A 71,631-nucleotide genomic window follows, 5' to 3' on the forward strand; every position below is an offset into this window, starting at 1 on the left:
ACAGACTGGGGGAGAGGTGGAATTCACACTTTGGTGAAGACTAGGAGAGCTTCACTCAAGCTGTTTGATGACTCAGTTTATTTGCAATATAAAATTTAGCTGGTGAGAAACCGTTGTCAAATACAAAGGACTTCCTCTGGTCTCTGTCTTGTCATTAAGGTCACTAGAGCTGGTGGGAGTTAACACCCTTAGCAGTGGTCACAGCCCAAGGCAAGGACACCGTGGGAGGGGAGTTTGTGGGTTGCAGTCAGCTTTTGCTGAGGATGGTGTCTGCATGCTGGCACTCTCCTCTGCAGAGTTGTCAGGGCCTTACTGGAGTTTTGTTATTTGTGTAGATTTTGATGTGCTTCACATGCTTCACGTCTAGCCTCTGATGAAAATGTGCTGGCAGGAGAGGAGCACTGGAGGGCCCAGCTCTGCTCCTGGGTTGAGAGCAAGGCTGCCCTCTTGTCTCTTGACCACTCAGCTGCCACCTCGGCACAAACACACATCTACACCTAAAGCATTTGGACTTTCCAGGTCAGTTTACTACTGAATATTCTCTTCCCTCTGTGCTCAGCTGCTGATTAGTGGAAACTTAGTTTTGTGAGACAAGCCAGAGACAGTAGGCCAAGTTTTAAACTAGGTGTTTATAATCTTCAGAAAAAATACTATGTGACTGTGAACTCTCATTTTCTTCTCATTCTTTTGATGGAGGCCAAGGCATGATAAATGTGCATGTGGGAACTTACAGTGGTTTAACTGTGTCAATTTGAAAAGGTACAAGACCCAGAAGTGTCAGTACTGCACTTTCGGAAACCTGTAGTGTGGCAACAAGGACCCCAAAATAAGTCTGACTTTCCTCTGCTGTACTGTTGCTCCCTCTCACTGCTGTAGGTGCACACTGCAGCAGCACAGGGGAGGATATTTCAGACAGGCTTTTGAGTCCTGGAATCAGTAGTGCTAGGCCACAGACCATGTGAGACCTTCATCATATTGTCTCAACTTTGCCCCTGTCTTTTGGGACCAAGCTGATGCCTCACAAGTCCTTGCAGTTACATAGTTCATCAGCCGTGACTGTTAGCTAAGTTGATTGAGCAGAAGTTTTCAAAATAAAAATATATATCCAACAGACTTCAAAAGGGTTATCACACACATACATTGTTCAGACTTTGGTGGTTGGAGAACCTCTGGGGGATGGCCTGTAGGGTATGTTTCTGTTTAATGTCTTTAAAATGATCTGGAAGCAGCAGTCGAATGTCCTGTTGGCAGATTTGCTCATAGTACTCAACTGGGAGGTGCTGATGACTCTGGAGGGAGGAGAGGCCCTGGAGAGGGATCTAGATAGATTGGAGTACTGGGCAGTGATTCATGGGTTGACATTCAACAAGTCCAAATGCTGGATTCTGCACTTGGCTGGAATGGAGCAACATCAGGTACAAGTAGAAATGGGGACAGGAGTGTCTGGAGAGCAGCTGTGCCAAGAGGGATCTGGGGGTGTTGGCGGGCAGCAGCTCAGTGCGAGTCAGCAGTGTGTGCCCAGACAGCCAGGAGGGCCAATGCATCCTGGGGGGCATCAGACACAGCATCACCAGCTGGTCCAAAGAAGTGATTATCTTGCTGTATTTGATGTTGGTGCAGCCTCACCTGTTCTGGGGCCTACAATTTAAGGAGGATGTGAAGGTCCTTGAATGCATCCAGAAGAGGGCAACAAAGCTGGTGGAAGGGCTGGAAGGCATATCCTGTGAGGAGTGGAGGAGGACTTGGGGTTTGTCTAGTTTGGAGAAAAAGAGGCTGAATTTTGACCTTGATGCTCTCTGTAGCTTCCTGAGGAGGGGACATGGAAAGGGAGGTGCTGATGTCTTCTCACTGGAATCCAATGATAGGATGCATGGGAATGGTTCAAAGATGCAACAGAGGAGGTTCAGACTGGGCATTAGAAAGCTTTTTTTTTTTATCAAGAGGGTGCTCAAGCACTGGAACAGGCTTCTAGAGAAGTGGTTGATGGCCTAAGACTGTCAGTGCCTAAGAGGCATTTGGATAGTGCCATTAACAAAATGCTTCAATTTTTGGTTGTCCCTGAAGTGGTCAGGCAGTTGGACTAGATGATCATTGTAGGTCCCTTCCAACTGAACTGTTCTACTCTATGCTATTCTACTCTAGAGTGGCTTGTCAGTAACAGGCTGTAATGACAAGATAAAATGTCTTTACAAGACTGACTTAAGCTTCTTAACCTTTAAGGATTACAAAAGACTTTTGCTTGTTTTGCTTTCTCTCTTTGAACATGGCATGCCTGGGTGTGCTTTAACCAAGTTCTTGTGCTGCTGCATTTTTCTTCTTAATCCTTGTAACACTTTGCTTGGCAAGCAGGAACAGTACATGTGGAAAGTTCATACACCTGTGTAAATGTTATTGTTAACAATTACTGCTCTGCTGAGGACTCAGAAAGTTTTGGCAAAACCTCAGGAGAAAAACTCTATCAAGCACAGGGACCTGAGCCTATGGGAATTAGTGCTCAAGTAGCTGTTGCTGTACCACACATCCTGTGGGAGCTGCAGTTGCAGAAGGATGAGGATTTTGTGTTCCCAATGGACCTAGATGAACCCACCTGCTGGCCAACAGTTTTTCCCTGCTCATCTGACACAGTTGCCTACAAAGTCATCCCCTGGGAAAAGCCAGGTCAAAATGATTTGGTTTGCTTGAGCATTTTCATAACTAAATCTAAAGCTGCCTGAGGCATTTTCACCAGGTTGGGTTAGAAAATGATCAGTTCAGCTGCTATGCTGAAAAAATTGGTGAGGATTTCTGCTGTGATGGAGTTCATGGTGAGATACTGGGAAGACTGGTGGATGACTGGGGACTGGTGGCTGCTTTACTTGGATAGCAGCAGTGTGAACAGGCAGGGAACGCACTGCTGCAGTTAAACATGTATGTACGTGGGTTCTCTTGTTACGAAACGAGAATGTCCCGTGCCATCTCAAGAGCTGGTTTTGTCCGGCCTGGAGAAGGCTCAGAGGAAATCTTAAACTAATGATGGGAGGCTATAGAGAAGACAGTGATGCATAATGGCAAGGAGAGAGGCCAAGGACATCGGCTGCACCAAGGAAGATTAGACAGAAGAAAATAATCCACTTTGAAGAAAAATCAAATATGGGAACAAGTATCCAGAGACACTCAGTCTCTATCCTTGGAAATACTCAAAACTAACAGGACCTGAGCAAGCTGATGTAGCTTAAAAATTGGTCCTGCTTCCCCAAGGAAGGGGAGGTGATCTCTAGAGTTCCCTACCAATATAAGATATTACATGATTATAATTTTTAATGGCATCTTAAATTAGATGAAAGCAATTGGTCTTACTGAGCAGTAAATGTTACTTGCACTCAAAATAATTCACAACCACATTTACTACCCACATTTTACAAGCAGCAATATGAGGCAGAAAGATCATTCAGACAGGGTCCTGAGTACAGAGATCATAATGCAATATTTACAGAGTTCCAGATGCACCACTTGGTGTCTGCATTCTGTGTCTCCCCCTGCTATCCACTGGTGCCTGTGGGATTGTCCAGGGTGCAACAAGGAACTCAGGTCCTCCACAGGGTAGAAGGGCACCAAGCAGAGCAGCAGTGTCCCTGCAGCTGTGGTGTTGCAAAGCTTACACCCCTAAAATGTCTTACTACAGCTCTGCAGGTCTGTAACAGAACATGCTGCATCATTCGAGATGTTACATTAATACATAAGTAAGATGTCAGTATAGTATATGTCAATTCACCAGTAACTGTGGCTTAAGCTGTGTTTTGTTGAGAATCTGTATTGTTATGTGTGTAACAGAGACACAGAAATAGATAACAGCAAACATCATAAACTAAAGATGTGGAAGTCCTGGGTGTGTTAATGTCAGCTGCTGTTCTGCACACACAAGGTCACTGTGACCTTCTACAGAAAGAGAAGTTCAATCTATTTTTGTCCTCACTTTGTCTGGAATAGGGTTAATTTTCTTCCTAGTAGCTGGTACAGTGCTGCGTTTTGGATTCAGTATGAAAACAATGTTGATAATACACTGATGCTTTAGTTGCTCTAAGTAGTAGTAGTTTTTATTCTAAGTCAAGGAATTCTCAGTTTTCCATGCTCTGTCAGCAAGCAGGTGCACAAGAAGCTGGGAGGTGACATGGCCAGGACAGCTGACATGAACTGTCCAAAGGGGTATTTCACACCTCAGAGTGAAATGCGCAGTATATGAACTGTGGGGAGTTGGCCAGGAGCTGCTGATTGCTGCTCAGGGATGGGCTGGGCATCAGTCAGTGGATGGTGAGCAACTGAATTGTGCATCACTCATCTTTCTTGGGTTTGTTCCTCTCTCTCACTTGTTATCTCCTGTTTCATCACTATTATTATTATTATTATTATTATTATTATTATTATTATTATTATTATTATTATTATTTATTATGATGTTTTAATCTATTCCAGTTGTTAAAGCATTCTTATCTCAGTCTATGGGTTTTACCTTTTCTGATTTTCCTCTCCATCCCACTGTGGGGATGAGGGTAGGGAAGGTGTGGTTACATGGTTTTTAATTGCCAGCTGGGGTTAAACCATGGCACCTTCCTGAGGAGCCATCTGAATGTACCATGCTGTTGTGTACCATGCTTGTAAACTGCAGTTATTGTCACCTAAAGTGTTGTGGGTGTATTTAATGACGCAGAAAATGACAAGTGAGAGAAATGGGTTGACCAAGGCAGGTGCAGAAATTTGCTGCTAAGACATCTCTCATGGTGGCAGGTCCATCTCTTTCTGACCCTGTGTCAAGCCTATTTCTGTCATCAAGACTTTTCTGAACAGACTCTCTAGCTGTGCAGAACAGCACCAGTTAAAGCTGTGGGTTTGTGCCATGGTCTGGCAGTCTAGCGATGGTCTAGAAGCACAAACTTAAAACTGTCTCCAGTTGATGTAATTCAAATGTGACCCTGGATTTCAGGAGGTAACACTGCATTACCAACCCACAGAGGCTGCTTCCAGTAAAAATGACATGGACTTCACTGCTTTTCTTCCTTCTGTGAAAAAAATGCCTCATTCTTTTGACATTTCATTCAGCTTCCAGTGTAACAGAAGCAGAGTCTTGTGTTCTGGGATGCTGTGGTTTATAAATATTGATTTAATGAGATTTTGTAATAAAAGAAAAAAGAAAAGAAAAGAAAAGAAAAGAAAAGAAAAGAAAAGAAAAGAAAAGAAAAGAAAAGAAAAGAAAAGAAAAGAAAAGAAAAGAAAAGAAAAAAGAAAAGAAAAGAAAAGAAAAGAAAAGAAAAGAAAAGAAAAGAAAAGAAAAAGAAAAGAAAAGCAGGAAGGAGAAAGAAAGAGAAAGAAAAAGAAAGAAAGAAAAACAAAAAGAAAGGAAGAAAAAAAGAGCAAGAAAGAAACTTAGTACATGCATATTGCTGAGTCATTTTGCCAATTAGCCTCTTCCACAGTGACTGGGAGCAGAGACGTGATCCTTGAAGTTTGAGTGATCACCCTGCTGCTGGCACTTGACCTGTTCTCCTCTATGAGATCCAGGGTGTCTGTATGGATGTGTGAGAGCTTTCTTTGTGTGCAGTTCCAAAGGCTGCAGCTGGTCATTATCATTGTGTGTTGGATAGTGTGTCTTCCCCGTCTTTTTGTGTTAGGGGTCAGACTGAGAATTAAAATACAACTTTCCAAATTCTGTATTTGGTCCAGGAAATGTCTGTTAAAATAGTCAATGCAAAGGCTACCATTAACTCTGAGAACAGCATTATACTCCAGAGTTAACATCCAAATTTGTGGATTCCTTTATGAGCAAAGGATGGGTGGAGTTCAATTAGCAGTTACAGTGACCAGAATTGAGGTCATGTTTCCAGAGATACCGTCAGAACAAAAACCCAACGGGATCACTGCAATGATCTGAGTTAAAATTAGCTCTTCTTGGTGATTGTGGTGGTGTATTTTTAACCTGAATTGTTTGAGTGACCCAGTTCAAACGCAGCCGTGCAGCAGCACACTGGTGAGGGCAGCGGGTGCAGCCTCTGAGTGGGAGTAATGCCTTGAATGGGGGCACAGGGGAACAAGCTGTAACTCATGTTTCTGCCAGAGCTGGCATTTTATTTTTATTTCTCTGGAAACTGGTGGAAACACATGGGAACAGATAGCACGATGACTAGCACCACTTCACTCTTCCCTTGGGACTTAAGGTTTTTTCCTGAGTAGGTTTGGCTGTGACACTGGAGGTGTGCTCAGCTTGCAGCTTTGTTTTTTCAGAACCTGAACTAGCTGGCTGTGTGCAGTATGAAGCTTTCCAGTGTCAGCCATAGGGCACTTAAACTGAGAAACAGAAATTCCAGAAAGCAAATGAATGTCAGCAAATGCTGATTTTTAAAAAGCTGTTGCTTTTCTTTTTTGTTATTGTTGTTTTTAATAATGCTTCCCAAGGGATGGATTGAAATAGGGTCTGGACATCACAGTGCCCAACTTTAGTATTGCTGACATTTGAAAAAATCATGGAATGATAAAGCTAGGAGGGACCTTGAAAGATTCCCTGTCTGGGTGAGATCTGTTGCTGTCCTCGTGCCCAGGTCACGCAGGCCAGCTCTCATAGCTCTGTTATTTCATAAGGGTTCCTAGCTCTGTGTCCACAGCACATCTCACTGGACTGGCACTTGGGGATTGGGCCTCAGAGATCTTTCCAGTCCCCTGGTGTCTGAAACATAACCCTTTCTTTAAGGGGTTCACGGTGTTACACAGTGTGTCTTTTATCTCTGGGCTGCAAAGTCAGATGCTGCCACAGCCTGCCATTTGAGGTAGCTTTTTTTTGGCCTAGAAAACTGCCCAGCTTTGCAAACTTGAAGTGCTGCTTGAGAGTCATCTGCCAGAGGAGCTTTTCATGGCCTGAGTGTTGCTGATGTGCAGGGACATATGGATGCTCAGAATCCTTCTGCTCCTCTCAGCTTCTGAGCTGGGTGAAGCAGTAGCACCACAACCCCATAGCAGGGCAGTTTTAAGACCCACAGCAGCAAAAAAATGTAGAGGTTTTTCTTCTTTTGCAAGATCACTTTTCCACCAGGTTAAACCATCCCAGAGCTGGGTCAAGAGGTACCAATACCCAAATAGGAGAGAAGACTGTGACACCCAGCAGAAGTGGGAGAAGCCCTTTGGTGGTAGCTAGACTTCAAGAAATAACAAATATCCTGCTGCTCACAACAGTAGTTCACCTAGTCCTGTATTCTGTCTCTGTCTGTGGCAGTAGGAGAGTCATGCTTTAGCCAGTGCTGTGTTTAGGTAGCCAGTGAGCACAACTTCGGTGCCCCTGAGCTAACCTAGTAGCTTGCTGCTGCCAGAAGGACTATTCCCACTTTATCTGTCAGCCTTCTAACAAAATGGAAAATAATCCTTTTTTTCTTAGTTGAATAAATTTTCTGTTAGGCTATTGAGTTAGATCAGCTCATCAGAGAGCCTGACAAGGGCCAGAGCCAGCACAGAGGAGGGTCTGTAGAGCCATAAGCTTGTGAAAGGAGCAGGACATCCCCTGGTGTAGAGACAGAGCTGTTGGAGTAGCTCAAACAATATTGTCAGCCCTGACCTAGATCTCATGTTAAATGAAACCTGAATCTAATCATATTTTGTTTTATTTTTAACAAGGTCTGTCCAGCAAGCTGCAGCATGCAGCATAGGTTTAGACCAGCCATGAGGTGGGAGAAATGTGAGAAAGAATGAAGAGCTGCAGGAAGTCAGTGGACTGGTTAAAGAAATCATAGAATCATACAATCCTGCGTGTTGGAAGGAACCATAAAGATCATCTCGTTCCAATCCCCCTGCCATAGGCAGGGACATTTTCCACTAGACCAGGTTGCTCAAAGCCCCATCCAACCTGGCCTTGAACACTTGAAGAGATGGAGCAGCCACAGCTTCTCTGGGCAACCTGTTCCAGTACCTCAGCACCCTCATGGGAAAGAATTTCTTTTTCATATCTAGTCTAAACCTACTCTCAGTTCACAACTGTTCCCCTTTCTACTATCACCACCTGTCCTTGTAAAAAGTCTCTCTCCATTTTTATTTTATAAGCCACCTTTAGGTACTGGAAGGCTGCTACAAGGTCCTCTGGCAGCTGCCTTTACTTCAGGCTGAACAATCCCCACACTCTCAGCCTGTCTTCATAGGCAAGATGGTGATCTGCCTTCCATCCTTTCTGAGGAGAGAATGTGATCTGGAGCAGGGCAGCACTTGGTGTTTGGATGAGCTGCAAAATGGAGGCCATGACCCCTTGTGAGCAATAAAAATTTCTTTTCTGGCACTTTTTCTAAGCATAGCTTCATTAATGCAAGTATTGGCTAAACTCTAATGGAGGAAATCCATTCTTTCTCTGGCAGGGCCCCTGAAGTATTGCCTGGGTAAAATGTTCACTTCATAGGAATAGAGGACTGGCCCAGTAATTCAGCCCTTTGGATGGGATTCTCATTGGAGCCAATGTGTAGACCTCAGCTGGCTCCAAAGCAGCTCCTCTTATTTACACCTGCAGATAGCTGGACCTTTATCTTCTGCTGATAGCAGTGCCAGAATTGTTAGGGGAAGGTATAAAAAAACAAGCAGTTAGGGAACAAACTCATCACTGAAAGGTTTCATTCTTACCAGATTCTGTCTGGATTCTCCTCTTAAGGTTTATTCCTAGTGACATGCTTTCTGTATTTCTGCAGTGTATTGCTGTTGCATTACAACCTAAAGCATGTGGCCCTCAGCCCAAAATAAGGTCATAAGTCATTCCTTAACACTTACAGCTTGAAAAGCATTCTGGGATACTCTGAAAGCATATTCTGTGGTGTATTTTGATAATCAGTGTATAAAATGATTCATGCAAAATTCAAGGGGGCTTCCTCAATATCCTTTTTATCCTCTTTTTTTTCTATATTATTTTCTCCAGGAAAAAAAAAATTCTGCTAATATGGAACTTGTTTTCTTGATCTGAGAACATGAGATTATTTTCTTCATCTCTTCTTTGTCTCATGGCCACAAGGTGCAATATTTTATTACAACCTTAGAATGCTTTTTTTGGTGCTAAACAGAGTATTTTGCTAAGGCTGCTTTTCTCTCAGTCTGGATTACAGATATTTTATCTGCATGTCATAGCTGAAGCTAACTAACTTTGGCTCACATTTAAGCCTTTGCCTTTTTTTTTTTTTTAAAGCATAAAAATATTTTAAATGGGATAAACAGAGAAATTAATCTCAAATAAGAGATGCATAAAGAAAAAAACCCCAGCAGTTAGTATCCAAATACAATGAAATGTAAAGCTTTTTCCAGTCTTCCAGACAGGGCTGCAAGTAGTTGTGACAGGGAGAATAATGGGGTTGTTCCCTCCTTAATGGGACATACTTATGGGACAGAGCACATACCTCATGAGGCAACATGAATGGGCATACATGCATCCCTTTGTAGCATCCTCTGGATAAACTCAGGACTGGCTTAGTCTGGATGCAGGAGTTCAGTTGCTCTGTCTGGGCATGCTTACAGCATTTGGCTCCTGTGAGTAGGAGCAAAGAGTGTTCCCTCTATACCCTTGTTCAAATACATGTGATGTAGATATTGTAAAATACACTATTCTTGTCTTATTTCTGAACCATTACCTCTTTTGGCTCTTCCTGTGCCCTTCCTTTCAGACCATCTCCAAATATCAGGAGTGTGCACACTTGCACTATTGGTGCAATTCTGTCATCTGGATTGTATATTCCATGCCTGTGTCTACTTCTGATCGCTTTTGTGGGGGAATTTAAGCTGAAACAAATCATCTGTTTCTTACTAACCTCTCATCAACAAGATTTATTGGTGTTGTGGTCTGCTATGGGGATCAGAAATTAGGTGAGAGCGTCATGTTAACATCATGAATGTGATTTTAGTAGTCATCATGAAAATTCCCTCACATTTGGAAAAACCCTTGATTATTGAAAAATGTTGTATTTTACATATTCAGCAGAGGAGCTGTTATATTTTTGAGGTGACAAAAGGTCAGACATGCATAAAGGCAAAATATTTTTGTGTTTTCCTTGCAACTTTTGCTAATAAGGACTATTGCTGGTTTGGAAGCAGTGCAGCAATGGATGGGTTTAGTAAGGAAGAAATAGCTACCATCACCACCTCTCCTCACCCCCAAATCTGTGCCTGATGGTAAGGGAGTAACTGTGTGAAATAAAAGCAAAACTGAAGGAGGCAACCACAGAACACACCAGGACTGATGAGACTAGTAGAGCCAGATTAGTAGAATAATGATGATAATGATGAACACTGGGGAGACACATCTCACTGCCACTTGCTGCCTCCAGATGACCACAGAAGTGTTGTGGGTTTCTGTGCCTTGAGTGCAGAGGCACCTGAGGGAAGTGCAGCAGAGCTGTTGTGCAGACTGCCATCCCAAAGGCTTTTCACAAGGACACTGATACTGTGCAGAGTCAGTTTTATATTGGGTACCAGTGGAAGAAAAGAGCAAGGGAGGCCAGGAATTAATGTTGAAGAAGAATGAGAAAGTGAAGGTTAGCACACAGAAACCTGTCATGGTGATGGTGATTTAATCTTCCAGTCTGATGCAGTGGATGATTAACAGGTGCTTGGTTAAATTTTACAGATTTTCCACCACTATGAGGGTACTACAGCCTTCCACAGCTCTACGGGCTGTGAGATTATACATAAACCATCCCCACAGTTTGACTCGAAATGCTCTTTGCAGCCTGGGATCAGCCAGAATTTTCCCTACAATTCCTATCCCTTGTAAACACATGAAACCAAATCCTGAAACTAAAAGGTCTAAAGGTCACTCTCCTGTGCTTTCAGTGTTGTACGTGTGCACTGAAAATGAGCAGGAAACTGCGGGATAAAATGCAGTTGGTACATGGTATTCAAGAAGAGAAGCAACAGGTATGTGAGAGAAACTCATAGTAATAGGAATTGCAAGTATGTGAATGCAGTGTTAGAATTACAAGGGCAAAAATGAGGAAGGTGGAATAGAGGGGGAGTAATTTTCCCAGAAGACTGTGTATTTATTCATGAGGAATGATGCTGTAAGAATAAATCATAACTATGTAGGAAGTTTTTATCTGCAGGATCCTTGTCTCCCTGCTCGCTGAAGTTGGAAGGTATGAGACATCAGTTACATAATTAAAGATGTGACCATAATGATTATGCAAAATGGAACCAACCTAAAGTTGCAAGGCCATTATTATTGAATTGAACATTTGAATGTATAAGAAAACATCAACAACTGAAGACTATTCGAAGAAAAATAAGGGCCTATTTTAAGAAAAAGAAGTTGGTTTCATGCAGGTAGTTACTAAAATGGCAACAGAATCAAACAAGATCAAGAATTAAAACCCCCAAAACATTAACAAGTACATAAATTGCATTAATTTTAAAAGTCACCCTAACAACAAACAAAACTTGTAATGGAAACTATATTTCTACCAACTTCAGTCAATGGAAACTAAAAAAAGTGTATCAGATGAGTATAACTTTTTATCTTAGGAAAAAGATCTGTTATAGATTAATGTTTTCACAGTCACATAACTGGCTTGGTTTTTAGAGATGGCCATTCGCTTAGGGCTTTGAATCTGAATATTTGATGGAATTCATGTTGCCTAATTTAGATACCTAACAGTAGGCATATTAAATTTAAATTCGTTGTCTTAGGCTGGCTCTAGAATCTGAAGAGAAATATCATCTTCAGAAAGAAAGTAAGTCCTTCTGACTTGGCTGCCAGTCTTACCATGAGATAACTTGTCCTCAAAAGATGCTTTTTCTTCTTCACTGTAAAAGGCTTATAAAAGGAGCTTAAGAGAACTACGACTCACATTATCTACTTTCAGATGATTAAAGACATGAGATAAATCCTGCAGGTCTTGTTATCGAACATAAAGCATTCACATTTGAAAACTGTACCGCTAATAGCTACAGGCCATATCCAAACACAGTGTGGCAACTTACACTCTGTATACTCCAAGAGTTAGCTCTGGAAAAGGCTGGACCAAACAGTGCACATACATATTTAACCAGGGTATGAACCATGTTGGCAGTAAGCAAAGATTCAAACCCCATTTTAGGAGGGTGGCATGCTGGAAGGACTCTACGGCCACTGTTTCCCATGGTCTACCAAAAATGACATCTTTCCTCATGGTTCACGTGTATTTCAACTTTGGCTTGAATGAGTCACTTCGTCTTCAGGTTCTTCTTGGGATCGGTCTATAAACATGGGTTTCTTTGATTGTAATATTTCCCTTTTCAACTTCTAAACATCTTTAAACAAGAGTTTAATTGCCCTTTTTCAATTTCTTAAGCTATCCAGCTGAGATTCTGAAAGGCCTGGATGGAATTCAGAGGAAGGAGATGAGAAACAAGGAATGTGCCCACAAGATTTTTTAAACTTTCTTTCTAAAAGCCTCCTTACTCTCCTTGCTTGAGACAGTAGAGCTGTCTGGGTAGGTACCCTCTCTTTCCCCCTTCCTTCTTCATCTCTGTTCTTGGTACCAGAATAAACCAGTTTCTGGCAAGGTGGCTACATTATTAGGCAAGAGTTGTTGGCAGGCAGATGGGAAGAGCCAGTTAGACAAGATAAGGGGAGGAGAATGTAGCCAGCCCCTGGAGGTGTCTGTGAGAGGGATTTCTGCTTTCCTGGTTCCTCTTTGCTTCTGGGTTATTGACTTGTGCTCTGCTTCTAGAATGGAGTGACAGGCAAGTGTTCTCATCCTTCTGCTGGGAGCATGAGCACATGCAGCAGTGCCAGGAGGAAGCTGTGGTTCATGTGGCTGTAACTGGGAGGGACAGCACCATCCAGAAGCATGATCTCAGGATTATTCTTCTGGAATACATCCTGGTACCTTCCCCTCTGCTTTCTGCTCCTTGCCTAGAAACTGGGATCTGCGACCAACTTCTGAATTTCTAATCTCATTTGTGAGCTGGAAACAGGCATGATCACCACTGTTGGGCTTGTGATTCCAAACAGTATGACAATGTAGCAGTTTTTATTGGATGGAGACAGAGGGTTCTGACCCCCTACCTTGGAAATTGCTATTAGTATGGAAATTGCTGTTGTTTTCAGTTATTTTATGGGAATCTAGAAAAGATCTTTTCCCTTTCCCTGTAGTTCTGTTGAAAACAAAACCTATTCTAGAACACTGAGCAGAAAAGACCAATGGAAGGTAAGGCTGAAAGCTTGTGGGTATTTAGGCTACAGTGCTGAGTGGTCATTTCCTTGCCCAAAAATTCACCTCTGGTTGTTGAACTGCTCCTTGGATATGGCTGACCACACTTATACTTTCACTATTTTACTTTGTAATTACAGATTCATTTCACCTCATTTACTAAAATCACTCTGTGTCCAAGTAGGCCATCTTTTATGCAATGTCAAAACAAATAGATAGAATTAATCGTGAGTCTTTAAATATGTGCATGAGAATTGCAATGGTTTTGGAAACATGGTACTGCAACACTAAAATTATTTTGCTGAATGAGATGACTCATCATGCCTGGGAAAAAAAGATCCTGTGATTTCATTGTATTTTCATGTCATTAGGAAAATATTATACTTCAAGCAGATGAAGGACTGCAAAATTGGCAGACCCATTATTACTGGATAGTGGTAGCAAAGAGAAGTGCATTACATTTGCATACAGATACATGAGTGTGTTTTAGGAACCAATTTTTGTTTCTTTAAAAAAAAAAGGTCTCCATTTAGAGGACAAAGCAGAGCTCTGGTTTACAGAAGACAAGCCTGGAAACATGGTGTCTTCAATCCACTGCTTCCATGTCTGTGTCCCCTGTTTGCTTTGCAGACTGACCTTGGACAGCTGTATCTCCTGGGTCATCTGCACATTCTGCAGCTTTTGGTGGACAATGAATGGGTCCTGGCGTGTTCTCAAGGGGAGTGGGTGTGTTTTGTGTGGGTGTTGGCACGTTTTCGGGGGTTGCTGGCATGCTTTCAGTGGGTGTTGGCATATTCCCAGTGGGTACTAGCGCACTCTCGGGAGGCATTGGCACACTTTCTGTGAGTGTTGGCACCCTGTCTGGAAGTGAGGGCATGCTTTTGGTGGGCTTTGACACATCCTCGGTGGCCGCTGTCATACTTTCAGTGGGTGCTGGTGTGCATTCAGTGGGTGCTGGTGTGCTTGTGCTGGGCTGCTCACAGTGATTCCCAGCCTCTGAATGTGGAAGGAGAAGAGCAGGGGGTTCTGGCAGCAGGATGGCACTACATGTTTGAGTGTCACAGGTCTCTGGATTGCTGCTGTTGTTTGGGAGGGACTCCTCTGCCTTGTGGGACACTCTGAAAGCTTCAGCCAGCTGCTTCAGCATCCTCTTGTCACTCTCATGCAGCTCAATGCTTGCCTGCTCAGAGGAGGAAGGGGTTGTATCAGTGTCATCATCTTCTTCTTCTTCTAAGATGCTGTTTCCATTCACCTCTTCTGGGAACTGTGCTTGCTTTATTTTTTTGTACAATTCATTCCTCTCTTCCTGCAGAGCACGGCAAAGGTTCTCTAGCCTCTGGATTTTCAGCACGAAGCACTCATATTCCTTGGACCTCATGGCTTTCTGTAGTCAAAGACATCAGGCAAAGGTACAGGCTCAGTTTGGGTGCACACAATTCATTAGTGGAACTGGCAATTAGGAAATAATTTGAGACCCAAGCAGCCCTCAGAGGATGCTGCCAGGTGGCTGGCTTTCACCAACTGCTCTTCAATAACTATGGTCTTTTGGAAAGCTTCAAGAGGAAATTCATCCCTGTAACTACAGTGTATTAACATTCTGCATACATATTCAGATCAATTTCACTCAAATACATTTGCAGGAATACCTACTGATGATGTGAGAGATGGAAAAGCATAGTGGATGTCCATACAGATAAGCATCCAAAAACCTACTTGGACTTTTGGTAGGTGTGGGTGTGAATTTGGAGGAAAACAAGCTGCTTTATATTTTTTGTTTATCTTGCTTCTGGGCTGTGCGAGAGCATCCTGAATTGAAGCATTTTCTACACCCAGTGAGGAAACAAGAGATACAGAAATCGAAGTAGCAATGGCACAGAGCTACAAAGCTAACCAGAAAGATCTGGTCCAAGTTCAGCATATGTTTGGGGTGAAATTTCAGGCAGCCTCTTATCTTCTTTGAATGAGTTCCAAGGTGCTTATGAACTTCCTTTGCAATGCCCCTGGGACAGCACATTTAAAAGTATGGTGAGACACAGTACTTGCTTTTGACTCTTAGAGTTTGACTACACAGGAAGTTAATGAAAGGCATGATTTTAAAGTTCATTAGCTAGAACACATTAATTCCCTGAGTGGATGCTCTTATGCAGAAAGTAGCATGAAGCGAACTAATGCCAATTTGCTTCTATGGGAGAGCATTAAGAATCACCCATTTTTAGAGCACTTAAAATTCAGAGTTACATAATTCAGTTTATCATGGATGTAGTGAATGCCTGCACAATTTAAAAGCCCTAGCAGCTGGGATTGTCTTTTTCCTTAAAAACATCCAGTTGTCAAGGTAGCTTGAAAGAGAGATCCTTACATTCAAGAAGAAACTTTTCACTGACTTCTGGCAGTTTCAGGTTATCTCCTGGTTAAAGCTTTATGTGGGGAAAAGGATGCATCTTGATATGGGAAAGACTGCTCACCTCTTCAATCATGTCCAGTAATGCTCTGTTACAGTTCTCAAACCTGGATTTCCATGTAGCAGTATCCTTTTCCAACTTCTTCATTTTCTTTGTCATCTATAGAATCAGGAAGAAAAGCTGAATCACAACAGAAATTCCATGCTGCAGATGAAATTAGGGCCCCTTTTTTCAAGTCTTTGGTCCTACTCATAACTCTTCTACCAGTGGCTGTAGTGTCTAAGTAATAATTTATGCTAAGGGATGGATTTCATTTTAAGTAGCTGCTATATAAATTTCAGCCTCTAGTCTGTAGTCCCAAAAGTAGGACCAATTGATTATAGCCAACTTCCAGCATACAAACTACCACAAAAACAAAAGGCAAAGAAATGGTGGAATCCGTTCATCTCTTTACCAGACCGCAGTGTTAGATTGCTGGGAAGTTAAAAATGGGCTCTTCTGAGCCATCGAGGCCAGGGAAGTTCCCCCTGGATTAGGCACCCCTCTATACTACCTCCAAAACACACCACTAGCTAAATAGCACATTTTCCCTTCTGTTTTCTGCAGACAGAACTCTCTGTGAAGAATCATTAGAGGCTGCCGGGATCAGGGCATGAGGATTTTGAGCCTTGGTGGCAGAGCAGAACGCTGTTAATTATGAAAGCAGGTACAACATGTGGATGGGAAGGGGGTTTTAACTCCCATTCATCACAGGAAATAAGAACCCCAGCTGCAAGGAAACAGTTTGTTGGACTGTTTCCATATGGTGGAAAGGGGTTGGTGGGCTTCAGCTCTGCCTACACACTCCAGTAGAAAGATTTGTAGCCTATGTCAAACTCTCTGTACCAGTGTCAGTCATCCAGAAGTTCACTCCTGGGAACATGGTCTGATAAATGTGGCTCCAGACTCCCTCTCTGGTATGTCTTAGGGATCTGTACCCAACCACCACATTAGATTTTAGGTAAAATGTTTATTCTTCCAGGCATTTTCAGTTTTAGCTAAAACGAAGAGCTTTCTGCGCTCCTTTCTGCTGTTCAGCTTGCAGAGTTGAAATCTAACCTGCTGTCACTTGTGGCTGAGTGTGTCCTAAATCTTATTTCAATGTTGATGAGATTATTCTTCAAAATGTGCAGAAATGGTCCCATCTCAGATAGAATTATCACAGTAAGAAATATCAGAATCTAAAAGGAAACTATCAATTACAGAGTTCAAGCATGAGCTCCTACTCACTTTTTCCATCTCCTGTTTGAATGTGGCAAACACTTCATTGCTTTTGGTCAATGTTTTCTGAAATTCTTCAAACCTTTCAGAGTAGAGAGTGATCTGTATTAACAGAGAGAAAAAAAAACACTCAGTAATTTCAGAACATCCAGGATGGTGAACTTCTACTTTGGTAGAAGATAATAAAATAAGTATAGTGTTTAGACATGGAAATTAGCTTCTCTTTGGAGACCATGAAGCACAAACATCAGGAAAGAGAAACTGTATGCATCTTTTTATGGTTGCAAACTACTATGATTCCTCCACTGCAGACAGGTAAACTGAGTAAGAATAGAAAGAGCCAGGCAAGTGATTTTAAAAGGACCAGAGAATTATGGATGCCCTATTCTCCTGAATGTTGCAGCTGCGGTGTCTCTATACAGAGTGCCCAGAAAAAAAGTAATTCTGTAGATATCAAGACTTCTGAAAACATTTTCCTTGGTTTGATCCCTGGCCCACTTCCATGGGCAAGGACTAACCTGAGCTGGTCCAACCACTGAAGCTATGCAGGACCATTCAGTGGGATTAACTCAAGGTGGGAGCCAGCATGAGCAGAGCTGTGCCTGAGCTCTAAGCCTTCCTTCACCATACAGACATCCCCAAACCCCAGCTTTAACCTGGGGGTTTCAGCCCTGACAGAGGATCTCAATACTGCCTGGCTGCCTGGCTGTTCACCTGCCTTGTGGATTACTCCTCCAGCCAGGCTGGGACCTGGGTGCTACCCTGGCTATGATGCTTTTGATGTCCAAGTGAGCTGGGGGAGAGGCATCCCCACATCACGCTGCTGTCCCGCTCTTCCATCTTTCCACGTGATGGCTCTGGCTGTGGCCAGGAGCTGCACAGGCAGTGCTTGATGTGCTTCACTGGACTCCCCTGTTGAAGAGGAGTGTCACTGCTCACTTTCTATGTTATCTGGCATGTAAGCAAAGCCCACCCTTCACTTTCACACCACTGTGACTCTGCACTGGATTCCTTCAAGATGCATCCCTGCACCACAGCCTGAGTGAGCTGAGAGAGCACCTTGTCAGCTCTGTTTTGGACTGCAGCTGTAGGCAAGGCCAACAAAGACAGAGAAAGCCATCCACAGCCAGCCTCTTCTGCCAGTTTCACTTCATGAAGCAGAGCGGAAGAAAGTTCTGCTGCAATGTGGCAGCATTTCAGACTACCAGGGCTCCATATTTTGCTATCAGTTTATACCTGGCAGCCCTGTGAAAGTTCATCTGTGGCTGTATTTTGTCATTATTACTTTTTTTTTTGTATCTAAAATCATCAGATGGTTTTGGGGGAACAAATGTTCTAAAGATCTGAGGTTAGTTTTTCTGTAAGATTTTCTTGTTTTCAACTTTTTCTCGTTGTTTTGGTTGGTTGGTTGGTTTGGGTTTTTTTTTTTTTTGTTTGTTTGTTTGTTTGGTGGTTTTTCTTCCTTTGGAAAAGAAGACCAGCTCCAGCTTGTTCCCTTCCTTCTGGTGCCAGAACAGTGATTGGAACCTTCTGGTCCCAGCAGTGTTTAGGTGATCAGACATTTCATCTATCCAGCCTGGCAGCTCTTAGGGAAAGTAATGGTGTCACATGTGGTGGCTGAGGCAGGGTGGGTGCAGAGCACTGGGAGGTTCAAGAGCAGCCTGCAGTATTCCAGTGTGTAGGTGGAAGCTGGTTGCCCTCTCTCTCCACACCAGCAGGGAGCTGGATAAAGGATTATCTAGAAGCTTTTCTTTAGTGTGGTGCCAGCCAACTCACCCCCTCCTCTGATACTTCTGTGCAGTTACTGAGGAAAAGAAGATTTACAGAATGTTGCTAATAGTGGGGTGACTTTAATTCTGATTTGAGATTAGGTATCATCAATTATGTATCATGTTCATTCAAGATAGTTGTTATGGTGCCCCTTGCCACAGCCCCAGTGCAAAGTACAGTGGATGTGTTCTAGCTAAGTACAACCTGGGTTGTAAGGGCTTTGGAGGCTTTGAGGAGGGCCCTGGCTTCACCCTACCCCATGGAGCTGGGTGAAGACACCGGAGGTTAACCCATACAGAGTGCTTGGTGGAGCCAATATCAGAGCTAGCTGGTGTGAAGCTTGCCTGTCTGAATTTATACAAGGCTGTAGCCAGAGCTGTGACCTAGGCACAAACAAAAACTCAGAGGGATTTGTCTTAGCAGCCCAAGTTCCACAGCCTAAGTGGGACACTGATACCAAGTGTATCAGTGGAACATTGACATTTGGAAGAGATGTCATAGCTCTAAGGAGAAATGCCTGAGCATCCCAAAGCCAGGTGATGGAGCAGGGGTGGGAGTCAGACAACTGAGGCTCCTATCCCAGGTCTGTTTTAAAAAAACTCACCTCAATTCTGTCTCTGCTTTCCCTTGCAATTTTTGCGTATTTAATTAGGTCAAAAACCTTTAACCTTTGAACAGGGCAAGCTCTGACCTCAGCTGGGGCCCTAGGCAGCACCATAGCACCAAGAATAGCTTCTGCAATTTAAAGCTGAATAACAAAGGAATGTTTTCATAGTGTCTGGGAACAGGCTGTGAGAGGTGTCTCTCACTAGGAGCATGTACCTGTGCTCCGAGGTCAGGGAGATGAGGACTCCCTTGCTGCATCCAGCAGGACTGTGTGGGCAGGGAGGACAGAGGCAGCACGGCTGTGAGTGCAAGGCCTTGGGAAGTGGGGGCACCTCAGCATTGCCATGCTGAAAGGGTGCTACAGTGGGGACACCCCTTTGGCCTTGTTATGTTCTTCTTGGTTGCCATGGCCTAGTGGTTGCACTAAAGGTCTCGACTGACTTCTATATTTTCATTTTGTTCCAGTGTGTGAAGCTAAAATAGTCTGCCTAAGCATCATGCCTGGGGAGAGCATGCAGCATCCTGGGAAGCAGCATCACAGTTTGGGTGTACCCCCTCAGATAGTGCCAGATCCCTGTCACCATTTGGAGCGCCGGATTTGGCTCTCTCAGGCACATTGTGCCACCCAGAGACAGGCTGGCATGAACAGGATGTCCCCAGTTCTTTCCAGCTCAAGGAAGTAGTGGGTGTTCATCACCTCCTCTGAAACAGAGTAATATCTCACTGTGAAGGTTATATTATGGCTTCTCCCTATCTCACTGACCCACTGTCTTCTCTTAAATTTCCATGCATCTGTTCCTCATGGAATCATAGGAATCATAGAAATCATAGAAAGTCTTGTGTTGGAAGGGACCCCAAAGACCATTCCTGCAATAGGCAGGGACACCTTCCACTAGACCAGGTTGCTCAATGCCCCATCCTACCTGTCCTGGAACACTTCCAGGGATGGCACATAGTATCTATTTATTGCTTTGTGTTGTTTGCATCAAGGAACTCTTTATGCTCTTTCTGTTCTGCACTTGCACAACACCCTGCATGATAGCATCTGGTCCATGAGGGAGGTCCTTTGGTGCTACCATAGAGGAAATAATAAAAATTTAAAAATATAATACTAATAATGTTATTATTCCCAGCTGAGGTGTAAGTGACAGAGCTCTCACATTTGAGCAACACACCTAACTGCATGTTTCATTTCAGGAAGTGAATCACCTAATTTTTGTCTGCAAAAGTCTGCAAGGGGCACGTGTATTCTCAATGCCTTTACAGACTTACTTGACTAGATTTTTCTGAAAACACTTTTTCTGTTTCAAATGTGTGCCTAATATATTCTAGTTTTTATCAATACCTCCAGTTTCATTAAACTGGCTACAGAGGTCTGCCTGCATAATTTTTTTTTTTTCTTCTAGTTGAACATGAAAGTTTAATTAAAACCACTCTGAGAAAATCAGGAGCAGGTTTGCAGTCGGGACAGTCTCAGTTGGAGGCCTTTGAGGTTTGATTGCAGGACCTGTCAATCTATTGTCAGCAGCAGTTTATATGATGTTCTTCAGTGTGCCACTGGCTTATCTCAGTCTTTGAATAAACATGTGAAAAACAAAACCCCTCTTAACATGTTTCCAAGTTATCAGTTTAACACCAGCATTTCTTGACTGCTCAACAGGTAGCAATTAGACCATCTGCAAGGGAAAAGCTGGGACAACTTGCCTGTATGACTAACTGTGAGCAAGGGCTAGGAGGGCGCTTCCTGATGGGTGAGGAGATTGGCAGCTGCAAGAGGGGCTGATGGACTGACACCACCTCCCTCAAGGTTCTGCTAGAGGGGAATATTTCTCACAGACAGGTCAAGGAAGATAAATCTACATAAGTGTTTCTTAAATCTAGAAAAATCTACTGATACTCTCTCTTTTTAATGTCATCTAGTGTTCTCATTCATCGATTCAAGGTCTCACTTGACCATTCAAGGTTGATTGTTGCATTGCTCCCAAAGTGTAGTATATTCTGCCTATTTCTTGGTTTTACTGTCTTTCACTCCAGCTTGACTGCTGGTGTAATTTTGGTGAGTAATTTTATTTTATTGAAAGTTTCAAATTACAATTAAGCACTGAAATTCTAGAGACCGCTTTCTATAAGTCCTTAGTAGACAGAATTCCTGTTAAAGTTAGTGAAAATGATGCTTTTGCACCCCAGTCCATAAAAGCATATGGACACAGCAGCTCCAGTTTGGTAAACATGTTTCCTGATTCATATGTGCTTCAGTGATTTGCTGTATTAGAAACCTGCCTGAAGGGTAGTTATGGTGAATAATCGAGGCACACACGTTGTTCTGTGGTTGAGTACTATATACACTCATAAATCATAGCACATAGAATGATTAGGGTCAGAAGGGACCTTTAAAGATCACGTAGTCCAGTCCTCCTGCCTTAGGCAGGGACACTTTTCACTGATCAGGTTGCTTCAAGCCCCATCTGGACAGCCTTGAACACTACCAGGGATGAGGAATCCACAGCTTCTCTGGACAACCTTTTTCAGTGTCACACCATCCTCCCAGCAACGCATTTCTTCCTCCTATCTAATATAAATCTCTCTTCTTTCACTTCAAAACTGTTACTCCTTGTCCTATCACATGCCCTGGCAAATAGTCTCTCTCCATCATTGTAAATCTCTTTTAAATACCAAAAATTTGCAAAAGGGTCTCCCCTGGGCCTTCTCTTCTTTAGACTAAACAACCCCCTTGTCGGAGTATGATTTGCAGTATGGGCATTACCTTACAGTTGGCTTGAAAATAACCTGCTTCCTTTGCAATAGTCTATGGGATGTAGAATGAGGCTAGAAGGAATACACAGAAAGTAGTTTGGATACTTTACCTGGAATGTGCCTCATGGGTTAAAAACTGGCAAACAAAGGCACACCATGCAATCACCTCTCCTACGTCACCTGTGCCTGTAGGACAGTCTCTTGCTCCTTTAACATTTTGGCCTGGAGTTTCCATTCTGCAGCTTGGTTCAGGAGCTGTGTTTTGGGCAACAGAGAGAAAACTGTTAGGTCCCTCGTTTATCAGCTGGAAATCCTCATCCTCCATCTACTCTTACTATGATAAGGAGTGATCTAACTTTCAGGTGAATATAGTTAGAGCAGTTAGGTAAGACAGAGTATTTAGTATTATCCTGAGATATGGGACAGGCTATACGGGTTCCAAAGGCATATTTGAATAGGAGTTCAAAACCTATTTGGAATTAAGTGTGCAGTACAGCAGGCTATAAGAAGCGTGGTATTTAATCATATCTTCACCAGACTTCTACAGAATGGTTATGGTACTTTCTGGCATGTTCATTTCAGCACAGCTCCAGCCAAATTCCTGCTCTCCAGTGAATAGCAAACTTCCTTTTGCAATAATGACCATGACTTAGCATGTGGGTATGGTCACAGTCAGACCTGCCTCAAAAAAATCTGCGAGTTTTCAGAAAGCCAGTGCATAGTAAATGTCATACATTTTGTGCTGTCTGTTATCTCTGGGCTCTGTTTGCATTGGCAAGTGGAGAATTCCAGCTCAGGGTGATAAATGTCTCGGGTTAAGTAGGCAGCCCAGGAGGAGCTTGACTGCAGTTTCTTGCCTGGCTGCTCCTGGGAAGGTGTGATTCCCTACTCCAAGGTGATTGGCAAAATCACATTCTGGCATGCAGGCTGCAGATAGAGCAGGGGGAGGATTGGTTGAGGCTGAATGAATTGTAGCAATGAGGTGTGCAGAGACCTTTCCTAGCTACAGTTCTGAGCCAGCACTTCCAAAGTACACAGTAGTATTTTAGCAATTGGTTTAACCTGAAAGCAGGAAACATTTACCAAAGTGTTAAAGAAATGTCCCTGTTGTCTACCAAACATTTATAAAGTGTTTTATTAGTCAGGCCAAATACATTTTAGAAAAGTAATGCTAATGATAGCTTGAGAAAGGAGACATAAAGAAGTTATTTTACCACAGGATTTTGCTCTGTTGGATTAAATTGTACTTAAATTGTACTGTAAATTGTATTTAAAATAGCACAGCTGGGCTCTAAAAATATATTGAAAATTAAAAGGATTGTGTACGTCAGTGGATCTTACTTGTGCTGGAACTGAAAGGTGAGTAGAAGCACATGCAGAAAATGTATTTGATCCCCAGTAAAAACTTTTATTCTAAACATTTTATTGGAAATAACACATGTAAACTATGCAAATACCACCTGGTAAAAGAGCTGAGGATGAACCCTAAAATGCTGACTGCCTCCAGCTGTTTGTGGCACAGAGACTATCTGAATTAGACATATAAACATATATATATTAGCTCTAGAAAAATATTTCTTCCATCAATTCTCCCTTTTGATTTGGACCCACTGAATTTTTGCCATCTAAAGTTTCCTAGACAAGAATGTTTTACAGCTCAATTATGAAGAAACGCCATGTTGTATTTGTTTTATACCTGCCTCTTAATATTTATTTTGAGAATTTAATTTGATGTTTGGTTCAATGGAGATAAATCAAGTTCTTGAATTCAGATCTTGTTGATTAAAATTTCAAATAGGTTGTGCCATAGCCAGTAAAAAGAGCTGGTGTGGGTTAAATGAGCATCAGTTCATTCATTTATTTTCTCGGAAGAGGGTATGCTTTACATATGTAAAAAAAATCAATTTTTTTTAAGTTTTGATGAAATCTGGATTTTTAAGTTTCACCTTTCTTTGATATCTACTTTTTTAGAGTGTTTTTTTAGAATTTATAGGGTTTGAATGATTTAATGAAAAGTGCTTTGAAAACCTTCAGAGCTACCCAGTGTCTATACCAGTCATTGCTTCTAAGAACTGGGCTTTTATCTGTATTGCTTTAATCTCAGCTAGGGTTACCTCCATACCCAGTGTGACTGGAATAATTAAAAGATCCCACCTCCTGCACCTTGTCTTTGGCTGCAGCATAACAGATGGACAGAGAAGGCAAAGAAATATTGCTTCTTTTGCCTCTTAATGAAATCCCTCTCTCTTATTGACCCACATAGCTTCTGCAGTCAGTAAAAATCCAAGAGTTAATAAACTCTTCTGTAATGGAAGCAAGCCACAGAGAGGCTTGCTCAAATTAGCACGCATTCTTATGCAGCCTGAGGTCATCTGCAAACACCAAGCTGGGAGAAAACGAGTCAGAACTGATACATTTATTAATAGGCTATGAAGTGGTAACAAGGAGGCTGAAGTATCAAGAAATGAATAAATATTGCATGTGGTGTTTACAGAGGAGCACTTTAGTGAAGCGTGGTGATGCTACACTGTATTTATTATTAGAGCTAGGATAGCTGCTGGAGGCCCAGACAGTCACAGGGGCTGGCTTAGTGAAAATGAAGCTTTGCTTTTTGCTGTCAGACTTGGTAAATTACAATTATATAGAAATCTGACCAATACCTTGCAGTCAGACACTTTAAACTGCAATTAATTGCACATCAAAGTTTGTATTAGAAGTGCTAAAAATATTTGGTATGGGGGAGAGGATGTCCAAGAAGTGCTGACCAGTTCCAGGATGGTGGTAAAATTGCATCCTTTGGTCAAGTTGACATTTGTGAAAGCCATATTATGAACCATTGCTGATTAAATTCAGAATCACATCCTTTGATGCATGTGTAGAGTGAATGGTGCAAGAAATGAGGTCCTTTTGAGGTGTACAGACTCTGCAAGAGGGGACATCTCTCCTTGCCTAAGTCTAAAACTAACACTAACCCTGAGCACCTAATCCTAACCCTAACCCTAATCTCATAATAATATTTGAAAAATTAAGTAGTTTTGCATGGGGGCAGAGATTCCCACATGGAAGAAGTGCATGGGAAAGCATCAAAGTGAGCCTTCAAAGAGTAATCAAATAGATAAAAGAATACAATTATTTTCATTTAAGAACATTTACAAAATCCTGCAGCAAAGGTCATGCACAGGGATGAGAAAATTCTATGGAGAGAAAGGTTCTGAAAACTGTTATAACTTTGCACATTTCTGAGCTGGAGAGAGTTACAGCTGAGTGAGAAAACTCCATCAAAAGCACCTTGATTTCATACATACATGTATATACATTACTCCCACAGACCCTAGCACAATAGCTGGGTGGGTGGGACTAAGATCACATCAATAGGATGGAGGTGGGAGTCAAGTGTAGGCCAGATCTCTGGGTGTTCGGCTACCTGTGATGAATCGTGACATGCTTAATTATGCCTTGACTCATTGCATGGCGCTTGGCCTGAAGTTCTGCAGCTAAATCTACCTTGCTTGGAGGTGATGTTAGCCATACATCACCAGTTTATCTCAAGGACAGGATTTTTTAAGCATTAATTTGGACAATGGGAAAAATACTCTTTGTACACTGTGCATACTATTATACACCCACTGTGTAAAGGTTTTGTAGTGTGTTTTCAAACCTGTTATTTCATACACACAGCAAAGCCAAAAAGAAAATCTTCCACTCCCAATTGTAGACAGTGATGACTTTCAGTGCTTTAAAAGAAATTAAAATACCAAAACTGCTTTTCTGGATAATGCACACAAAGAAATTTTGACTATAACAGGGAGAATCACAGGTGACAAGCAGCCCCAAAACTCATGTTCTGAGAGGTGCAGCAAGAAAGATCATTGACACAAGGCTGTATATGCCAGTTTTCCACAGAGCCAATGCCTGGTCTTTTATGTCTTCTGTTTTAAAGATGTTTTTTCCCTCAGTATCTGAAATCTGGTACTCAGTAGCAGAACTCCCAGTGACAGCAGTAAAGTAAGCCCATATTTGCCTTGCCATTTTAAGTGATTTCTTGGACATGTTTACTAGAGTTTAAATCTGCCAAGAATCAATGGTTGTGAATGAAATTTTGGGGTTTGGCTTTGTGTAGGTGTCAGAGTGAAATGGAATAAGTCAGCTGGACTACAGATTGTCACGCAGTGATATGCACATCTGCACAGAGAAGCCCCAGCTCCTTTTTACCCTCGCTCTTTAGCTGGGAGTAAAGCTGAGCAGGAGTGGGTGTTCCAGCTTCAAGATCAGTGCAGAGAAAGAGAATAAATGCTCTTATGGGCTGTTTTTGGTGAGAGGTGTATGCTGTGTTTCCCTTGTGCTCTAACCACAGGGCTTAGAGCCCAACATTTTCATCCATATTTTAAGATACTCATTAGCCAGACTTGTGCTAATAGATCTGTTCCCAGATATGGGGAAAGGATAAATGTCTTCTCTTTAGAGCTCTCTCATGCTGCTCCTGAGTTAGCTGGAGGACTAGTGAAAGCTAAAGCTTTCTTCCAGCTAATGAGAGCCTGTCACTCCCTCTGAGAGCTGCTGCCTCCACTGAGAAGAGGGACCATGTGCCAGCGTTGAACTCCGATCCTTTGTAGATGTGAGGATTGCTATGAAAATACCAGGCAGTCTGAGAAAATTAATTTTAGTCTGATTGAGTCACAAAATGTGTGAGACTACAGATGGAGGAGTGTCCTCCTCGCATCACAGCTGTGCCTGCAAGGGACATTCCTCCTGGACCTGTTTTTCCCTGTCCCCTTGCTAGAGATGTCCCCTCCACCAGAAAGGGAGGAAGAGCAGACAAAGCTGCTGCCCACCTAAAGGAGGCACTGGCAAACCTATATAGGGAGGTAAACAGAGAAGGGGAGGTTTTGTCATATCAAGTGCTTCCTGTGGACTTCCTCACTGGCAAAACTGGACCCATGGCAGGATGCCTGGGGAGGCTTTGAATCTGGGGGATTTCACTTAAATCCCACATTCTTGGTCTCCTCTCTGATGGTTTAGATGTGTGCATTTATCGTGCGGGGAGATGGAGTATCAAATACCAGAGAAAATTGAAAACTAATGGCAACACCTGACCCAACATCACGATGCACCAACTGCACATAACAGTGAGTTAGCTGGAGCAGCCTGGGCTCCTACCCACTGCTCTGCATGTGCTTCTAAAACTGTTAATGCTAATGCAAGCAGCCTTCCAGAGGCTGTTCCTTTGCACTGAGCATTGATGGTAGCTATAAAAACTTCTCTGCTACTGTAGCCCAGATTGGACCTGAAGAACCAATGTATTAGTGAAATAGCATGCAAGGCTTGTTTTGGCGTAAAGTTAGATAAAAGACAGACAAATTAGAAGGATAGGTACATATTCCTTCTCTTTCAGATGTCGCTCCTCGGCTTCCTTCATCATTTCCTGAGACTGTTCCAACTTGGCATCCACCAGTTTCTGTTGAAGTTCTCTGTGCTTAAATATTTTATCAAGGTGCTGTAAAAAAATAAATTCTGCTGAATGTGCAGGTTTAATTATCTTACATAGACCTTCATGCTCGTACATGTACAGCTTTTTACTGGAACACTTATATGGCAAAAACATTGCAAAACAAGAAGACACCCAACCTATTGCAATTACTAAAAAATTACAGCTCTGATAAGAACAAACTATGCCAGGATTAGCATGGGAAGGGAAACCGGTGTACATTATCAATTTTGATTTATTGTAGGAAAAAAAGCACCTTAGCATCTTTGCCACTTCTAGGGTCTACATATGAAGTCATCAGTATAATCTAATATGACTGAAGATCAAATAATTGCTCATCAATAATAAATATGCTGGGGACACACCTTTCCTTAGCTGTTAAATGGCCGGTGGATCTAAGCCACAGTGTGGACAGTGGTGTAGACACATTGCACCTGCAGTACTTGGGAGCATGTGCACAGCCCATGACATCCTCTGTGTAAACAAAAGCCCAGCACATCCCCTTTGGTCTAGCCACACCTGCACAGTGTGGGCTTGGAGGCCTAGGTGACAGTACATGAGTGGGGATCTGGAGATCAGACCAAGCAAACCAGAGGCCTCCTCTAGCCTGTAAAATATCTGCCTCCATGGTGACCTTCAGGAGATGAATGTTGCTGATAGCCTTCTTCACTCTTAATTCACTCAGATAAAATTCATAGGAGCAATTATTCTGAGCGTGTCCCTCTGGTTCACATTTTCTTCTCATAGATACCACAAGATAGGAGTGTACATTTCCTTCATTTGGTATAAGACTTCATACATGATTCAACAGATTTGGAAAAGCAGGTATTGTATCAGTCATTTCGGGTTGTAAAGACAGATTACTTATGTTTTATTCAGTATGATAATGTTGTCTGATTGCACTGAGTCTCACAGTAAACGTATTTAGAAACTATAAAAAGACCCATTGTGATATTTGTTAGTGTTTGTAATAAAAAAAAAAAAAACAAAAACAAAACCAAAACCATTAGTTTGGGATTTTACTGGAGGATTTTTTTGGTGTCAAAATTTTCTGGCCAATTCCAATGTTTACAGAAAGAATAATTTCCCATCTATCTATTATCTGCTAGATCTTAGTGAGCATTTTGCCTGCAAAAAAAATTCTATTTCAATTCAAAGGGTCTCCTGTATCTGTCATCCTAATTTTCTGCTTTTGGGGAGGGGTCAAATAGTTTACATCAGAGCCCTTCTCAGCAACCTGCTTCTGGAGGGAACAAAATATATTTGTCACCTGCAGAACAGGCTGTCCAAAGAAATGGGAGCTGGGATGTGCTCAGTGGGAGCTTAGTGGGAAGGAGGAAGGGGATGCTAGGGGAGGTCCCCAGGGATTTGGGGGAGCTGTGATGGGGCTGGCAGATGGCACATCTTGCTGCTTGGGTGCCTCAGCCCCTCTCCCCACAGCGGCAAGGCTGCCGTGGCTGCCACGGGCAGGGCGCTGTCCCACGGTTCCGTACCCGCAGAGCCCGGAGGGCTTGCTGCAGGCAGAGTCCTGCTCAGAGGGCAGAGCTTGGTGGGGGCTGCCCTTGTTACCTCTGTGAGACACTCGACTAAGGGCCAGGCTGCTGGTCGTGCTTCCTGCTTTCCCTGGGACAGCCGGGTGTGCTGCTTGTCCCAGCCAGGGCATTGCTCACCTCTTCCCGCAGCTCATACTGGTCAATGATGCTCTTCAGCTTCTCTGCCAGCTCCGTGTTCTCCTGGCAGAGCTTCATGTTCCTCTCACTTTGCTGCTCGATCTGAGCCTGGATTTCACTCAGTGTGCCCTGGAAGTGATTAGTTATTTCTTTCCTCTTCTCATCTTCCTCCCGTGCCCGCTGGATTGTTTCCTCCTGTTGTTAAATGGGAGAGAACAGAGTAAGTGAGAGGCATAATGAGCAGTTCCAGAAAAATACTGTTTCAGAGTAGCATAAGGCTTCCCTTTGAGGGATTATATGTGTTTGCACTCCTCTTTGGAGATTTTCTTGCTTTCATCTGCCCCAACGTTAGGCATGATTCTAAATTTACAGAGCAAATTACACAGTGGCCTTGAAAAAATTAGGGAAATAAGAATTTGCATTTATAAAGATGGATGTAGAGCAGAGCTTCAGATCAAAGCAAGCCTGAAAGAGAGGACATGCATGCATGTCTTGCTTCATGATACTGCATCACAGCTTTTGCTTTGGAAGAAGATATTTAGTGGAAGCAGTCAAAAGCTGTTTTATCAAAATTCTCTTTAACTGAATTAAAAAATCACCCTTTAAAATGCCTCCTTTTAACAAGGAATCTTCATATCAAATTCATGTCCTCTGGGATTTAAATTTTTAAGAGAAATCCATCCCTTTCTGAAGAATTTCTTCCAATTTCTCAATTTTCCTTCCCTAACTTTTTAACTGACATGAACATTTGCACTAATTTACTAGCTAGTGGAATCAAGGAAAGTGTGTGGGCTGTTTCCTACAGAATCAAAGCAGACATTCTGATTTATTTTTTTTCCCTGTTATTGAAGTTCTGTTTTGGATTTGTTTATATGAAAGACAATGCAGAAAGAATCTGGATTTATTGCTTTGCATCCAGAAATACAGGCTATTTTTATTCCTTCCTCATTTTCTTCCAGGACAGTCTGCCCTTCTGGGGAATGTAATCCTGATATAGAGTGGCTAGGACCATATCTGCTGTAGTTACAAATCATGCCAGGACCATGTTAAGAACTCACTCCACAGCATGCAAATAGCATACTCTAATAAGGTTTCAACTAGCATAGTAATTTGCATAAAAATCTCTGATAACACTGCATATGGATATTTTCTATAAATATATTTGAATAAAGCCTTAGCCAACTCTAATAAGGTATAATTTGTATCATGAATGTGACATAGCAGGTGTTGATTCAGGCCCTGCTCATAAAGCAAGGTGAATACCAGATGACCCAATTTCTGCTTGGCATGTACAACACGAGCCTAATCTAGGACAGCTGCTCTTCCAGGTAGGGCATGTTTGTCCTTTTGCTGTCCGGGGAGCTATAGAGATGACAGCGCCTTGGATGATGGAAGAAAAACAATGGAGCCATTAGTAATACCCTCGTGCACAGAAATCACCATGGAGCCCTGCTGTGCTCTGCAGTTCACACAAGAACCTGTGTGCATACTCATAAACAGAGTAATACAAAGTGTGAGCCCAGAAGGACTCTCTCTCCTAAGAGGAAGGGAGAATTCCACGAGGAGCTGGGCAAATGACTTGGGGGTTGAGTCCTGGTTCAGTGCGTGGTGTGGAAATTGGACACATCATGGAAAATTTGCAGCAAGATGAAAGAGAAGCTTTCCAATTTTTTTTTTTTCAGCTGGTGAGAATGATTTTGAAACATTTTTCTTGATCAGCAGTTGAGTGGTTTGTAGGTATTTTTTGTTTAAATCTTTTAGCAGGAGAATGCTCTTCCAAAATAAAGTCAAAAACACTGCTCAGAAGATGTTTTAAATCTAGTCCTTTAGCACTACCAAAAGGAAACATTTAAATTTGTTTTGAAAGGGTATGTTCACAAACAATGTCATCCTTTTTATTTTTGTTTGAAACTGTTCCAAATTTAACTTGAATTCTTAGGCAGTTTTGGTTAAGTCAGAACTCCATTTTATCTCTAATATACCGTTTAGAAACCTCCTCATACCTCTTAGTTCTCCATTACATAGGTGAAGCCCTGAGCAGACAGAAGGTGCTTCACTTCCAGAAGTCAGTGAGAAATTGAAGTTGCATGTCTGAAGTCCTATTTCTATGGCTACAAAACATCCTTCCTCAAAAATATTTTGTTTCAGTAGACCAAGTAGTGTTATAACATGTCACTACTGTGATTTAAAGCTCTCTAGAGGAAAAAGTCCATATGAATATAAAACGAAGAAAGGTGGATTGTGCGTATGTCACACCAAACAGTTCTAGTACAAGGTGAAAGAAGACATCCTGAGACTACCAATCATGCAAGTGTAAAAAAACCCAACCCTTTGTACATGTGTTACTCAGAAGGTCTTATTTCCTGCTCTTCTGAGGTAGAAAAATTATACAATACAGAGCACAAAGACAATACAAAGATTCAAGGTTAAAGACACTGAACCAGCAAGCATTTATTTGCCGGATGCAGTATTTCTCTGTATCTCTTCTGCTTTGGAGAAAAATATACTTGAGAAGGATGTTTGCTTGGGGAGGGGGGTGGGTATGTGTCCTGGGGAGCTCCTCAGGGACCCTCATTAGTTAAATCCTTGAGATCCAAGCCACAGATACAGGGTAGGTGTGGATGAGGGGAGCTGGCTGAGCGGGACAAGTGTGGCTACAGTAACTGTGCAGAGACCAGCCATAAACTCCTGTTCTCTTTTCTCTGCCCCTTCTGAACATTTGCACTCCACGTTTACCCTTTCAAACATATATTCTTGTGTCCTAGTGCAATATTGCTCTCATGTTTTGCTGCCAAGAATGTAAGAATGCATTGGGTAAAACCTTGTTAAAATTATGACAGCATATTTTGCAGTTTGGGATTTAGCACAGGAATGTGAGATTATTTGCAAATAGAAGAATGTGATTGACACTGGAATTGTTCTTGTGTCTCTCTGGGGCAGTTTCAGAAGACTATTGGTCTGCTGAAGCCATATCAGCCTTTTTTCCTTATCAGGAATGCTTTTTTTCAATGAACTGTGCTCTTCATTCCCAGACACCACGGTCTGAGCCAGTTTGGAGCTGAGCCCATAACTGAAGCTGTTGACTTTTGTGACATTTGTATGAAAGTCATTGCTTAATGCCTGGTGGCAGGAGGGACGAGGGACCTGAGATGCTCATGTCACTACAAGATGCTAAATAGCTACCAAACTGTCAGATAATTGGCAGAACACGAACTCCATGCAGAGAAATGAGTTGCTGTTGCTCTTAGCAGAGCTGCTCTTTATTGCAGTGGGAACACATTCCACTATTTTACAAACCTTTATTCTGTTTTTCTTGGAGGGAGAATTAAACATCTGTGTAACTGCAAGGAAATAATCAAAATAGCTGGACTGTGTGTAAGTGAGAATTTGAGGCTGGTATCCAGTCCTAACCAGAAATTTTTCTTCTTTGATCTGCCCTGTGGATTTTCAATGCAGCTCTGCATTGCATATTCATCACCACTTGGCTGCACGGATCTGCAGTTAATGGGAATTCCACACACCAGATGAGAGAAGATGACATTTACATGACGTGATGTGCATATAATGTACCACATGGTAAGTCAGAGGGGGTTTCTGATCTGGGCAGGCCAGGTTTCTCCTTTGCTATTGGAATGAAGCAATTGCCTAGTTTCTATTTTCCATGTTTTGGAACATAATCAGAGGTGTTAATCCCAAGAACTAAAAAATTATGAACCAGCTTCTCTGTCCTGCCAAAACCAAAATAAAGATATTTAAGCATAAGATTTTAAAAATAACTTTTGATGGATTTTCTGATTTCGGGCCCTCTCAGTACAGTCATAAGTGAAAGAAAATTGCACTCATTTAAATAAATAGAACATGAGTTTCTGGACATTCACAGATTTCCAGGAGCTAAAGCATAAAGGCAAATATTCCAAGAACTATGCTAAAATTCTTAGAGAGACAAAACTGGATAAAGATAATGAATGCCTTTGTTTATTACTTTATTCCTCATGCATTCTGCAAATGTATTTTGTCTTACTGTCATGTTTAACTTTGGGTTTTTTTCTACAATGATAGCACAGGAACCAGAGGAAAGATAGTATTCTGGGTTTTTTAAAAGGTCTCCAAATTCTTAGAAAGTCGTGATGAAAATTTGAACACTTCTTCCTAATACCAGATCACCTCAGGTACCTTCCCTGGCTCACCTGGAATAGACACAGGTTAAAAATAAGAACTGAGTCTGAAATTTATAGATTTATTTAGAGAACCTAGTCACAAAGTAAAGCAGTCCAACAGGTGAAAAGATATTGGAAAGAGACTTTCCTAATTGTAAAGATGAAATGTGTAATGAAATATTTATATACAAAGAGAAAGGAAAAAAATCATTCTCTCTAGTAGTAAGATTCATAAGCATAAAGTAGCTGGGAAACTGCATGAGGAATTCAACAAAATTTGTTCCAAATATGTTTTCCAAATAGAACTAGTTTTTTCTCTATAGCCCAGTCTTCACTGATTTGTTGCACTGATATGATTTGTTTAGAAATATCAGTTAAGGCTATGCAAAGCACTGTACACTGTATTCTTAATTCACTTTAAAAGTGGCTTGTATTTCTTTTGAAAGATTTTATACACAGGTGGCCTGGTAAATCACTGTAGATCAATATAGAGGAACAGCTCAGGTCTAATACAAATGACAAGCACAAATTTAATTTTCACTACCAGTTCTGCATGACCATAACTGAGCACAGAGAGTCTTGCTTCTAGCTTTCCTATCTGTTAAGCTGCTTTTATCCTTCTGCTAGTGCACAGTTTGAGTGTATGAGTGCCTATTCCCTCTCCCAGCTGTATTCTTACCAGCACACAATGAAAGACAGAGCAAGACCCTGAAGGCCCACTCCTGAGCCAGTGGAAATGAATGAAAATGAATTACCATTTCTAGAAGTTATACCAGGTAGAATTCTTGCTGCTGACAGTTCAAATGTATAATTCTATACATAACTATATCCCCATAAAGAAAGGGTTTGAATGGATCAAACAGAGGCCTTTTTTATACTAATACCAACACCATCACTAACATGCACTCAGGAAAAAAAGGACAATCACAACAGAAATATGCTTCTTGAACATACATTTTTTTCAAGGAGCATAATCATATTATACATTTCACATTTAAATGGTGTGATGCACCAAGCAATTGGCAGACATGGCATGTGGATCCTAGCCTTTTGACACTCCTGAAAATTTCCTCTTTGAACTGATTCTTGTAATCCAAACAACTTCCACAAATAATGTTGGCATTCTTCCTGTCTTGACGTTTGGTGTCATGAGGCGAACGTCCCGATTGACTGACCCTCACAAATTACTTGAAAAAGTCCAAGTGCTTGAATTACATGAAAACCCCCACCAGCCTCCTCTGAGTCCACTGGAGCAAAGCTGGTGTTCTGTGATTCTGTCCATGCACGTGCAATTGCATCTGCACTGTGAGGGACCTGGTCTGTTAGCACTGCTGCTCTTCTCTGCACTGAGCTTCTAATAATGCAAGGAGGGCATAGAGCTAGTGTGGGCAAACTCAGTGTCCAAAAGTGCTGGGATATTTCCAAATGAGAAATAAAGGGGTCTTCGTGAAAATGGACCTCAAGATTAGAGTGTATATATAATTATATATTGCATGTGAAGATGCAAAATTCTCTTTGATTTGGCACTAGAGGGAAATGGGAAGGTGTCAACATCTTCTTCCCCCCCACCACTGGGTACTGTGATAAGGCTTCCACTCACCTTGAGGTTCTTGTTGTGCCTCTGGAGCTCTCGGCACAGGCTCTCGAGCTTGCTGCGGGCGAGGATGGCTCGGCTGTGCTCACTCTGCAGCTGGTCCTTCTCCTTGGTGATCTGGGCCTGCCTCTTCTGTAGATACTTCAGCTTTTTCTGCTCAGCACGATGTTCTTCCAGCTGGGCACAACGGGGATTAAAATGGGGAAATCGATTAAAATGAAACAAAGAGGGATAGAAAAGTAAAGAAAATGAGCTCTTTTGGTTTGGGGAAAGTCTTCACACTCTTAGGAAATGATTTGTATTTACCAGCACTAATGGGACAGGAGAGAGGAACCTGGACACTCCCAAGCCTGCTTGCTGCAACAGTCCCAAGTATGCTGTACTGTGGGTGGGTGAATATAATTTTTAACACTCTTGTCACACCATTTTAGCTCTTCCTTCTTTGGTTTGAATTTCTTTGAAGGACATCTGTGAGGTTTTTATTTTTGTTTCAACATTTGGAACTAGAGCAGTCAGTAGTGCTTTATGTGGTGAGATTTCTCCAGATCATGAGGTAATACAGTAGTTGCTCACTCTATTTTACAGTTTCCTGAAAAAGAAGCATTTTCCTAAATACCCAGGAACCTGCTGGTAAAAACAACAAAAGAGGTTCTGGAGACCAGGAATGCTGTTTGTGTGGGGGCTTTGTTGCTGATGGAGGAGAATTCTCTTCAGGGAAGAGTTTCCCAAAATGACATGTGCTTGCCAGGCTCCCCTGGCTCACAGGACCATGTGGGAGCATCTATCAGTTGTGTTTCTGGAGGTCTTGTCATCAGTGGGGGTGGGTCATGGTGAATCAAACCTCTTTTGGGCTCTTTGTGTCCATGTAATTCCTGGAGGAAACACGGACAGTCCCTGATGTTCCCCTGGGAGCCTGCTGTTCTGTGGGTGCATGGCTCCTGCCTCCCCTAGAAGGCTGGTAGGGAGACGGGTGTATTTGGAGGGGGCAAAGAGGACCAGCAACAAAATTGCTAACAGTAATCCCTGCACAGTCTGGTCATTTCTTTTGATACATGGATGTTTGGAAAAAAATTCCTGTACTGTAAATTAACACCCTAACAGTCAGGTCAAAGAAGCCTTTCACCTCTGAAGCTTTTAATGATTTCATCTCCTGTTCCAACACACAATAATCCTCCTCACTGTATCACAGGTGTGCATGCATTGCAAGGCATTTCTGAAGTCCAGATGTTTTCTGATTGAAAAACAGTAGCACATGAGCTTAAACATGCAAACCTTAATAACAGTTGCTGTTAAGACTACATTATCTAATAATATGGTACCACTTGTACTAATTATTAACCCCAGTATGACTGGGAAAGTCTGTGAGCACTGGGGAATGATGTGGGGCTCAAGCAAGACAGTCAACAGCATCATACTTTACACTTTCATCTGTTTTTTGCAGATGTTCAGAAATTTGTGCTTACAGTAGAGAGCTCTGTGTATTAGTAATCAAATCACAGCTAAGTGTACCACAAAACAATGGTCTCACCAGCTTGGAGTATATTTACAGTTTATGTCCAACTTTTAACATGTGCATTGTCTATTTTTACTCCTGTAGATCACAATAGGGGCTTTTGCATCTAATCAAGCTGCACTAGCTGAAATAATTTTTCTAGTATTGTAGGAAAAAAATCACATTTCTGTAATTAAGGCTGAGATTTTTTTCCTTCATAAGCTTGTTTTTGTCCACTTCCCCTTTCCATTGAAAAACATAAAAAGTGTTCTTTTTGCTTCACATTTTGCATGCACAGCCTGTGCTCAGTGGATAAAGATTTATCCAAATTTCACATGATTCACTCAAACTGTGCTTGAGATAGGGGGCTCAGAAGAAGGTCGGTCTTAACCATGATATGAGAAGTTTTCCAAGCATTTTTTTCTTTTTGTTTCCCCATTAGTATTACGTGCACTGGGAACTTATATTTCAAAGTTCTTAGGAATATCTAAGACCTGGTGTTACTTTTGCACTGAAAAAGGCAATTCACTGGTAAATAGGAATGCCAAAAGGGTCCCCAGTGATAATTTTTAAGAATAATTAATGAAATAGAAGCTAAAATTAACTGCAAATAGAAGGAATTATGATTTTTGAAAGCTGATCTAGACAAATAAATAGTCAATTTAGGAAAAAAAGGTTTTATCTTGATTCCACAGCAGACAGTGACAGAGCTCATATTTATTAGCATAATGTTCTTAAACCCAGCACTTCTGAGACTCTCAGGACCTCTAAGAATAAGCCAGTTACAAACAATTCTGCAACAGCTGTTTGTAGGCAAAAGCTGTAGTAAACCACAGTCTGCTTTACTAACCCAATACACTGGATTTAATGAATGAAATGTTCTCTGTTGGCGAGTAGCGTGGCAGAACTTGTGCCCAAATGGCTGCACCGTCTTGCTTCCCCATCCCCTCTGGCATGGCTTCTACCTTCAGCAGCCCCTGCTCCAGCCTGCTGTGTGCACACAGTCGTACAGACTGGGCCAGGGCATGGGCTGGCAGGGAAATAACACATTGCTGGGGGGCTGTGGGGAAGGTGGTGCATTGGGACCCGAGGACTAGGAACCTCTGCAGCCAGTCAGCCCCAGCACTACCTAAAGCAGGAGAAGCCACTGCTAGCACATCTGTCACACAGCTACACCTTCCCTTGAGCTGAACTGCAGCAAGTGTTTATGTCACCACACAGCTCACCAGACCAGGGAGCTGATCTGGCTGAAAAGCAACTCAGCAAAAACAAGACATGATCTGAAGTGTGTGATGGGGATGGACAAGGGGGAGCAGGGAGAGCAGCCACAGCTACAGCCAACTGCTGACAAGCCATAAATCACACTGTGTCCCTCAGCTGCTCTGAGTGAGCAGGGTAAGGCTGTCTTCAACAAGGTTTTACTGAATGATTTATTTTAGTGACATTGCACAGTGTGTCAGAAACAAGTGTTCAGTATTTTTGTTTTAGCACCTTTCTCCTGCATGGGCTACTGGCAATATGGCCTCTGTTTTATACAGTGCTCCAATGCCATTTGAATGCAGTGGAGAGTACTCTATAGAGGAAGAAGACCTATTTCAGTTAATCCGTGAGCATGAAGTCCCTTTGAGCATGAGATAAACTATGAACAGCCTGAGCCAAATTTATGAAATCAGAGGATTTTACATGAAAAAAGTGACAGCTAAACTTTGCTTCACATTATGATGAGACATGGACACATCTGTGCATAAAACCAATTACAGAGTTAATGTTCTGCTTCACACATTTTTCAGCACTCCACAAAGTGTAAAATGCTGAAGCCTTTTCATTTGTAAGATTTCCACAGCTTATGGTCATACAGTCCTTTGACTACACAGAAAAAAATCCCTCCATCTGAAAATAACCCATCTTAAGTGCAGGAAGAACAGTCAAGTAGGTGGCATTGTTACAGGGGTGACATTATGGTGGCAGAGGCTTTGACTCTTTATTTCATTGTGTTGTGGCTTCTCTTACAAGTAGTTTCAGTTGTCTATTATCTGCTTCCTAATATAGGAAGTTTTATACTAAGTCCTGTATTATTTTCATTTTGATGAAATCACCAATACATAATTTAAAGCAATACCCACAACAGAGTCATGCAAAACTCCTTGCAGGAGGTGAAGGCAGGAGTCTAGACACCAGTCTCCAGTGTGGGTCAGTTTGGTAGATTTGCCTTTAAGTACAAACATTCTGCCTTATCAACTTTTTGACCTAAATCTTGTTTTCCTCACTTTTAACTTTTTTTCTCTTTTTCACCCACAATTATCTGACCATGACAATTGTTCTGGGATTCACTTATCAGGACAGACACTACTGCTACGTGAGGTTTGACCATGCTGCATGTCATGTATTTTTTACACCTTCATGTATAGACAGTTCATACAGAAAAGAGCCAACGCAGTACTAACCAGCTCTGCATACTTCTTAAACAACAGGTCCAGCTTCTCTTCTGGAGTATTCAGCTTATTCAAACTTTGCATCAGTAGGGTGGCTTCTTTTCCTTAGAAAAAAAGAAACAGATTTGATGCTAGAGGTGGTTTGTAGCTGATGTACTATTATGAAATTTGTTGTTTGATGCATGCGTCTGTAAAAACGCAGGGTGAAATGAGGCACTTTGGAAAGAAAGGAATAATTTTTGCTATAAATTTCTGGGTTTGTCTTTGCCCCATAAGAACAAACATGCTAGAACTTTCCTCCGTTTCAGACCTCAGTAATGTGCTTTCTTCTAGCAAAAGCACTGTCTGTGGAATGCTTTTGTCCTGTGTAATGTCATTGTCATTCAATGTTTTTGCAATATGATTAGGTCAGACACATGGCACATTTGACTGAAATAGGACAGAAAAGGCCTGGACCCCGAAGGCTCAGGAACAGATCTCTTTGCAAGTGAAAGTGGATCAAATCTGGTGTACTCAGCTCCTCCTGTGCTGATCAACCCACACAAGACATCAGGAATATTAAGTCAGATATGGAGACTATGGTATGGAAGTAAATAATCAAGAGTGGTAGGAAGTGCCAGCCAGGTCTGGGCTATGTGATACTGGTGTAAATCAGTTCCCTGATGTGGTGAAGAGAGCTTGTATACCAGAGACAGCCTAATAACTCCCTGGGTGTGCAGAGCTAAATCACTGCACAGCCAATTAGGCATTACTTCTTCTCTGATACCTCTTGGTTTTCATTTCGGCCCCAGGTACAAGCGGAATCTTGAGCATTGATTGTTCATCAAGTACAAAGCGTCCCTGATGTCCCTGGAGATATAGTTGCTGGTGGTCCCAGGGGCTTGGACATGCTTTTCCAAATGCTCCTCTTTCCCAAGGCTGTGAGACAAAATTTGCCTTCTGCTTTGGGCTGGACTTTTTCTCCTTCAAGTCTAGTGCAGTCCAGGAGTACTGTCTATGGAGAAAATCCTTTATTTCACACTAAGTTCTCTCTACAGCATCAGCATAAATAAGTTGAAGTGAGCTAAAATCAAATGGTGGTGTGAACTGTCACAAGTGCAGATGGAGAACTGTGTTTTGGTAGGGTTTTCACTGAGCTTGCTGAGGTAACAGTAACTGCACCAAAGCCAAGGCAGTAGAAACTGAGGAACTTTCTTCTGGACATTCAAAGAATTTTTAAGAAAAACATCCATGCTCTGTCCTATGCTTAGTTTCTTGTCTGTAAGAATGTCCTGTGCTGATTTCTTTACAGGCTTAGTCTGCATTTGGGTTCGGGTTCTCATGCAAAGGAGAGACTTGAAGATTGGCCGGAGTTAAATGTAGGAAGGGAAATAATTTACATGTATGTTAGATTGGGATGTAACTACATTGCTCTCTAGTGGCTGCCCGGCAGACAGTACATGTATACAAAAACTTGCTGAGACTTCTTTCTAGCTCAACTAACAGCCCTGCCAGGGCTGAGGTATTAGAGAATAAATGTATTGGCTTATTTCATATATATTATAGGATGAGTCCAGGGGTTTGCTAAATGAAAAATAACCTGGGTATGACAGTGACTTTATTCTGCAGGTTCCCATGCCACATATTAGCACCATTATTACTGTTTTGACCCGTGAGTAGTCATACCTGAGGAGACAGGACAAGAAAACATTCACTGAGATACAAATGAGAGGCTGGGTTTTCCTTCATCTAAAAGAGATTTTGTGCAGTGTGTCATCGGACTGACAGCTTTGGCTGACCAGTTTGGGTGGCCCAGTAGTACATCAGTGTTGTGTGATAGGATCCTAAACTTTTATTTTTAAAGGATTAATATCTGATATAGCCTTCATATTGGGTAATGCCAAAAATAATGATCAGTATTAGAAAAGTTGTAATGGTCACTGTAATTCTCAGCGTAGCTGTAGATCCCTTTCATCCACACCAGAAACTTAACATGGTGAAAAGCAAGGACCAGGGAGTTCTTACTTGAGTTTGCAGAAGGGGTGTGTGACTATGTAAATACTTGCCTAGTCCCTTCAGGATTTTCTTCTCCAGCTTTTGCTCCTTGTTGCCACTGAGCTCCTTTGCTTTGGAAGCATCCCCAGGAGCTGGCTTCTCTTTCTCACTCTCCTCATTTCCATCTTCATACTCTGCATCCTCCAAGCTGCCTGGCTCTCCCTTCCCAGGCCTGTCGGTTCCTGTAGCAGTGCTTTCTTTCTCCATCAGGCTTGTGGCAGACCCGTAGGTTTTAATGATGTCCTCCAGCTGCCGGCTCAGCTCCTCTGAGATGTCACACATGGCTGCTTCGGGCCACGTGCTTGTCTGCTCCATGGGGGCTGGAGCAGGGGATGGCAGGCCAGGGGCAGGTTTGTCCCCACTCTGCCCTTGGATGTCCTGCCCGGGTGAGGTGGAAGACTGTTCATTCTCCATGCTTGGTGCAGTACCTGACAAAAAAACAAATGGAGGGTTAATTCACAGGCATACAGAATTAGCCATCAAGCTGTTCCCAAAACTTGGCCAGCATGTGAATGATTTTGTGTGAAATTTGGGATGGCAGCTTATCCATTGACTCTGCCTTGACAAATATATCACACATAGATAAATAACCAAGGTGATTTGCCTGCAAGGAGAAAAGCAAATTACATACTTTCCAAGAGGAAACCCAAATCTAACATTTAAAAATTAAAACCTCCTATTCCTACTGCCAGCAATGACACATGAAATGACACCCCAGTCACTTACACCATTTTCATTCCCTCATACACTATTTGCCACATGTTTACTTTTCTTGATCTGTTTACCTGCAATGCTGGCTACCGATGTGGGCAGCTTCACTTCAGAGCTGCATTAGTTTCATTTCCTGTTTCTCTCCTGTTGGCACATCCATAATCACATGTTAATTTTCTGTTTTTTCATTTTCCCTCTGAATCTCACGTTCTTTTTCTCAGAGTTTGAATTAAAACGCAGGAGACCGAGAATTCTTTTTCGGACTTAGTTGTTTATTATATCCTATCTATAATACAGCTGCATTGGATGTGCCTCTTAGTTGGCAGGGTGGAAAATGGCCCTGAGTTCTAACTTTCAAGGCCTTTTAAAGCCTAAATCAACCAATTATGAAATACCAAGTATATGTTTTTACTTATAATCCAATAACTAACCTTTCATGATCTGCACTATGGGTTTTTTGATCCAATAACAGAACCCCTAGATTTGTGAAGAAGAAGGAGAAAGGAGAAAGGAAGAAGAAGAAGAAGATCCACAGTCCAAATCCTCTATATTGTCACAAATATATACATTACTATCCCAGAAACCTAAATTCTCTAAACCCAGGGTTCCAACAATCATGAAAAATATTTTAAATTAAATTGGTGCACCAAAAATTGCTCTGTGTCCTTGGAAAGCCCAGCATGGTGCTTGATCTACAAGAGACATGGTTTGGTACCATCACAATAACAGCAAAGAATAAGATAAACAGCTCTAAACCATCTTTCTCTTGTACTTGCTGCATGTGGCTGACAGCTTCTTTGACAAAGTAAAAAATACAGAATAAATCACAGTGAAATAAAATCAACCACACAACATAATTTGATAGTCTGTGGTGTTTTATGGGGCAAATTTCAGCTAATTTATTCCCAGTTTGCAAAGGGAAGCTTTCGTTTTCTTGCATTTTTGAGCAGCTACACTCAGCCAGGCAAATACAGAGCCCCCAGTGTACCTGTGTTCCTGCTCTGGCTTACCCAGGACCTGGCAATGAGGGTGTCAGCAAGAGCATCCTGGGCACCAGGAAAACTCAGAGTAGTGAAGGCCCCTTCCCTCTCAGAGGGAGAGGATGCTGGCACCTCTGTGTTGCCCTCATGAAGTAGTGCAGGGGTGTGGGGTGGGCAGCTGGGCCTTGCTCTGCAACTAGCCCCCACTGCTGCTTGACTGCAGATTCTGTACTCTTTCCAGCCACAAGTCCTTTCTCTCTCTTTTCCATACTGATTTTTATTCCTCTCTTTAATGATATGATTTACAATGGTGCCAGTGTGGAAGGAAGAGGGGAAGAAGCTTGCTTGGTTGGCTCTTTCCAGCATCTGAAGTGGTTGCTTTCTTATTTTTTAAAAGACAACTTGCTTTGAAAACACGGAGCTAACTGGGAAGCATTTTGTTCTCTGTTCAAACAGGCTGTAACATATATTTTCTATAGTGTCTAAATTTCTGCAGCTTTCAAAATTGTAAACTAACATGGCCAAAGGCATTATATGATAAGAGAGATGTCATTTACTGTAATAAATGACTTGGTGTTATTAAACTCTCCGCAGTCAAAGTGATGTTTGGAAGTGCAGTGATGGCCATCACTAAGGCAACATTTTTCAAGATTTGATTTTCTAGCTATATGACCAGGCTTGCAGATAAGATAGTCAAACAAGTTATCATCTCTCAAGCAAATAATTGAAAGCTTTGAGTGGGGCTCAGGAAGTGCTTGAGTGGGGCTCAGGAAGTGCTTGCTATAAATCCATGCCCCTGCAATCCTCCCAGAGATACAACTTGCCAGCAGAAATGGCTCAGGAATGCATCTGGACCTGGTCTCACAGACCTGTCACACAATTGCATCCCATTCTTTCCTTACTCCTTGTGGCATAGTCATTATATCACTGCAAAATGATTGTAAAATTATATCTATCTGATGTCATATTGAGTTTAATTTACATTGAAAAATTAGACCCTTTATGTGCAATTTAGGGAAATAATTCCAGATAGCAGGAATGTTATCCTCCTGTTTGTGTTCTTTTTTAACTAGAGTTAATTGACTGCCAACTAATTCAAGGTCAGTAAGAGTATTGTAAAGGCTAAGCTAGATGCTCTGTAGAATATGTGTTTATCTCTGACACGTTCAGGCTAGTGTTTACTATTGCAATCATTAATTTGAACTAATTGGCAGTTGGCAATCAATCAGCTAGAAAACCCAGGACTACCAGCTCTTGTTTAGGCAGAATAAAACTCTCATAAAGTATATTTCCAATTTAAAATAAGCTTTTTTTGTAATATGTTCATCACAGAGGGAGAACAGGATTGCAAAATGCTCCATTTCCAAGTATTAATTTATTTTCTGACTATCTCCCCCTCCTTGTAAGTAGGCTCAAGTCGATGTTCTCTCTGCACCTCAACTCTCTCCCTTGGCTGCCTCCTAACTCCCATCTTCATTGCTCATGTGGTAGCACTGTCTGGCTAAAGGTTTCCCCTTAGATGAATCACAAAGCATGTCTGCAAATACAGTAGGCTTTAAATCAACAGTGGCAATTGATGTGTGCATGGGGTGTCTCAGTAACAAGGGAAAAACATGGGTGAATGAAAGAGAAACTGGATGTTTAGAATCAAGGACACAAGATGTTTACAAGCTGGCCTTGCAGGAAATCTTCCCTAAACATACATTCCTGGCTAGAAAGGGATTAGTTATAATCAGTCTGAAACCATGGCAATTCACATCTGCTGATTTTCCATTCACCAGCCCAGAATGGTAAGGAGGCAGGAAACCTAGAAATACACAGCAATGAACTTCTAACCCAAAAGGTGCCCATCTGCTGGGTCATACTGAAGGTTTTATTTACACGCACAAATAAATCTAGTAATGTTTTATTTTGTTCTTCTTCAGGCTAAACCAGAGGTCTGATAACTGCTTTCCAGCACAAACACAATCCCAATGAAGATTTCTCCACCTTGTTTTGCACAACGGCTTCCACAGCGTTGCAGTTTATGCTGAGGGAGACATAGCATCTGAGAGTTGCCTGCTTACAGCCTTTGATGCTGGGAGATTTTACTGCAGCTGGCCCCAGTTCTCCCTTGTGCTCTAGCCTGCTTCATCTTGATGCACGTAAGGAATTCTCCCTTATCAGGCCATAAAAGACTTTTGGTGTCAATCTCAGCAAGACCCAAAGTGTTTACATTATATGCTATCTTAAACACAGTAATGCCTAAAAATTAGGTGACTGAGTCCAGAAGAGGAATTCCTTGGTTTTTCAGACTTGCCCAATTTTAGACTACCCACCTCTTGAGTTGTGCATCTCCTACTACCACTACTGCTGCCTCCAGGCACCTGAATTTCCAACACAGCCTTATCCTGTTTCGTGGCGAGGGGGAAGACTGACCAGTCTGATTGAGTCTGAGCATTGCATCTTGTTTACTCTTTTCCTCCTGCATTCCCAAATCCTGGAACTGTTCCACAGCTGTGAGATCAGCACCTTTCTTGGCCCTGGTGTTTTGGCTGGAAACTTGGCACTTGTAGTTGCTGCATACAAATAGTTGCTGTGGTCCTCCTCTCCCTCAGCAGGAAACACCCCCAAGGGTGCTGTTGCCTCCTCACTGTGAGAAAGACTCCTTGCCATTCTCCTTCTTCCTCTGTTAAGAACTTAGGATAACCCAGGACAGAAACTGAGCTTTCAGCATAGCTGAGCACACAGCATAGCCACGGCTGCACCCAGAGGCAACAGCAAAAGGTGTGCACCTCAGATCAGTCTGGTTACATGCTAAGTTTGTTTGTCTGTAACTATATCCCTCAATATTTCACATTTATGGCACAATTTGCCTTCACTGTGCCTTGAAAACAGCCAGTATTTCCAAAGTAAAAGGTCAGTAGGCAAAGGCCAATGACTGATTTAGCAGAGCTGCAGTAGCCATTCCACTGCTGCTAGGAGAACTGTTCTCGCGCTGGGGTGTACCAGCCCACCTCTTGCACTGCTGAAGCCAACACCACTGCCCAGGCACCCTCCTGGCATGACCAAAATACAAGCATCTTCTTCTTAGCTTCTCTTGCAGACTGCCTTGGAGACTGATACAGAGTTTTGTTTATCTTGTATAAACAGTGTGCTTCCCCTTCCTTCTCATGGGATTTGCTTTCTGATTTCCTTCTTGCAGCTTGAACTTCTAGAGGGTTTACAGACTGGGCTATATTTAGCTTTTGCTATGTATTCAGCAGAAGGACACATGGCACCTGCTCTGCAGCCAGGAGCTATTTTAAGCTCTTCTAAAATAGGTGATGGTATTTAGCACTTTATGCTCGAAGTTCACATACACACACATTTCTCTAAAACAAAACTTTACATATATTTGCACCAGCCAACATATACTGATAAAATCTGAATTTTTATCCTCATACAACACCAGACTGGTCTGCAGTGACACCTCGAAGCAGCAAACATTAAACTCTGGAATTGCCCCTGCTACACTAGCTCCAATCACCCTCCAGAAAAATACAAGTACCTTCTTACAGTCTAGACACTGCCCTATGTGTTACTTCAGAAAATGGTGATAAAACCAGCTGTATCAGCACACATTTGAATAGCTTTATGATTTATGCACAATTTTCTAGCACAAAACTGAACAAAAGTTTGGAGGTTTCATGGCAGGTTTCCATGCAGGCTCAGAACCAGACTTGGAGGCTTTCTGAAGCCTCCTACTTCACCTCCCATGTTGCTGAATCATGTCCTGAATCTTGATCACTGATTGTTGTAGCAGACCACCCATGGCCCCCAGTCTCACTTCAACACAAGCTCTACGAAAGTAATCTTAAATTTCTCTGATCACTCTTAAGAGAAGCATTTCTTACTTTCACCAACAACCTTGGATACCTCCCTGTTTTCCTCAGATGTCATGGTGCCCAGACTTTTCCTAGGGCTATTCCTAGAATATGCGGGTTGACAGTCCCAAAGCTGTCAACATTTTTACCTTAAAGCCCTTGTGCCATGCCACCAAGCAGTGACAGCAAGGAAGCTGTTCATCAGACTTACCGGAGCAAAGAGAAGAGCTGAGCAGAGAAAAAAGTCAGGCAGAAAGCTCAGACAAGGGCACGCCAGCAGCAGGACACTGGTTCTGTAATCCTGCCACTGAGGGGAGAGGGACAGGAAGACCAAGTGAGGAGGGAAGGACAGAATGACACAGGAGGAGCAAAGAGTGCAGGGGCTGAGTGCGCACGGTGCAGGGGACTGTCTCTGATAGGCGCGTGGGGGAGCTGCCTGCTGGCTGGCAGTGTAAGCCAGCTATGTTGGCTATTCCCTGCTCTGACAGAGATAGCACGAGACATTAGAGACTCAGGCCCTCAGAAGGAGAAAATAAAGGGAAGGGAACTTACACAGCTGCTACCCTTCGAATTTAAGCCTTAATCCCTTAATGACTTGACGCGTTGTGCTGTGTGAAATTTGTCTGTATTGACTATGGATTGGTCAAAGTGGGTCGAATTTTTCTGCGTCTACCACAAAGACTGGGACAGATTTCCAAAATGTGAACTCCCAGCTGTGACTGCCCTTTGTAGCCTGGGATTTGGGCAGGATTTGTTAAAAACAGGCTGATTCTTAATCATAGACTCACTGGCTGGAAGAGACCACAGGATGTCTTTAGTTCAAGCTCTTGTTTGACGGAAGCTCAGCTGTGATCTCAGATGAGGTCTCTCAGGGCTTTAAATTAGTCTTTAAAACCTCCATGGATGGAGACTGCATGGCCCCCCTGGGAAGGCTGTTATCTGACCTGACTATCAGGGCACTAAAAAAGTTTCTCTTTCTACCTAGCCTTAACCTCCCTTGTTCCAGCTTGTGCCTATTGCCTCTTGTCTTCCCACTTTACACTCCTGTAAAGAGCCTGTCTCTATCTTCTTGATAATCTCCTCCAAAGCTTTCCCAGGCTGAACACCCAACCACCCCTCACAGGACGAGTGCTCCAGAGCCAGCTGCCATGAGGCTCCTCCACTGCATTGACCAACTTCTCCATTAAGGCAGAAATGCTGAAGGAGGTGACTGGTGTAGCTGCCCCCCCTGATACCAGCAGCTCCCAAACAAATATTGCTGCCAAGATAACCTGCCTGACCTACTTTCTGCATGTGACCATGCTGGCTCATATTGGCCCAAAGTTGTTGATACAAACAAGCCCCAGGGAGCTCAGCTGCACGCTGCTTATGCAGCAACCAGCATTTCCCAAGTCTGTGACCCACAAGCCATTCAAGCACCATCTTGAGATGCCATATCACCTAACCACCATCTGCTACCCGCTCCCTAGAAGGAGATGTAGGTCAGTTTAATGCACAGATATGCAAACAATGGAAGAAAGAAAGCCTGGTACTGGAAGTGGAACCAGGGCTATGAGATGAGAAATGAGACTTGGTCTCCAGCGAAAAACAGTGAGGCTCAGAACAAAAGGTGGCAAAACAAATGTATACTACAATGATTTGGAGTAAGCCTTCAAACCAATCCATGGCAACAGAGGAACCAGAAATGCTTTGTGCCTGATTTACAAGGGATGTCAGAGAAAGCAGTACTGGGCAGCTCAGTATCAAGAAGTACCAACTCAGAAATAGTCTGTATGTTAGCAGCATCTCAGGCTTTTATTAAAGGGAGAGGACTAAAGGTCTTTCTATATTTGTGGAGACAATGGGGCAAAAAGTTCATATCTCGGGTGGTTTCTCATTAGTCTTACTTCTATACTTGGAAGAGGCAGCTCCTATAATATGAGGATGCACAGACATTGTGTCTTACGGGAAAATCAGTTCTTCCAATTCTTTCACACACTGGTGGTGGCTTGGTAGTGTTCCTAAGGAAGTCACAGATTTAGGGATACCGAAAAGGAGTGAGCTTGCAAGGTCAGGGGCTCCTGTCGAAAATCTTTTGGAGCGGGTTGGAAACTGGCTGGCTGTGTTTTGAGAGAAGATAAATCTCTAGGGATGTTTGTGACAGGGGCAGTCTGAGAGATCAGAATACCAGTGAAGATAAGACTGTTTGTATGGGCACTTTGTGCTCCTCCTGATTTGACTGAAGAATTCTCCTGTTCCAGTCTCTGTTAATTTTTCTTTTGAAATAAAATCAGCTCTGAGATCAAAATGTACAACTGAGCTATCAAGGAGCTAAGTAACAACTGAGCTGCAGAAACTTACTTTGGCATATTCTTACCCCTTGGCAAACACAAGGCAAGACGCGTTCAGCTTTGCTCTCTTTCACTAGCTATTACATGTCAGCTCGTTTTTGCAACAGCCTGACAGCACGCACAGGACCCCTCATCACAGCTCAAATGACATGCTGGGATTCACTGGGCACTGGGAACTTGGTCATGTCCTTCAGGCATCAGAGTGTACTGATAACAAGAAATTAGTTGGGGTTCTCGTCTTCATTATAAAAATCAGCTACAAGTAGTACAAAGCTACTATTCTGAGTTGTTTCTAAATATGCAAGTAAATATAACAGTCTCTGGTGCAGTCAGGAAATAGAAAGGCGCAGATAAAATCATTATTCCTAAGTTTGTAGGGAGTATGTAGGTGTAGCTTCAGAAGATTAAAAGGGATCTTCTGGATTTTGGGCTGTGAATTGAAATAAGCATCTTAAGAAATGTAAAGGGAAACCCAGACAGAGAAACTTAGAGGCATGTGTTGAAACTGCCATGCAGGCAATTTACATGCTGAGGACAACCAACTCACTGGCACTTGGACTCCTCATGCTGGGATGGTTACATCTGGCCAGCTCAGGAGAGAGTGGACTGAAAATGCTTTCTGTGAAGCCTGCAGTGTCTGAAGTTTCAGCTTTTGCAATGTCTTAGGCATTTCATGTCCCTGTTTTGGGGAAAAGAAAGAAATCATTCTCTAATACATGAGAGAGAAGAGAAATGTACCTTCCTCACATTAAAGCTGGATGACTCCTTGAGAATCTGCAGTAATAAAACTGAGTTTATTTTACAGGTGTGTTCAGCTATGAGCTGGATTGCATATCAATAACCCTACACTCTCTGTGTTGCACAGCAGGATTTCCATGGAGGTCATAGGGAATGTCACAAAAACTGCCTATTTCTGAGTTAAACATAATCATCATCAGCATAAATCTGTTGAAGGATAGATTTCCCAGGGGAGGAAAAGAATTTCCACCTATATTTATCATTTGCCCTATATAATATTAAATGTGTCTAGCCTTACCAAATGGAAGGACAAGTTTATCATTAAGTCAATGCTGTTGAAGCTTTGGTTTTTCTTCCTATCCTTCTCTGACATACCTTTTCCCTTCTTTGCCTAGGCGATTTTCCATAGGTCAACATTCAGCCCTCACCTGCTGATGCTCCCTGCTCTCCTCACTCCCTCCAGTGCCAATGTTGCTTTTGGGAGTTTCGTGTGTTCTTTCTGTGTCCCACGGGATGGTTTAGGTGAAAGACTGATAGTTCATGTTTAGACTCTCTCTCTTAAAGCTCAAGGGCTTTAAAAAATGCAGACTCTGAAGGCAATACTGCATTGGTTAACACCACTTGAAAAAGTTTTGAGGGTTTCTTTTTCACCACGAGCAATGGCAAGCCTAATTTCCTCTTCCACCTAAATGAAAGCTTGGTTTCTACAGAAGCCCTAATATCCCCTGAAAGCCATACAGACTGATTTGTCCTGCAGGCCAGACTTTTGACAGAAGGCAAAGAGGCTGCAGAGGTTCTCCTGCCTTCTGCACTGGCAAGGAAAGGGCTGTCTCCACCCCTCTGCAACCTGTAGCTGCTCTGCTCCATGAGACCCTGCTTGCCAGCAGCAGAAGAAAATTTGGAGACTAGCATTCCCAGTCCTGTCATACACAGGGATGCAGACTTCAGTGGACTGCCATGGTCTGCTAGTTCAGTGCCAGATCTGTATCAGTGAGAGTATAATTTTTTTATTCTTGTGCAGGAGCTTCTCTAAGAAACTGAACGAGTTTTTCATGGCTTTCCTCCTGAACAGTTTTTGGTTTATTTTTTGATGGATACAGGTTTTTCAAATTGTAGCGTGATGGGGCAGAACCTTTTGCTGTAATACCACTATTTCAGTCAATTATATTAGAAACTTAACTGGAAGGTCAAACACATCCTGGGCTGCATAAAAAGCAGCATGGCCAGCAGGTCAAGGGAGGTGATTCTCCTCCTCTACTCTGCCCTCATGACACCCCACCTGTCCAGCTCTGGGGTCCTCAGCACAAAAAAGATGTGGACCTGTTGGAGCAAGTCCAGAGCAGGGCTACAGAAATGTGGGAGCACCTCTCCTATGAAAAAATACTGAGAGAGTTTGGGTTGTTCAGCCTGGAGAAGGGAAGGTGTGGGGAAACCTTATAGCAACCTTCCAGTACTTAAAGGGAGCTTATAAAAATGAGGAAGACGGACTTTTTACATGGAGAGATAGTGATAGGACAAGGGGCAATTGCTTCAAACTGAGAGATGGTAGATTTAGATAAGTTATAAGGAAGAAATTCTTTACTATGAGGTTGGTGAGGTATTGGAACAGGTTGCCCAGAGATGATGTAAATGTCCCATTCCTGGAAGTGTTCAAGGCCAGGCTGGATGGGGTTTTCAGCAACCTCGTCTAGTGGAAATTTCCCTGCCCATGGAAGGGAGGTTGGAACTAGATGGTCCTTTCCAACCTGAACCACTCTATGATTCTATGAAATAAAGTTGATCTGTTCTGCTTAAATATGAACATAATATACTTATGTCATTACATAATAATAGAATATACTTGTAACATGATAATATACAGTAACAAGCAGGCATGTAAAATATATAATGAAAATACAGTGTTGATGATGAATTTAGAAATGCCTATAAATGCAAAACATATAATTTGAATTTAGAAAAAGCCCTCACAATGGGTCTTGAGACACAAAAGCATAGTGACATGTGAAGAGTGGTCTAGAAGTCAGAAGGTTGCTGCATCTGGCAGCATTTTTCTGCCATTGGCACCTACAACTAAACTAGTGTTGGGAGAGTCCTATGATGTTCCAATGAAAAGTTTGTCAAGACCAATCTCCACTGGGTTTAATTTACTTCTATAGAAATGTTGTAAGCACCTGGACCAATAGGACACTTTCCATGGTGGTCTCTTGGGAATAATTTCTCTCCTGTTTAGTCCTGTGTTAATGTAAAAAAAAGGAGGGGAGAGGGAGTAATATATTTGCATTCCACACTGTATCAATTTTCTACAGATTTCCTAGCTCCACATCAATTTCAAAAGGGTTGGAAGGTTGTGATTTGTCTTCTAATAGGATTTTATGGCCTGAAGGGTTTGTCATATACCTAATGTTTGCCATGTTTTTTTCTTCCACAGCTCAAAGATCCTGGCTACCAATGGCACTTAATAACTCAGCCAAATTAGCTGACACAGAAAACCCCAATAGGCAACAGACTTAACTATTTTAAGCAAATAATTTAATTCTTAATCTACATCACTAAGAATATAATTTCTGCATTTTAGCAAGGAAACCACTCTAAGAATCTGGAGGGAATCCCCATGGTCTGCTACTGAGCAGTTTTTGATTTATTCTTGGAAAGATTCAAGTCTTTTGAAACTTTAAGAGCTAGCAAAATCAATTATCAGGGTTTCAATTTTCTCTGGGCAATTTCCACCGCTTCAGCTTGCCCAAGAGACAGACTCTACATAAATACATTATGCTATGTGCTACTTGGAGAATTTGGCAGAGTTGAGAATAGCTTCACTTGAAAAATCACACAAAGGTAAAGAAAACCCTCAGGTGAGGCATGCAGTCACACCTGAATGCAGATCAGCAGTTTGAAAATAACTCTTCTCCAATATATAAAGGTAATTTATTGGGAAGGAAAAGAGCACTATTAGCTGTTTCCAGTTATTCTGGTACTGCAGTGAAGCTACTGCTGATTTACACCATTATAAGCAAACACAAATATAGCATGAAACTTCAGAAAGGTACTGAATCTTGAAACAATCTATTTTTGTAATGTAATTTCATTTTAAAATGATACTCCTCTAGCTTGAAATGGTCTTCTATCAACACTCAGTGGGAACAGAGTTGGGCCAAGTCAACCATCAACCCCAGACATTTTGTGAACCTGCTGGGGGAAATCTCTGTGCCCAATTCAGATGTGATCGTGTTGTAAATCACATATCAAATGTAATTGGGAAGTCTTTTAAATGCCAGTGGTATGTTGGTCAAGGGTGAGTTGTAGAGAAGAAAATATCTATTCTGGTATGTTAATGTAATACTGACTTGCTTTGTGAAAGGTAGTTTCTTTGTCTTTTCCCCCCTTTTCTAAATCCTTCCATTTGCTAGTAATGTTCACTTGCATCAGCTTCATTATCAATATGTATCATTTATTTTAGATTGCTGCTAGAACTGGCTTATAAAAATTAGAAATGGAAAAGACTTATTAAAGGCTCAGTCTTGCAGCTGCTTCATGTGTGGAGCTGTCATTGATTTCCCAACCAGCACCTGCTTGTGAGCAGCACAGAGAATAAAACAAATTAGAAATTGAAGGCTTGAATCTCTCAGCTGTATGGGCTGTACGTGGGCAGGAAAGCATCTCATAATTGGAGCCAAGCATCTTTCTCTGGGAAGGACAAGGTCCAAATTCTGCTGATAATCATAAGAAAGCTGAGGGGGGCAGAGGGCTGAACAACACTGAGGTTATGACTAACCTGTCTAGAACTACTGGAGGAAAGATTAGGGGCTGACACAATGAAAATGACACAGATTGAGATAACACTTTAAAAAAGCTTGGAAATTAGGGGAACATTTGTGGTGAAAGATAAAGATCTGTAGAAAGAAGCGGGAAAATAAGAGACAGTGATGGTGAAATAAGTCCTAATGAGGATCTTATTTTATAGGATAATGACAGGGTGGATGATGAACTGCTAGTTCAGAAGGAATGATCTCACGATCAGCAGAACTGGCAGCACTACTGTGGGATGTCTAAAACTGCTGCTGATGTAAACACCAATGACCTATTTTAAGGCATGCATGGAAAGAGAATCACTACATGGGAAACGCAAAAGGATGCAAGAGGTATATTGGCATTGGCAGATCAGAACCGTGAAACTGTGTCAATTGGATTTTTTATAAGGGTTTTCTAGCTGTCTATGTAGAAGCACCTTATTAAACATAATAATATTTGTGGGACCAAATGAATAAAGAAGAAAATAAAACCCAAGAGATGAAAGAATGAATAAAGAAAAGATCAGGTGAGAGTGAACTTCATATTTTACTAAGCTGAAAGACAAATTTTACTAAGCTGCCACAAGAGGTGGCACCAATGTCCCCAATTTGCTAGAATATAGTAAATCTTGATTTTGTGTACATAAAAAGACTATGCAAGTCATATTTATTGAGAAAGGCAATTTGGTCTCTAATTTAGATCCTGGACTTGAATAGGAGTATACAGACAGATACACGCATAATATTTAGCCTTAGGTGGCTTCGGATGTGTCTCCAAAATTCTATTACTATGAATTTAAAGAGTGGTTTTCCTCTAACAGCATTCTAAAGGAGAGGATGGGTCAGATCTCAGTGCTTCTCAATAGCCTCAGAGCAGTTATGTAATTTGAGACTCTCAAACTATTTGGAGTATGGGGAATTGCTGAACTAAGGGAAGAAAATTAACTATTTAGCCCCCCACTTGGAATCAGAGAGAACAATTCTAGTTCGCTTGGAAACTCATCATCAGCCAATCTGTAATATTGTCTGTGTTTCTACAGCATTGCAAGATACATCACTAGTTATGGTTTACTTCTGTGGCTTCCAATTTTTTTCCAGTTGTGTAGTAGCTTGCATGCAAGATTGTAACCTTATTAAGTAACTTCAACATCAAGCAGCAGCGAACTGCAAAAAGCACACTGTACTCATTAGTTGAAAGGATAAACTGAGACATAAAGTGTTACATGCTAATGAACAATAAATAACGACTTGCCCAAGGTCATACAGATGGGAACAAGATGTGCTCAGATTCTTTTATATTTTAATTGTGGCATGCTTGCTTTTATATACATGAGGACCAGAGTTGCATGCCTAGAGTGAAAGGGAGGTCCACGTCACAAAAATGTGTGTCTTTGTGTGCTTTATGTGCCTTCACTTTCTGCAAAGGGTTTACATGAGTTGACAAATTCATGGGACCTGTCCAGTCAGCTTGAGTAAAGATGGTCTAAAACCCACACTGCTGTTAACAAAGGAGGGCTAAGTTAAGTAAATGTAGAACTGGAGGGCCCAAATGTTAACCAATCTAATCTATTTCTGTACAAACAAACTGTAGTCCACATGACCATGGAAATCTGTAATTCTGATTTTCATTAAATTCAGAAAACACCTGTGAGATCTCTGAGAGATTTCAGAGGTTGTGACTATGACAACCCACACAGGAGAATGTAAATAAAATCCCAGGATTGTAATATCAATATTCTAATGACTAATAAATATTACCTTCTCTCAGTTTTCTTTTTTTTTTTTTCCCCCTCATCATTAGGTCTCTCACCTGTCTTCCCTGTCTTGCAAGACAGCCAGTGAGTAAGTCACCCAGAGCCACCATTCTGTTACGTGCTTGTGCTTCCCTGGCACAGCAGGCTCCGACTGTCTGATTGTACCTTCAGGCTTTTCAGTGTTGCCTTCTGTGCCATAATCTTTTCTCTCTAGGATATAGCTAGTCGAGCAGGCAAGAATGATAGTCACCATTCATAAGACTATGGACTGTATCACCAACCACAAAACAGAAAAAAAAAATAAAACCAGTCTTTAGTCCTATCCTTTCTCACTTTTTTGCCAGTCACAAAGAGGAAAAGCTATTGGCAGGCACACCAGTCAGTAAGACCCCCAGAAACCTCCTATGTGCCAGCCAAGAGCAAGAAAGGAGAAAATACAGTTCTTTTAAGTCTAGTTTTCTCTGTATTCTCTTTCCTTTTATGTCACCAACTAATGTTTGACTAGCTGGGTCCTTGTGAGGCTCTATCAATTTCAAAGTCCTGTTCTATCACCCAGTTCCTTCCTAGACTCTCGGGTGTCAAGGATACCCACAGGTCACCAATCTTTCAGGTAACCTTCATCAACAAAGTGGAAGAAGAAAGTCACGCAGCATTTCCTTATGATCACCTGTCTCAGGCAACGAACACTGAGGAGTCATGAATCTGGTAACTCTTGGCACAAGGAGGTATAAGCTGCCCTTCTAAAGGAAAGTACAAAATCTCCCTGATAACAATGATGCTTTACTGGCAGTGGGAATTGGTTTGAATGTTAAATACTATATACACCTATGTCTTTACTATTTTAGCAGAACAACCAGAAAAACAAAAGTGTCTATATCCCTAGGGTGTGACATATATGAAAGTGATACATGAATGTACTCAAGCTTTATTAAAAAGCAACATGCAATTTCCTCACATTGAAAGAGGCTGACCAAAGTCACTGAACAAGCACTTTGGAGCTGTTAATTTTTGTGGGGGAGTAAAAAATAAATTAGGAAAATGTTGGTCAATCACATTTCCATCTACCTTTCCTTCTCAGTAGTTACAAGGCCACCTGCTACCACGGTGATACAAAAACCCACACAACTAAGAAAGAAGACATTTTCAAGTTATTTCACTTTAGACTGAGGAAAAAAGGTAATCAGAAGGTCTCAGTAATTCTTTATCAGAGTGATTTTAACAGTAATAAACCCCAATAAGTTAATGTCAGAGCAAAATACAGATCAGAACATACTCTAATCCATTCCTGACCCAAACACCACTTCAAGATTATACTCAAATATGTGATACTATATTTGAATTAAGTTAATAAGAACATCAGATAGACTCTTAGTCATCAAAGGGATTGTGAAGTAATCCAATCTGAAATTACCACTGTTACACGAGGCATTGGAGTCAGAGAGGATGGTTCATGACTGCATCTGCAGTGCTGTGCTCATGCAACACTTTAACTTGATGAAGCAGCAACACCACTCCAGAGTCTCAAGAAGGACTTAGAAGACCCAAGACTAATTTACACCACTATGGTATACCCTGACCAAGCAACATATAGTCCTCCTAAAATGAATAATGTGTTCTGAGCACTTTTAGGCACACTGATTCTGGTGGGGTGACTTAGGGGGGAGCTGAAGTAACTGCATTAGACTTAGAATATGCAAGGCAGTTTTGGCATAAAGTACTGCCTGCACTCCAAAAGCAATCCCAAGGCTATGGCTACACTGGGTAAGCCATCAGTCAGACCTTGATTTTTGACTTGGACTTCACTGGCCAAGCAGTTACCTAGGTCAGAACTGGACCCAAAGATCACTGGTCTAGATTTTCATTATAAAGCTTATCTGGAAAAATCACAGATGAATAATTAAATTGTCCTGTTAATCTTTACAATTCAAGACCACTGTCTTTTGAAAGCTAACCATAAAAAACCCCCAAAACCAAAACCGACCACAAACAAACAAAAAACCCCACACACAACAAAAGAGAGAGACTAGAATGTACCTCCTGAACTTTGCCTTATCTTCAATCACAGTTATGAGAATGCCATTCAGGGCAAAGCTGTTATGTAGAGTAAGAGCTGGAGAGATCTGAAGGAAAGGCAATGAAGAAAAGTAGTCTCCTTTCCTTCCTTAGGCCAAAATACTGAGAGATCAGCTTTGGAATTTAGAAATGCTCTGCTTCACTGGTTTCTGTGAAGCCAATCTTGCCCTTTAAACACAGACCTTGGTAACAGAGCTTGGGGGAAAACAACACAATCCTCTAATAAAGGACTTCATTGCTTGTAATATTTACATGTAAAACAAACCATGTCAAAAAGACCCCTGGACTAAGAGGTTTGGGCTAGAGGAATCAGTTGAGTTGAGTAGCTGTGTGTATTAATCTAATTTTTGTGGATGCATCATGGAATTGCCAAGCTGCAATTCTTGCATTAGGTAAAGACTCTACTCCATAAGCATCCATCACTATTCATTCTGACTACATTCATTCAGTTAAAATGTATACGATAAATCAAATTAAAAGGCTGCTCTTTTAAATACTTTAATCAATAAGACAGGCAGGGCTTCAGCTACACCTAGCTACAAGCTCCCGGTACTGCAGCCTCTCCGCAGCACTGACAGTGAGGCTTTATCTGTCGTGGTAAGTAACTGCTCCACTGCTTCAATACATAAACTGTGAATTGAAACTAAGCACCTCCAAGTAAGTATCAACAATTGAAACAGCTCCTTGCAAAAATCTGTGTGATTATCGGTGCATTGGCATCCTTCATATAAAGTGCTTAATTAAAATGTCAGGCAAGGTCTCAAAAGGTGACAGCTCAGACAGAGACCAGGAAGTGAGGCGATGGGATGGCAGGCTGCCCTGCAGAGCCAGGGACGGGGCGAGATGCCCGTCAGAGGTTGCTCCTCTCCTTATAGGGCAAAGTCACACACAAGGTGACTTGTGACAGACCAGTTGTCACCCTCTCTTACCATCCCAGGGCACAGCTGCAATAACGCACCACACTGGCTGACTGTGCATCCCAAAGCAAACATGCTGCTGCCCCAAGCATTTTCAATGGTTACATTTGTCCTGATTAAACCAGAGTGAGGATATGAGGCAGTACAAGGCCTGTGGTGCTTCCTGGCCACTGAAAGAGTCCCACCAGATGAAAATGAGATAGTGTATTATAAGGGATTTAAGAAGAGAGAAGGTGGTTTTTAGAAGCAAGACTGAGCACAGGCTTCAAGTCTGTGTTTTGGCTTCAACAGTTTCCACTGTGACTAGTGATGGGAATGGGACTGCTCCCTACTTGCATTCTAGGAGCAGGGACACATATCCCATGTCCATCCCCAAGGGCAGAGAAGCAGGTGCTCAGAACTGCAGACTTCATTGGCTCCGTCCAACAGCAGCTTTGCTCACTTGCATTCACCAAAAAAAATTCAGGCTTTCCTTGTAAATAATTGTCCGTGAAGAAGGTTAACACCTCATGTTTTCTTGAGTTCTCCACTTTTCTGGCACACAGTGTTGTGCCCCATCAACATGCAAAACCAACCTGTCCCAACCACTCCACTGATAGGCACCTGTTCACAGCATGTGGTTAAAGATTTACTGGTCTTCAAACCTTTTCCCTAAAACTTTCTCTGTGATGATCACTAATTTTTTTCTGCCTGCTACTTAGAAAGATTTTCTGTTCATCCCCATACCTGTGTTTGAACCTTGCCCTTCATCTCCTTGTTGGATCACACACTAGCCTTAGTGCAACCTGCTGATAAGCAACCCAAAATATAACTATATAACCCTTATAATCCTATAAGCAATCCTAAAATATAACTATTTAGTTTCTGTACAAAACAGATGTGTGCAGAATCTTGGTGTCTTTTCCCATAATTGGAAAATCCTAGGAATTAATTTCTGTCTTCAAGTACATACTCTACTTCATACAAAGTTGATGGAGGACATACAACTGTATGAGGTTTGTAGGCAGAGATAATATCACTTATTAGACCAAATAATATACCTTTAACTAAATAGAAGAGATTTTGAGTACCAAGCCTTTAAATACTTATCCTGGCAGGGAGAGAGAGTGAAATCTGAAATACTCTGTGTTACTTGTGTTTGAATAGCAGCAGATAAGACATTTTATATACTTTCAGAAATTTTCCCCTCTCCTGCACAGTGCACTAATGCTAGCAAAGAAGCCTGCCCTAGCAAACTCACAGGGCAATTCTTAGGATGCTCTTTCTTAAAATGGCCTCAGTTTCTTATTTCAATGAGTGTATGCTGAGTAATTAGCTTTTGAGCTTAAGAAATGCTGTGTATTCAAACTAATAACTTCAGCCACAGTTTTGGGAACTTGACAATTCTGAAAGTTTCTTTTATTTTACCTTATTTCTTATAAAATAGGTAATATGTTGCCAAATGAACACTCCAATAGAGAGAGATAACAAAATGGCCCAGTGAAAGAAAAAGGTGTGAAAAGTGGTTAGCATTTCATGAAGCCTGATAAGGTGGAAAATGTTTTGCTTCTTTATAATATGGTAAATAAGTATTTCAAAATCTGTTTCAGGCCTGTGATCAAATTGGCCCTCTGTAATTTTTTAAGAGGGGGAAAGGCACAGCAGATGGAGAGGGACTGAACCAACTCTATTAAAAACCTGGTGTTGCAAATTTTTTCTAAAATGAGGCAAAGAGAATAACAGAGAACTTACCATAACAGCAGCTTGTCTGTTCAGTCATTTGATGTATTTTGTTATTGTTGCAGTTACTGAGACTCAGTTTTATCTTGCGCGTGAGCACAATAGTGACACCATATTGAAATGTGTAAATATATTTTCATAAACTATGTAAAACACCTCCTCTGTACTGACAAAATGATGCACTTAGAACACATGAAATCCTGATAAAATGCTGCTGCCTTGGGTTCCAAATTCCTCTGATTCCTCATCTGAGTTTTATTGCACATGCAGTGTTATCTGACAAATATATCTGCCAGACTATTTAAAAAATACTTTGTCTTATCATTTGAACAGCTCCTGTCAATGTTACCTAGTCCTTGTTCACCCTGCTATCCCTATGAGTGATGATACAGAAATAGATGAGGTTAAGGACGGTGTGTGTAGCCCAGATCTGTAACATTGGCATTTCTTATTTCTGTCTGCAGTAAACCCACAGTATTTTTGAAGAAATGAAGGCTTCAAAAAGGACAGTTGTAGGGTCAGGGACAAGAACTGCATTTTCTGACTTAATTTCCCTCTCCTCAATGCCTGTGCCCCCTGATTTTCCTAGGGTTTCTGATACAAGGATGTATTGCCCAATTGGGTACCAGCTCACATGTTAAGCCCCGGTGTGCCACACAGTCAGGAGGGAGCAGAGGCGGAGGGCAGGAGGAACAGGGTAGCAACAAGGTGGGAATAGGATGACTTCTATAGCCGGACATTGATGCAGAAGTCACCTATGCCCTGGCAAACTACTTCTGTGGGGCCCCACACACACCAGCCTTTGGCTGAACACCAGCGATCCACAGGGCTTTGTATCCAACCGAGTGTGAAAAACACCTCCCTGGGGAAAAAGTAAAAAAAAAAAAAAAAGAAGAGTGACTAAAAAATGAAACAAATGAAAGGAACTCCGCCAATCCAGATGTTGGAATTTTCCAATCCCCCTAGCAAGACAAGATAAGAAGGGGATAATCCTTGTTTATATAACTTTTTTTTTTTTTTTTTTTTTTTTTTTTTTTTTTTTTTTTTTTTTTAATAAGACCTGAGACCAACAGACATGTTTTCACAAGGTTTGTGTGCTTCTCTAAATCCACGCCGAGAAATTTCTGGGGAGTCCGCACCCCCCTCGGGCCGGGCACCGGGCAGGGCCGCCGTCTGCGGGCACGGCTCTCCCTCCACGGCCCTTCCCGGCACGGCGCTCCCGGCACGGCTCTCCAGGGGTCCCTCGGGCAGAGCAGTGACGAGCACTGGGCCTGCTGCCCTGGCTGAGAGCCGTGCCCCTCCTGTGCCCCCGGCACGCCTCGTTGCGGGCCCCCGGCCCCGCACAGCCCCTCGCCGCGGCGAGGACGGAGGCTCCCGGCAAGGGGGGCAGCTCTCGGCCCCGCGCCCCCCGCGCCCTCAGCGGGCCGGCGGCGCAGAGCGCGGCTGCCACCGGGGGGCGCCCTGGCGCCGCGGCCGCCCCGCGCAGGTGGTTGAGGGGCCGGGCCGGGCCGGGGCTCCCGCAGCGCCCACGGCCCCGGCGGGCAGTGGCCGAGCCCCTCGGTGGGCGGGCAGCTGCCCCTCCTGCGGCCTCCAGCACACTGCCCACCCGTGAGTTCTTGACTCCCGGGGAAAAAGGATGAGGACTGCGCTAATCGGCACCTAATTTCCCACCGAGCGCACGTTGCGTGGCGGGCCGGCTTAGGGTTGACCTCCCTTCCAAATAAAGCAGCGCGTCTATTTATGGCCGTGGCTTAAAGAGGAGCAGATCTCATGTACCATGTTGGAAGTTCTTGAAAAACAGCCAAAGTACAGAGGTCAAGTTTCCTGTACTGACAGCAACTTAGCGGGACGCGAGACGGCAGTGTCCTTCGGGAGGAGCTGGAGAACTGGGTCGCTGTGCATCCTTCACTAATCGCTGGGTTCCAATAATAAATTACTTCAGTCTATTTCAAAGCAGTGTGGAGGACAGAGAGAATCTGCTTGAAAGCCTGTTACTGCCTCAGCTACGGGGCCAGTGGGAGCATTGCCAAGGGGTTCGTGTTGGCAAGATGAGGGTCAGGCCCCCAATATTGCTCAGTAGATGATATAATGAATAAAAAAATACACACTTGTGCTATCCATTGGGATCTGACTCTTCATTAGAAATTAAGGGACAAGGCAGACGATATGATTGTTTGGCAAATTTCCCCAGGGTCTACTTTTAGGAAATCATAAACCCCCTTGGCGATGCCTTGCGCAAAGCCAGTGCTTTCAGTAGCTGCTGTTACTCAGAGGCAGCAGCTCTCAGTTTTACATGGAGTTGTATGCAAATAGACTCTACCAGTGTGCCCATGGAACTGCCTACTCTTGGAAAAGCTTGCATGGAAGGATTTAATATTGACAGACATAAGTAGTGATGTCTCAAGTGTGAAGAATCTGTTGTTTAACCAACTTTATGAAGCAAAAGTGCCTATCATTAAAGTGAGAGTATTCCCTTTGGTTTTAGAAGATCATCGAGGCTTTAAACATCTATGCAATTTGGTATGCACATAATTTGATAGTCTGTTTTACAAGAAGTTGATTAGAATCAGAAAAATCACCCTCCCTAACTCCCGCAGAAGAGGGCAATGAAACGTGCGCAGATCAAACAGCCTTAAAATGGAAAAAGGATTTATATAGTGGCAAATTGGGCAATGGCTCTTAAAACTACAGCTGTATTCTTCTAAACACTCTTTTACGTTATTGGTGAGTTGGTAAGTTATGATTTACTGTCATTTGATGTAAAATTTACTGTCACAAAACATTAGCAACCACTGGCTGAAATCAGAAGGCTGCTTTTTTAAAATTCTTGGTATTGAGAGTTTTCTAGGAATGGACTGGCACTGCCTGCAGAGTGCATTTAGTTATCTCAGTTTTTCCCAGAAGCATAAACTTCCTTCTTTCTACCTCTGCTAATACTTTAATATTTACTTGACTTTTTTTTTTTTTTTTTACATTCATAAACATGGTAGCTGCTTTGTGTCTGTAAGGCAAAGAAGGCCAAGTATCACTTTTCTTACCAGCTGGGACAGTCTTAGTAATCAGTTTAATTTCCCAGCTTGATTTAAAACACTGCTATTTACACTCCCATTGTGTGGTGATATCCTCCTGTTTACGTGACCAGGTTTAAAATTTAACTACATCCACCATGCTGTTTTTCTTCCTAATTCAGAAGACATGGATTAAAAAGTAAGCAAAAAGAAAGCTCGGTGGTACTGCTCCTCTATCAAACTTGGGAAGCATGGCTAAACAGGATTACATGTATTATTAGGGTCCTTATCCCACAGCCCTCACCGAACGAGTAACTTGTGCAGGATCTTTGCCAAAGGCCGAGTGAGGGCAGAAGGCAGCAACAGTTGGCGCTAAATGTCAGCTGCCTTAAAATAATGGGCATTTTTCTCCAAAATATTTTAAGTAGACCTGTATGGATTTGTGTCAGTGGCTTCAGTTGGTAGCAGTTTCTGGGAGACAGGGGTCAGAGATGTCCCACTGAGGAATATTTCAAGGATATATTCCCCTTCTCCTAAGTCACTGGAAATGAAATCGGTTCCAGTGTCACACAGATCTGGATTGATGCAGCAATCTCCTGTGTTAACCCTGTGAGGTGAGAGAGGCAGAAGGTGACATCCACCACCCTCCCTTCCCACGTTACAAATACTTTTTACATAGGTCTTCCAGGTGAGATAATGAATATACAAAAGAACAAAGTCTACTATATAAATGAAAGCAGATTTATAAAATTACAAGTTTAATAGATAAATATAATAAATACTTTATGCATCATAACTCTGGACAACTACATTTAAAGCAAGTATGTTGGCAAGTCACAAAAAAAGTTGCGCCCTTGGCAACTTTATTTTTCAGAAAACCACACTGACAGGCATATTACAATGTAACGCATGAGGCTTTATGCTGTAAGTATGCTCAAATCCTGCTCATCTACCGAGTTCACCATGACATATATATGGGTGTAGTGTATTTTCTATTTTGGAATGTCTTTTTGCACACCAACACGGTTGTACAGATAGATGTTCCACTTACCAGGGACAGTGGGGAAGAGTTTTGAAGAAAAATACTGGTAAAATGACTTCTAGAAAAACTAAAGCATTTCTTAACTTTTTATTGACATTGGCAAATTAAAATAGAATAAATTAACAATATTTTCTCAAAAAAATGTTTTGTACAAAAATACTGTCAAAATTTCCTGAAAAGCTTTCAACACAGTAGTATCTTTTCATGTACTGAATAAACTATATTAGCACAGTGTCAAAACGCTGAAGACAGAAACAAAATAAAAAAAAAAAAAATCTGTGAATGTTTGCCACTAGTCAACATTCCATCCACACCATATTATTGTCTGTACATATGGGGGAGGGGGAATGGGTAGCAGACTTTTTAAGTAACAGTATTACTTTTCCTGATCTGGAAAGGTTTGGCCCACATCTGTTAAGCTTCCAGTTTAGAGTATTCAGAAAAAAAAAAAAAATTAAGTCTGCACTGCAATGCATAGTTAAAAATTAAGCAAGATGGCAGCTTTTGTGCAGTAGTATCTGCCCTTCAAAGTTCATGCAACCAACTAATGCAATTTTTTCCCTGTTCACTCAGAATTTGAATGCAGTTCAAGTCATTGGAAATCATCGTTTACAAAATCCACAAGATTAAGCAATTTGCCAAGATTAATATCTAACAGTTCGGCACTGTGGGATAATTATGGGCACGTTACTGCGAGGAAATTAAGAGAGGGAGGTCGGGAGGGGGGCAACCAACATAAAAAGGCAGAGTTCGCTAGATATTATTACTACAGGAGGGAAGGTGAGTGACAAAGCTACAAAAAGAAAAAAAAAAAAAGGTGGCAGCGATTTAAAAAAAAAAAAAATTATACAAGCGCATAGTTGACTCTGCTTTCCAGATTCTCACCTTTTCAAGCCCTGAAAAGTGAGACACCGTGTCTAGGGGAATGTTTTCATTCGCACCGATAAAAGTCCTTTGTTTGTTTTAAATGAATCAGCAGCTCACCCTGCTGGGCTGCTGTTTGCAAACGAAGTCTGTCATGAAGTCAAACTCGTTCTGTCCCAACCACAGCTCGGGAAGCTCCTTGATGCGATCCAGCCCCATTTCGATGACTAAGGACATGAGGACCTCCTCGTCGATGAAGTCCGTGTCTATGACATTGGGCGGCAGCATTGCCGCGGGGACGTGGGGGACGGCGGGCGGCAAGCCGCTGCCGCCGCCGCCGCCGTGCTTGGGGTTGCAGTCCCTGAAATGCTGCTGGCTGCCGCCGTTCAGCTGGTGGCTGCCGGGGTGCAAGTCCGGCATGTAGTGGCTGTGGGGGTAGGGGTGGTGGCTGAAGTACTGGTTATTCAGCTTCTGGAGCTGCATGCTGGCGCTCAGCTGCCCTCCCGGGCTGGGGACGGGGGGGGCCATGAACTGGGAGCCGCTGAAGCGGGCGGGGGGCGGCATGCTGCCGGCCGGGTGCCCTCCGCTCACGCTGCCCGGCCCCATGGCGTGCCTCACCCCGCTGCTCGCGTTCATACTCCCAGCTCCGTAATGTATATGGTCGCCCATCAGGGCGCTGAAGGCGTGCTGCTGCGGCGGCTGCTGCTGCTGGTGGTGGTGATGGGGGGTGGGAAACTGCCCCATGCCCATCCGATGCGCAGGGTGGTGGTGGAGCCCGCCGGATCCGTCGGGGAATCGTCCGTGGTTCATGGCCATCATGTGGTCTGCCATGGCTCACCTGGAAAGTTAGCGTGTGAATACATTAGGAAAATACACCCTCCTCGGACATCCAGCCGCCCTCTCCCGGACCAGCTGCATCTGCCTGGCCCTGACAGAAATTACTTTGCTGGTTCTGCAGTCCTCTCTCCTTCCCGGTGGATGGAAAAAAAAAAAAAATCTCCTAAAATTTACAGTGTCTCCACCATGGAGTACAAAGGGAAAAATAAAAGGGGAGCCCGCGGAACGAAAATCCCGGTCCCCTCCGCTAATCCGGCGGGCAGCACGTCTTCCCACTCCAAGTCGCGCATACCTATCGGCGGGGAGCGTCGCATTCGGCCACCGCCGCCGCCTCCCCGCACGCTCCGGAGGCGCCCAAGCCCCCCGGCTTCGCCCGCGAAGGCAGCGGATTCCCACGGCACTCTCACTAACTTGCGGGGAACAAGCAAAGAATTGGCAAGTCCCACCTAGCCGCTGTCAGCAACTTTTGGAATTAAGTCTCAATTATTTTGGTAAAAATACGGTAATGCATAGATAAGGACGTGAAGCCAGGCAGCTGAGAAACACCTTTCCTCGCGTGTTTATACAGTCACGTTTTCCCTGTTGCACACAAAAGGGACAGCCGGCACCAGCCACGAGAACCGCCGCACTCACCTCCCGGCTTCTTTCTTCTTCTCCTTCAAAGGTGGTGGTGGAATCAAGTCAGCGAGAGTCACCCAGCATAGAGAGGGCTTCTCCGGCTCCCTCTCCCCGGCGCTGACGTGACCGGCGCCGCGATCGCTGCCGCAGCCCCGGAGCTGGTTCTCGCCCCTCCGCGAGGCGCATCGGCACTTGCCAACAATGAGCTGTGTTCCTTACACGGCTTTGGCCGCGGCTAATATAGGATTTCAGAAGGGAGGAGCAAAACCCTTACAGGCAACCAGAAGTAAAACCTGGAGCAAGCGGGGCGGGGGGGGAGGGGGGGGGGGGGGAAGGGAGGGGAAGGGGGGAGAAGAAAAGGAAAAAAAAAACCCCAAACACCCAACACCCAGCGCGCGCGCGCAGGCAGCGGGGCACACGCGTGTACGGAGACACGCGGGAAAGGGCCAGGCGGGTCGGGAAGGTACCCGCGCACCCCGTGCTCAGCGCCTCCCCCGGGAACAAAGCGGGGCTCCACGGCGGGGCGGCAGGAGCGGCACCCCGCGCACCCCGGGGCCGCTCTCCCGCCGCCCATGGCCCCGTCCGGCCCCGCGCCCGGGCATCGCCGCTGCCCCTTCCGCCCCGTCCGCTCGTGTCGCTGCAGCGCGGCGGCCGCCGACACGCGTGGGGCTGAGCGCTCCAGCAGCGCTGCCCGGGCAGGGCGAGGTCCGTCCCTCCGGCGCCGCCGCGGTGCAGGTGCCCGGATCCGCCGGCGTGAGGCCCCAGAACCCGCGTGGGCGTTCTTGGGGCCGGCCCCTCTCCCGTAGGCGAGATCCGAAATCCACCTTTTTCCACAAACACGGGCGCCGCATGCGGGAGGTGTGTATGGGGATACCGGCACGCTCCTCACTTCCCACGTCCTTCCATCTCTTGTTTTTTCCCCAGTGCACCCGGGCTGTGCAGGACGAGTGCCCACCCACTCTTGCCCTTGGCCGGTGTGGTGGGGTTTATTACCGTTATTTACGATTGTTTTCATTGGAATGGCAAAGAAAAACAACATGCGGAGTGCGGGTGGGCACACGCTTTGCACGGGCAATCGCCCTGGCTGGGCACGTCCCCTGTCGCTCCCCCTGCCCGGCAGAGCCCTGACTCGCTGCACAGTCCCGGCAAGGGCCACGCGTATCCAAGCCGTCCCCCACCCCCGAGGCCGGCGCTCCTGCCTTTTGCTCCAGGATCCACCAGCTCCTCTCTGAAGGGCAGCCATGCTGAAGTAGCAGGGAAGAGCTGAGGGGCTGGGGGAAGCATGCCACAGGGAAGTGCTGGATGGTGGCCCACTTTTCCACAGTGCTTTTGCCTAACTTTCTGCTTCCCGTGTTTGTTTTTCTTCTTTTAGTCATCTACAGGCACACAGAGAGTGACAGTGGTAGGCAGGACACTTCCCCCACACCCCCAGCACAAAGAATTGTGAGTTTGAGGTCAAAGCGGCCATCACGTAGGCTGGGATGGGGTTTCTCCTCCTCCATGTGGTTTGCAAGGAGGCACCACAGTGCAGGAGGACCTCCCTGGGGAGGCACAGGTGAGGGCAAATGGGATGCTTCAAGAGGCTGTCCATGTGGCAGCCGTCTTGTCCCCTTTTGGGTGGGCCAGGTTCTTACTTGGCTACAGTGACTTACGAAACCAAAAGGATGGTTAGCTCTGCCTTGTCTCTCCTTGGGATGGAGGCAGAGCTGGGATGCACTGAGGTGTGATGCATGAGTGTCTCTTTGTGGCTGGTGCAATCCTTTAGCAAAGCCACGTGGGCAGGTGGCAGTGGTTGGGCACACATGGGATGCCAGGAAAATAGCTGGCTGACATCCCAGCTCTGAGGAACAACAGGGGTGAAATCAAAGTGCTGGGAGGACAGTAAGCTTTAAAAATGTGAGTTACTTCAAGGAAGTTACCTTATCCTGCAGCTCCCTTTCCTGCAGCAGTTAAGTAGGGTACCCACCACGATTTCACCTTTTGGTCTTCAAATCCACATGAGTAGGTGAACATCTGGAAATTGCCACTGAATAAGGATCTCCAGTACAGCCAGGGATGGTCAGAAAAGTAACAGTACCCTTCTGGAGACTTTTCCTTCTCGTTGGTGTGCAGGTTTTGCAGGACAAAACAATGAATAATAAGAAGATCCTGTTCCATTTGGCAAGTAGTCAGCTGTGTATCATGACAGGTGGTTTGTTTAATGTCACATATCCATGGTGGTACTGGTATGCCTTTTTGCTCTCCACTGCTTTAAGTTTGTGATCCTTTTTAAAGCTGAGCACACATTGTATCACCACCCTGCAAATGCCCTTTCCTATTTTCAGCTTTCAGGTGTTGGAAGCTGCCAGCTTGCCAAAGTGAGTTATGGACAATTGGCATGAGACTGCCAGAAGCAATAGTAGGGAAGTCACAGCCTCCATGACACCTCACTCATACAAAACCTATCTTCAGGTATTTATAGCCCACGTATAAAGAATTAGGCAGGATGGTGCTTTCTTCATGGAGGGCTGCAATGGGATCCTGATAAGGCTCAGGAGAGCAGTGCCAGGCAAGGCAAGTCTCATTGTTTATGGCCACAGCAAAGGGGGAACACAGTCAGTTGATTGCTTTCCAGGAAATGGCTGGAAGACTTGTGACTGGCAGCTAAGGGAAGGCAGGACAAAGCATGAGGACATCACCACTGAGTTCTCAGGAAACCCTGAATCTCATTTGTTTGCCAGTCCTGATCTAAGCCATGGTTATTTAAAGAAATCTTTTCACTCATATTCTTCAAAGTCTTCTGCATACGAGTTGGTTCCTCAGTCAGACAGCAAGAAAGCAGGGCACTGCATATCAGGAGAAAGCCAGAGATGGCCAGGAGTGGGAATGAAAGCAGCAGGATTCACAGAGTCGCTGCTCAAGTGAAGAATCGGAGTAGAGTTGAAAGCAGAATGTGACTGAAGGGCCCATCTAGGAGGAATCACTGAGAAATATCAAACATGGTGATGGAAAAGAAAGAAAAAGATGGATCCTTGGTTAAGTGTTAACATTTTGGATTGGAAGGCTGGCTTGCAGATGTGGCTCTGTTCACTCCTTCCAGAGTGGAATGTCTGCTGAGTGTGGTGAAAGGAAGGAAAGGAGAATCACAAAGGAGAATCCCAGATGGTGTGTTTTCGGATATTTACTGGAAATGTTTAAGCTCGCTGAGTATTGGGGGTATATCCCTGCAACAAGATACCCAGGGCATCCAATTTTAGGGGGACTTGGATCTTTTTTTTTTGCAACTTTGGAAATGTAATCCCTGACTCTCTGTAACTTGTCTGTCCCAGATGATTGTGGAGGTGAGTTTCTGTGTGTTTCCTCCCACGCTGACACAAAGCAGTCAGGAAAATCCAGGTCAGGACAGCTGCTAGGGTTATCTGATAGGAAATTTTATATTAGAATGATATCCTGGAAGAAATGCCCTTTCAGTAGAAATGATTATGCTCTGCTATTGAGAAGACAAGCAGTGATTTTCTGGCTGCTCTCATGTTTGACTCCTTCAAAGCTACCTTCAATCCCACCCTTTCCAGAGGCACCTGGCAGTTGGGATGGAGGAGGGAACTGTGGTGCAGGAGGTCCCCAGCTCTTTGCTGGATGGCTCTCCCTAGTTTCACTGCTGACCCTGAGGAAAAACAATGACGAGTTTGTTCCAGATGGGCACCCAGGAAGCAGAGAAATCTTACTTGGTCTCTCAACATGCTTTTTTTTTTTTTTTTTTTTTTTTTGCCTGGAACTCCCTTTGTGAGAAGAACAGTTCGGGTTCTTTTGCTGTTGGGGTTTTGACTAAAAGGGAACTCTGTTTTTTGACGTGTGTTACTGAGAGACCTGTTACTCTTATGGGATTGAGGGGAAAGATTGGACACGAGTAACCATGGTCTGGTCATGAGATCCTCTGTGTATCCAGGTGGGAAAGAATTATCTTGGCAAGTTTGGCTGTTTGAACAGCCCCAAAGCCCCAAAGTCCAGACTATGGCAGAAAACATAGGATTAACTCAGTTTACTTAGTTCAATATCACACAAGCTTCCTAAAGCAATCACAGCTCCCCTCTGTTGGTCCAGACACTAGCCAGGCATTTTCCAGAGCTGAGCATCTAAGTCTCCTGTTCCAACAATCTGCTCTCACAGGGAAAGCCACTGTTCAGAGAGGTAGTGCACCTGGCATACAGGTGCGCAGGCCAAGTGTGGAAGAGATGACCCACTGCGGATTTCTTTCAGTTGTGGCCTATGTTACCAGGAGTTACTGGAGTGATGTCAAAGCAAATCTGTATTGTGTTCCTAAGATCTGGCTAGTGGCAGAAAGTCAGTGGAAGGGCAGAAAGACACATAGAATATGCTATCTCAATTAGTCTGTATGGGATTAATTTTTTCTTTGACAGGTTTCACAGGATAAACCATCTCTGGGCTGATTGCAGGTGGTTACTGTGCTGAGAATTGGGGTTACAGGTGTGCTTTATTAGCAACAAATCATTCTGAAAGGAGTTACCCAGGGCAAGGAACTTCCTTGAAGCACTAGGGGATATGCTAGAGGGTGTGATGTGCTTGCATCTCTTGTTGGTATGCCAGGAAACAAAGATGTACACTTAAAATTGCTGGTCAAAAGTAAGGAACACAGGCTATGCAAATTGTGCCACTCTTTTCCCACCCACATTTCTTTGTGTTTTGTTAGATGGATCAAGATAGTAATGTGCTAGTGTATTTTATTTTGATAATAATGAATGTGGCTTTGTACCCTTTATCTGCATGATCTTATTCATGTGAGAATGTCTTGGGAAGCATGGCATGCTCCTTTGTTTTACCCTTATATGCCCTCTCAGTGCAGTCTTTGAAACTTGTGTGATCCCAAGGGAGAGCCTTCCTTAAGTGTAATTCCACTGCAAGGTATCTTTTTTGAAAAAGTAACTCTGCAAAAATGGGAACACTTATTAAGAACATTATTTCCTGAAGACGCACGAGAGAATGTAAAAATACTAAAATAAACACACACATAAGCAAATAATGAATCAAGCATCATTCCATTTGTACTTTGTCACATAGAACCCCAACACAAACCTTTTCACTACTCTTTACATTTTGGAATCAGTGGGAGCCAGAAGTAACAAAAGGAAACAAGGTGCTTTTGACAAAGCAGTGGCTTCTTCTGTAGTAAACTGAATAACACAAGCTTCAAATAGAGCACAGAGGTGGAAAGCAGTCACCAGAGCTAGGCTGTATGAACAAATATTTTTTCGTCTGGAGACTAAGCCATGTGCTAAAACTACTGGTTTGGGTCAAGAAAGACTTTAAATTTTTTTTTTTAGGTAGAATGAGATGCTTTATTTAATTAAAAATTATCAGAAAGCAGTGTGCATAGTTCTAAGTATGTATTAGACCTGGATGAGTACACTTAAAGTGTTTGTTGTATACATTCTGTAATTAATTGAACTGGTAGTTGACAAGTAATTTATTTGAACTCCACCGAATAATTGAAACTTACTATTAGAATGAACTGGAATGCTAAAAAAAAAAAAAAGAAAAAGATGTTTGATTACAAATATAGACCTCAGTACTGATACATTTATACGCAT

At 43.0% G+C, this 71,631-nt stretch overlaps 2 protein-coding genes and 1 long non-coding RNA gene across 3 annotated transcripts; 1 reads left to right on the forward strand and 2 right to left on the reverse strand.

Annotated features, from left to right (window-relative positions):
* Positions 1 to 11,172: 11,172 nt before the first annotated feature.
* TXLNB (taxilin beta) lies at positions 11,173 to 46,720 on the reverse strand. Its single transcript, XM_069010526.1, has 10 exons — positions 46,570 to 46,720; positions 40,834 to 41,250; positions 38,801 to 38,892; positions 34,871 to 35,041; positions 29,114 to 29,308; positions 27,333 to 27,452; positions 22,139 to 22,213; positions 16,838 to 16,930; positions 15,632 to 15,727; positions 11,173 to 14,550 (listed from the first exon to the last, which is right to left on the reverse strand). The coding sequence occupies exons 2-10, from the start codon at positions 41,234 to 41,236 to the stop codon at positions 13,753 to 13,755; spliced, it is 2,043 nt and encodes a 680-aa protein (XP_068866627.1). The 5' UTR covers positions 41,237 to 41,250; positions 46,570 to 46,720; the 3' UTR covers positions 11,173 to 13,752.
* LOC138108203 (uncharacterized) lies at positions 32,391 to 53,665 on the forward strand. The gene is made up of 3 exons (XR_011149898.1): positions 32,391 to 32,689; positions 44,439 to 44,657; positions 51,855 to 53,665. It is a non-coding gene; the product is annotated as an uncharacterized lncRNA (long non-coding RNA).
* Positions 53,666 to 63,412: 9,747 nt separating this feature from the next.
* On the reverse strand, positions 63,413 to 66,333 carry CITED2 (Cbp/p300 interacting transactivator with Glu/Asp rich carboxy-terminal domain 2). The gene is made up of 2 exons (XM_069010527.1): positions 66,062 to 66,333; positions 63,413 to 65,429 (listed from the first exon to the last, which is right to left on the reverse strand). Exon 2 carries the CDS (start codon positions 65,420 to 65,422, stop codon positions 64,700 to 64,702), a length of 723 nt encoding a protein of 240 aa, XP_068866628.1. The 5' UTR covers positions 65,423 to 65,429; positions 66,062 to 66,333; the 3' UTR covers positions 63,413 to 64,699.
* Between the last annotated feature and the right edge of the window lie 5,298 nt (positions 66,334 to 71,631).

This window comes from Aphelocoma coerulescens, chromosome 3, assembly GCF_041296385.1.
Source record: "Aphelocoma coerulescens isolate FSJ_1873_10779 chromosome 3, UR_Acoe_1.0, whole genome shotgun sequence".
Taxonomy (NCBI): Eukaryota; Metazoa; Chordata; class Aves; order Passeriformes; family Corvidae; genus Aphelocoma; species Aphelocoma coerulescens.

What these genes read in the sequence shown, in the direction of transcription:
- TXLNB (XM_069010526.1), bottom strand. Translation starts at nt 41,236, where the DNA reads ATGGAGAATGAACAGTCTTCCACCTCACCCGGGCAGGACATCCAAGGG. An exon ending in TTAAGAAGTATGCAGAGCTG is followed by an intron (nt 35,042 to 38,800) that starts GTTAGTACTGCG and finishes CGTTGTGCCCAG; the next exon opens with CTGGAAGAACATCGTGCTGA. An exon ending in AGACTGTCCTACAGGCACAG is followed by an intron (nt 16,931 to 22,138) that starts GTGACGTAGGAG and finishes CTGTTAATACAG; the next exon opens with ATCACTCTCTACTCTGAAAG.
- CITED2 (XM_069010527.1), bottom strand. Translation starts at nt 65,422, where the DNA reads ATGGCAGACCACATGATGGCCATGAACCACGGACGATTCCCCGACGGA.